The 72,089-nt window shown below is 39.5% G+C and overlaps 1 pseudogene; it reads left to right on the forward strand.

Moving 5' to 3' along the window:
- The first annotated feature begins 31,783 nt into the window (after window positions 1-31,783).
- LOC148016373 (eukaryotic translation initiation factor 3 subunit B-like) lies at window positions 31,784-51,457 on the forward strand (annotated as a pseudogene).
- The last annotated feature ends 20,632 nt before the right edge of the window (window positions 51,458-72,089 follow it).

Below are 72,089 nucleotides of genomic sequence, written 5' to 3' on the forward strand. Positions count from 1 at the left end.
TGATTATCCCCAATCATAGGCTCTCTAGCATCAATGATTTCCATATGTAGGTTACTCCAAGCCTTACTTTTGCCTCTATTTCTCGCCATCCCATTTGCATATAGTACTCTTTGTGTACCTAAGTAAAATAGGGGTGTACTACTTAAAAAGATAAGTAGTTTTGAAGAAAAAGAGGGAAGAAAGGACCAAAGCACTGTGCTCAAGTACCAATTGTAATGAACAAAACTAGAGAGAGAGAAGAGACATACCATATACAATCCCAAATATTACATCATATTGATCACAATCTATATATATATATATAGGTAAAAACTAGTCTAGATAGCATGAGCTATATATAGCTCCAAGAATGTTAAGATGTAGAGAGAGAAGATATGTAGAGACACTAGAGAGAGAGAGAAGAGACACACCATATATACTCCCAAAGACTATATTATATTGATCACAATCTACATATATATAGGTGAGACCTAGTCTAGATAGGGTGAGCTATATATAGCTCCAACACCATGTTGAGATGTAGAGAGATAAGATATGTAGAGATGCAAGAGGAAGAGAAGAGACAAGGTGTTGCAAAGATGTAGATGTTGTGAGTCCATGATCAATTCCAGAGAGAGTTGCTACTCCTCCCTCTTGTACTAGGGTTCTAGAGAGAGTGGCTTATATGGGTGTTATGGAGGCACCAATGCAATGTCTCCATCTTGCCAACTTGGTGAACACTTGTCACCTCCAAGTTTTATCATACCTGTATAGACATCTATTTCCATGACTCTAAATTTCACTCAACTATCCACAGGTGGCACCTCTATGGGTGTTACTCCAAGAGATACTACCCTGGACGTAGGTTGGCAAAATTTACAAGGATCTTCTAGTTATACCTAGGAGCATGGCCATCAACTTAGGTGGGAGAGGCTATACCTTAGATATATCCCAATAGAGTATAGATACCTTGTAGATGAGAGAACAGGTGTTGTGATCATGAATGATGAGGGGAGGAGGGTGATGCCTTGTAGAAGAGAGAACAGGTGTTGTGATCATGAATGATGAGGGGAGGAGGGTGATGTCTTGCATAAGAGAGTTCTGCTAACAAGTATTTAGATACAACATTTTGGACCATTGGAATAATATATTAGAGGGGAGAAAAGACTATGTCATGCTGTCTTTGCATGAGGAGTTTCCAATACCTAGGGCATTAGAGAGGTTTTTCACTCGGTGGAGGGATAGAGTGTATGCATACATACATGTCACATAGACAATTAGACACACACAAAGCTTGAGTGGTTAGATGCATGGATTGGTAGAGACTCAGGGAGGAGGCCACAAACTCTCTAGAATGATGTGATACTAGCGAGAGGTAGCGAGGGCATGATTGGAGGCATGGGTCATGCAGTATCATTTTGGGAGTGGCAATCATAGGACTTATTTGGAGGAGTTTTTTTTTTCTTCTTGATTTTTTAATTGGAATATTAGTTGTACTAATAATATTGTTTCTAACAATGCTATTTTGTTTTATTTGTAGCACTCTATCACAAACCTCGATCCCAGAGGTTTGGATAGTCGATATGTGGAGAGACACGATCTCACTACACTTTTATCAATAGATTGTATGCATACAGAAGACTAGTAAGTTAATCCTCTTTCTTATTTGTAATCATTAGTTTTTTTTTGGTACATTATGTATGGTGGACTAATATCTAGTTGTTTATTTTACAAAGTTTGTTTGATGCTCCTTTGTATTGGGACTTAGCTTTTAGATGGCAAGGAGTTGTAGCATGCGTTTGGATTCATGGAGGACATATCTTTTCTTTTTTGGTCCTGTGATCTATTCAGGTCTCCTCCATGTAGTAATCATTATATATATTTATTATTATTTCTATAAAATTGCACTTTGTGATATTTACAAATACATTTCCATATTTGTTTTGGACTCTTATCTCCATGGTTCCATATAGTTTTATGAGTTGTCATCACCAATCTCGTACTTATTTTCTCTAGCTACATACTGTCCTCATCTATGTTGGGAACATTGCTTTCATCATATGCTCTCACACTTCGAGGAGCTGAAGGTACAATATGCCACCATTGAGGTTTTCGGTGGTTTGGATAGAAAATACCTATTCAAAATCACATATACCATGTCATAATAAAAGTTTAAAAAACTTGAGTTCATATACTTGTTCACAATGAACTAGGCAACATAAACATGTCGCGCAAATCCGTCCATCTTTTCTTAGAATCTATTCTGAGAAATCTAGATAGACTTCGTGGGACAGTTGTCCCGGCTCCTTAAGTACCACTTTGAACCACTACACATTGAATAGGATCATGGAGAAGCTATGGTAATCCACCATGATAATACTTTGCAAGTTTCCAAAATACTCCATCTTTTTTATAACGGTGTTTGGATCCGTGGCTCGCCATTAGCTCTCTTACTCAAACTTTGCCATGATACCATAATCCATTATGGAGTGCATTTTGTCAATACGCTCCATGCAAAAAGGTCGTCTACGCAACCACATTGCAATGCATATTTTGTGCTATACATTGAAAGGTTTAATTAGTTGTCACATATAGAATCTAGATATGACATCTTATAAAACATGCGGTCATCTTTGGACTATATCCCCTCGAGAATTCCTACTCCTTAGTGGATACCTTCACCCCTTCGAAAGAGGCTACGATCAAAGCTCCATGCAACTATTGCAAAAATGCGACATCTCCTCCGTGTCCTTGGGATATCCAATTGGTTGATGGCGTGTACTATGTCGAAATTTGGATCATGCTTCTTCTTGATCTTTCCTGGCTTGCCTATACCTAGCCAGCCACATCTCCATTGATGCATTGCCCAACATAAAATAACGATTCACTTTCTCTTCCATTGTAGTATCCATCATTTTTTCTACTCCATTTCCAACCACCACATCTCCGGTCAGGATCGTGCTTCAGCGACGACCATAGCATACTATTGTCTAAATCCACTGTTACTAGCCATTGCGAAATATGCACTAATGCCTCAGACACCAACTAACCTTTAGCCATGCTACCTGATCTCATTGTCACACAAATATTTTTAGGGTTTTCATGAAGCACTCCAAGAAGAACATCCATCACATATGGACAGGTCCAACAATCTCCACTTCGTCTATAATATGCATAAGGAGGTGGGTTTCTATCGTGAGTATACTGGTGGGCAAGTACTTCTCAAAGAGACAGACCATCTCCACTGCTCCCTGCCTTGCGGATTCAATAGAGGATGTCTTGATCTCCTTCTATGAAATCCATTGCACCAAATTTGACAACCTGTAAATTGTCCCATGTATTTCTGGAGAAAGGCATCTTGTGATCACGATCGGTAGTACAAACTGCCACAAATAAAGTAGCATTAAGAACAATGAATACACTCCAAATAGCAAATTATGCAAGTCACATACAATCCATTCGTAGTACAAAATTGACATATCTTATGCCAATCACAGGATTTTAGCCCTGTTGTTGGTCATCTTTAGAAAACGCAGATCTAAGAGAACGCATCATACCCGTCTAGACTTGATAATTTACTCCACAATGTGCTCTTCTTTAGTGGACAAAACTCAAGGAATGGGAGGTAGTTGCAAGTGAACACCAATACTCGACTGTGGCCAAAGCACCCTCATCTTGCCTACCTCCTTCATTAAATCCATTTGTGCCCCTACAATGTCTCTCTTTCCTGCAAATGTGGTCCCATAGTAAGTTGCCCACATTCTTGAAAATATGCATTGGATCCAACAAGTGGATGATTTATAAGTGGATCCAATATGAAAACTCGTAGAAAACCAAGAATTGTCACATTCCGTTTGGATGTGACTCTATGTGGACCATTTTCAACTCGTACAAGCTTTGGGCATTCATTCATGTTGGAGGTCGTTCAAGAAAAACATCCCTCAATTCATGACCCTCCAACAAGAAAGCGGTGTGTCCTTGATATATCATCTTCTTTATGGTTTGCGGCCTTCCAGAGTCTAATTGCGGCCCACACAATGGACATGCATGATAACCTAAGATAACCAGACCTATCCCAACACCTCTATTTAGTGAACACAAACTTGAACGAGCTATGATAGATATGACCAATGAGAATGGAAGCCTATTTACCTAAGAACTTCCTAAATCGTGGAAAGTCATATATGATCCACATGAGAATGGCTTGTATATTGATGAACCGTCAATCATCGTGCTTGCTCATATATTTCACGATGACCCCCTCCTCCCATAAAATCTTAAGCTCATCAACTAATGGGCGTAGATAGACGTCCATATTCCTGACTTTGTAGCGGCTAAAAACGAGCAACCTAAGAATCAGGTGTCCTTTCTTCGTAGAAATCCATGGTGAGATGTTGTAGTTAACAAGGACTACAGGACAAACATTGCAAGATGTTGAGTAGAGACCGAATGGGTTCATGCCATCCATAGCAAGACCGAGTCAAAGATTCATTGGCTCTCACGCTAAGCCTGGAAATGTAGAGTCAATGTGGCTCCATGTGCGTGAATCCGCTCAAATTTGTTGGACTTCATCTGTGGATCTATTCTGCACATGCCACGTTGTCAAGCTCGCCATGCCTGACTTATAAAACATGTGAAGTATACGAGTGATAAGTGGAAAATATCTAAGAACTTTGTGAGGGATGGTTTGCCCTTGCGAGTCCTATCAATACTTGTGAGTACCACACTTTTTGGACATGTCGCCATAGTCTCATACTCTCCTTGAAAGAGCACACAATCATTGATACATGCATGGATGCCATTGTAGTCCATGCCAAGCTTTCGTAAAACATGTCGTGTATGATCACGAGACTCAGGCATGGTATTTTCAAGTGGTAATATGTGATACTTTAGCAACCTGAAAAGAGATCATAAAATACCTTGAAAAAATACAAATGTTTTTTATAATGGTGCCGAAAATAAATCAATGAAGCATACATAGAACGTACCTAAACAACTTCCTCACACTTGCATCGCTCCACCCGTATTTTGCTTGCACACTTAGAAGTGCAAGTAGCGTCTTCAAGCAAGATACTCGAAACCGATCATATAATGGTATAGATGCTTCTTCTCTAAGCGGATTAGAAGTTTCGGTATCCATGGTAATCAATGCATCGATCATTGCCTCCATCTTAGGCTCCAAGATTGTAGGAAAGTCTGAAAGGCTACATGTCTCCTATGGTATTGACGGTATAGGTTAGATAGTGCCTTCCAAGTGGTGGATTGGCTAAGGCACTCCATCCATGGCATGCCCACCAACTCTTCTAATTGGCCGTAATAGGTGCACTCCTCCTTGGGATGAGACATCATGTCGCTATATATAATTTTACAGTCACATCCAATGTTGTAGTATATGATATTCAATTAGTTTGCAAATATAATACATGATTGATACCCACTTTTCTTACCATTTGCTCAATTTATGAGATCGCTTGATCAATGATATCTGATTGAAACTCGTCGAAGCGTCATATGTGTTCTATAGACAAGTGACACTTTTATTTGATTGCCAACTTGCATTAAGATCAAGGACACGTGATACACTGATTAAGATACACCTCATGATCTTGAACATCACAACCTTCATGGTTTTGCATTTTGTCTATGTTACAAGAAACAATTTGTTTTTTTTCTCATTATATTTTTCTTTCTGAATTTATTTGAGAAGGGATTTCTTCTCTTGTAACTCAACAAAAGTAACGTCAATTGTCATCTCGGTCTTCTCCCCTTTTCTTTGATTCTCCCCCTTTGTTTGCACCTTTCTTTGCACTCTTTGTTTTATGTTCTCTCCCATTTCTCTTTCTTTCTCTCTCTCTCTTTCTTTGTTTCCCCTCTTTTTGTTTCTCTCCACCCCCGTATGTTTTCTCACTCATTCTCCTCTCTCCTCCCCCCTCTCTCTCTCTCTCTCTTTTTCCATTTCTTTGTTGTCTTTCAAGTTTATTCTCTCTCTCTCTCTCTCTCTCTTGTTCGCTCTTCCTTTTCCTTTCTTCTTCTCCCTCTCTCATTTCCTATCTTTCTTACTTTCTCTCTCTTTCTTTGTTGCCCCTCTCTTTGTTTCTATCCACCCCCTTACATTTTCTCAATCATTCTTCTCTCTCACTCTCTCTCCCCCTCTCTCTTTGTTTTTCTCTACCTCGTCTTCCGTGACTACGTTCTTAATAAGTGATTAGTTTAGGCAAGGAAGTGGTGGCTTCTAAGGAAGACATCTCTCGCTCTCCAAATTTGTCATATGTGTGATGTGTCGTATGCTAGGTGTTAAAAAGACAATTGCCTAATTTGTCATTGTTGGCTAGTAAGGATCATTTAGTGATGTGGTCTCCATTGCATGGTGTGTAAGCTTTCAATTTTTTTTGATGATAAGGTCCATTTTTGACAGTGTATTTTCTTTGTCTAAGCTATGATTGTAGGGGTTTCTAGAGTTAGTCAATATTTGGTCTATCTATTTCTCAAATTTCTTTATGTGTTTTGTGATTTCCTTTTTTGATTTATTTCTTTATGTATCTTGTGTTCCTTTGTTAGAAATTTGCAATTTTACTAATTTGCAAGTGTGTGTAGGTGCACCATGCACAAGTAGACTTTGGTTTTGTGATTCAATATAAATCCAAGTATCTACATGATGATGGTTCTCAAACTTTCAATTCAATTATGAGATATGCAAACAAGCATTTAATTACAATTGTTACAATACTACACAATGTGTGAACTCTCTTTTTTGATGATCCAACCACTTATGAGTGATTTTGTAGGCTAATTAAGGTGACATCCTAATCTTCTTAGTGTTGTCATCTCTTAGATGTAGTCACTTTTATTGACCTAGTTGCATAAGGTCCAAGGGCTTCACTATCACTATTAGTGCTACCTCCACTCAAGTTGTTCTCACCAAATGGTTCCATGTGAGCTTAAGAATAGTTTTGGATTGACTACTCAAGTTCACCTCTCGAGGTATGAAGTGAGCCTTTAGCACTTACTTTGGAAGTGAGAATATTAGAAGTGTTGGCATAATCTCTTTTGCCTCTATCTAGCACTCTGAAAACACTCCTAAAGGTGTTCAAACAAGTGAGTTGAGTTGAGCTTCCCATTAGTGAAGACTTGGTTACTCCTTCTCAAGTGTAATGGTCATTCTGACATGTCAAGGTGTAGAGAGTTTCTTTCACCAATCTTTTAACAATGAAATGTTCTCTTGCATGACTATGGTCTCTCTTTGTTTTTCTCTACCCACTCGTGTTTTCTCATTGATTCTCCTTTCTCCCTCCCTCCCTCCCTCCCTCTCTCTCTTGTTCTCTTTCTTTATTATGTTTCATGTTTATTCCCTTTCTCTCTCTCGTTCTTTCTTTCTTTTCCTTTCTTCTTCTCCCTCTCTCATTTCCTATCTTTCTCCCTCAATGCACCTCGTTCTCAACAAAAACAAACAAAAAAAAAGAAAAAAAACAAGAGAAAATCAAGAGGGAGAACTCACCACAAAGGCTCGAAGATGCATTCTTCATCTCCTCTTTGTGACAACTTCTCTTCGCCCTTTGTACACTTCCTCCTCTTCTTCGGGAATGGTGGCGTGGCGATGCGGTGGCGGTAGGGAGAAGCTCTCGTTCCTTCTCTTTCTCTCTTTCTCTCCCTTTCCCTCCCTCTTTTTCTCTCTCTTTCCCAAAATGCCATACTCTTATTTCGGTTGCATTTTTTGTCTAAGTACCATTGCTATTTGGGACGAAAATAGCGACACCGCTAATTTGCATCGGAACTCGGTGTTGCTATTCCCCCCTTCCCTTGTAGTGAAAGATGGATAAAGATAACGAGAGAAGGAGAGGAAAGGAATAGAGAGAAGTACAAAGATGGGGAAGAGAGAGAAACAATGAGAGAGAGGGGAGAGAGAAATAATGAGAGAGAGAATAAGAAGTGGCTCACTAGATACAAGTAGGCCAAAAGAGAGTAGGAGGGAGTGTGATCAAAATTTCCATGTAGTACATGTCATTGACCAGCTCAATATCCCGCAAGAATGGAGGAGATGCCGCGATTTATATCTATGCGATGGTTGCATGAAGCTTTGATTGCAACTTTGCATGAAGGGGTAGAGGTCTCTATCAAGGAGTGGAAATTCTCGAGGGGATAGAGTTTGAAGGTGACCACATACTTTCTTTGTTGTCATATCTAGATTTTATATGCAAAAACTAATCTAATTGTTGTGGTGTATAGTAGAAAATTTATAGCCCAACGTGGTTGCGTGGGTGGCATTTTCAAGTTGAGCACATCGAAAAAATGTAATCCACAATAGATTTTGGTGTCATAGCAAAGTTTGAGCAAGAGAGCCAATGTGGAACCACAAATACAAATATTGTAATAGATGAGATCAAGTATTTTAGCAACTTGCAAAGTGTTTTCCCAATGGATTACCATAGCTTCTCTATGATCATATTTGATAATAAAATGATTTAAAGTGGTATTGGAAGGAGCTGGGGCAAGCGTTTGAGGGGGCCCATCTAGAGATTTGGAGGTAGATTTTAAGAAAAGATGGACAGATTTGTGTGAGACATTTGTTTTGTTGGGTCACTGTGAACAAGGGCATGGCCCTTTTTATTAAATTTTCCTTGACATGAAACAATCATAAATGTTGATTTACTCTAATAAGTTATATTGAATAGGTAATCTTCCATTCAAATACTCGACAACCTTGATGGTGGTATAGTGTGCCATCAATAACTTAGAGTGCATGAGTGTATAATGAAAATAATGTCCCTAGCATGGATGATGAAAGTATGTAGGTAGAGGATTTTATGTTGTAGAGGGTGGAGGGTGAAGAGGGCTTGGACCATGCAAAGGAGATAGGCATGGGTAATGTCAACAAAGAGATAGGATGCCATGAATTTTTCCAAAATGAGGTGGACTCCTCTTTCTATAGTGTCCTATATATAGACCTTCTAATGTACACTGAGCTATGCCAAGAGCTTGACATGGATCCATATTGGGTCAAATTTGTGTCCACTTACTAAATTCATGGATAATTCACTTTTAAGGGTACTTTAGTATATGAATTTTAATTAGCATAATTTTTTGAAGAGTTGTGTTATTGTACCTTACCTAAATCCTTATATTGATTATGCTAACATCATTTTCTGTTTATGTAGATTACATTTGACAATACCCAGAGAGCAGGATGACCCATGAGGACCTACATGAGATTTTCAGAAGTATATCTTTGGATCAGATAGCCCCCTTTAGAGATATGGTGGACCAAGAGTTGTTGCAAACATATCAAGCCATTCTATGAGGTCTACTTTAGCACACTCCAATGATTTGATCTCCAATAGGCAGAGTTCATGCTATAGACTTGGCCGTGGATGAAGGGATTAATTTTGGGTGGTGTTGTAGAGAGATAGATACTCTGAGTCCATGGTTGGTTCCAGAGATTATTGGTACTCCTCGCTCTTGTATTGATTCCATAGAGGATGGATCAGGTGGGTGTTGCGTAGCACCAGTATAGTGTCTCTATCTCATTGATCTGGCGAACACTTATCACCTCCAAGATTTGTCACAGCTATGGAGACATCTACTCCTGTGACTCTAGGTTTCACTCATTGTCTACACAGGTGGCACCGTTATGGGTTCTACTCTGAGAGATACTATCCCTATAAGTACACCACATGTACAAGAATCTCCTAGTTATGCATAGGAGAGTGGTCGTAGGTGGGAGAGGGCCGCACCTTGGACATACCCCAGTAGGGTATGGATAACTCGTAGATGACAAAACAAGTGTTCTGATCATCAATGATAAGATGAGGGTGTTGTCTCACATGAGAGAGTTGTGCCAACAAATATTTAGGTATAACATTTTGGACCATTGAAAGAATATACTAGAGGGGAGTAAGGACTATGTAGTGCATCTTTGCATGAGGATTCTTCAATACCTACTGTAGTAGAGAGGTTTTCCATTGGGTGGATGATGGAGTCTTATGCATGCATACATGTCACATAGACAATCAAATGCGTGCAAGGTAATCAATAGTGGTGTCTCAAAGCCTGACCGGTTGAATATAGAGGATTGGTAGAGACTGAAGGAGAATGCCACAGACTCTCCAAGACGATAGCAGCAGTAGTGGGAGACAACGAGGGCATGATTGGAGACATGGGTCATGCATCATCTGGGGAGTAGTGGCGAGAGGACTTATTTGGAGGACTTTGTAATTTTTCTTTTGGTTCTTCTCGCTTTCTTATTTGGAGTATCACCTGTACAAAAAACGTTTTTTCTAATAATGCTATTACATTTTCTTTGTAGCACTCCATCACAAACTATGTTCCCATAGGTTTATAGGCTCAATATGTAGAGAGACACTACAACAAAAATGCTCCATAGACGTGCTTGTAGACGCAATATTTGAATTGTGAAAAAAAATGTCGGGCGGGTTTATTAATGCGTCTATTTTTGCATCTACAAAATCACATCTAAAAGCGTGCTTATGATCAGAGTTACACGCACATTTAGACGCGCATATAGACGCGCGTATTGACGCGCTACGTAAATATATAATTATATTTATAAAAAAGTGGACATATTCATATTGTGTGTCTATACATGCGTGTATCTACGCGTCTAAAACCGCGTTTACTCTGCAAGTTTTTGACGAGAATAGCACGCGCATTTATTCTGTAATTTAGACGCGCTGATAGATGTGCAAAACAGAGATATGAAAAAAAAACCAGAGAGCTCTGTTTTTTTCCCCCCATCAACATCAAATTGTATGCTTAGGGAAAACAGAGAAAGATTATTTCAAAGATTGGATACTGAAAATAAAACAATGTATGTAGCACATGAAATTTCATATATATAGATGAAACGTTTTTACATATGAGTTCTACTGCTTGTCACGTCATGATCGCAAGCACTAGCTGAAATTAATACATATCAAAAATGAAAATTACAAGCCAAGGGGAGGCATGCATGCATGGGGCTCCTCTATATCTCCTCAGAAGATGCATCATCATCGCTACCACCACCGTTGCCTGTGCCGCTGCCGTTGCCGCCACTGCTACTGCTAGTCCCCCCTTCGCTATCCTGAACTGCATCAGGGTTCACCTACACAAAGGATTAAGGTATATAAATACCATTACAAACAATAAATTAGAGTTATCTATACTTTTCATGTAAAAAATAAAGCATACCTCTTCTGGTGGTGGAATCCTCATGGCGCGATTATATTGCTCCTCCGTGATGAGTCCCTCCTCGTAGAAATGCTGCCAAGTGGACACCCGATTATGACCTCGATGGTAGCCTACCTCTCTAGGAGTAGGCATCCTACCAACGATATGATACTACAAAACAATTTGAACATACAACGTATTAAAACACACTACATAATGAAGTAAAACAAATTACAAAATTTAATTTAAAAAAAGAAATCAAATAATACTTACAAACTCAGCCTCCCATGACTCCCTGCCACCCGATCCATGATGCGACGATCCCCTGGTTGCCATCTGGATACGTCGCGCCTCTGCATGCTGGCGACTTGTCATTTTCTCCGCTGCTCTCTTCTTGGCCTCTTTCGACTCCTTGCGGTGGCAATTGGGTGGTTGGCCATATCCAAGGCGCCCCTGCTCTTGTCTCCGCAATGACTCCTTGGCGCGCATCATAAGGTGAGACCTCTTGTTATGAAGCATGTCTCTCACCTTTAACCGTCCCAAATCATCTGAGGATCGTGAATTCTCGAGATTAGGGTACCTTTTATGTACTATCCGTAGCACCTTTTGCCACAAACCATTTTTTTGGTGCTTGAAGGGAATCATGCAATCTTTGTATGTGGCATGCATGACACTCCTCAAGTAGGCTATCATTTCCCTCCCCTCAAAGTCATGCAAGATACCACCAACATCAGTGATAGAGTAGTACATTTGTGGAGGCTCACCTCTCTCATTTTCCGGTGAGGGTGATCGAGAGCCACCACCTAGGCAACCCCCACAAAGCCCTCGACCTCCTTGTCCTCCTGCACCACTCTCCCTCCTTCCTCGACATACACTACCCTCTACCTCACTTGATACATGTGCTTCTGCAGATGCACGTGCTTCGGCCGATCCATGTACCTCAGCTGATCCCTGTGTAGGCAAAGATGTGATAGGTGTCCCAGACATCACAATGAAAACCTCCTCTGCAGTGGGAGGGCGACCAAGAAAATTTGTCATCTCCTCCATGAATTGCTCCTTGTTGAATGGGGTGCTGGAGGATCCAGGATTCCATATCTACACAAGAAAAATCATATTACCCTTTGCAAATAAAACATATTACATGCAGCGTCTATACCTGCGTCTCTATGCGCATCTATACCTGCATCTCTGTGAGCGTCTGCCAGAGTGTCTCTGTGGGCGTATGTCAGTGCGTCTATTTCTGCATCTATAGCAGCGTCTACACTGTCATCTGGATGCGCTGAGACAGATGCACACAGTCGCACCATTTCTTCTCAAACTTGCTTAAAAAACAAAGCTTAAAAACCTCCATAGATGAGAAGATCCAGCATGTGAAGAGAGAGAAGAGAGAGACAAACAAACAGAGAAAGCAAATAAGATTGAGAGAGAGAAGAAGAACTCACCTTCTTTGCTTGTTCCAACGGGTGGCGGCTAGGTTGCAAGCTCCTTGTCCTCCTTCTCCCTTCCCTTGGTAAGTTGCTTGAATCTTGTTCTCTTCCTTACTGTTTGGCTCTTATTCTTTACTCTTTGGCTCTTCTTTCCTCCTGTCGTCTTTTTGCTCTTATTTCCTTGCCTCATTGTTTTCATGAAGAGATAGATAGACACGAGCAGTGATGTCGAGCTCGAACTGCAGAAAATGCGGAAAAAATGCAGGAAAGCACAAGTTTGAAAAGAAATCCACAACTTTTTTAAAATTTTTCTATACTTGTGTGGCGCGTCTGTCAGCGCATGTATATGCGCAGATAATTCCTGTTACACGCGCTTACAGACGCGCAGGAACAATTTAAGGAATCAATGCATGCATTTATGGAATCAATTGACCTATGTGGTGACATATATAACAAAGCTTGAGGATAAGAGATAACACATTGGCAAGTCAATTGGCACATATGTAGTGACTTACTAGACCATCCCACTTACAATTGCATGCAAGTATCAATAGGTGGATAAAGCACGAATGGTTTTTAGCTAGAGAGAGATAATGCAATGAAGGTGTACATGAAAGAGATAGAGAAAGGCATATTATCCATCAATCAATCAAAGATATGTACATGAAGTGACTTGATATAGTAATTAAAGTATTGTCATTTTTAGGATGCTCCATTGACTTCTACAAGTTCCTATAACCTTGAGGTAGAATATAGCCAACCACACTGTCCATGGAAGGAAAACTTGGCCTCATCAAATTAACCAAGTTAATTTACTTATACATTTCATAGATAAGAGATTTGTAGTTGGCTTGTTGGTATTAGTCACCAACAAGTGGACACGCTGGCTAAAGATGATGAAAAGAGGACATGTGCACATTGGTTACATGTGGTCCACCTTATCTAAAATTATATGTGAGCTATAAGTGCACCTTGACATGATTGGAATAGCTTGCATATGCACAAGCCAACTGATTTACATCAATCTACTCATGCTATGAATTGGCATGCATGGCTAGGTTAAGTGCACAACATTAAATGAGACATATGAGTGTATTGATCAGTTCTCTCTCTCTCTCTCTATATATATATATATATTGCAAATGCACAAGTCAACCTTTGATTTATATATATATCCAATCATCATGCCCTATCCAATCACATTTGTATAGGGCATGATTGGATGTATATAGGGCATGAAATAACATATATGTAATTAGCTTTGGAATGATTGGATATATATTTGTAATACTCAGAAAGAAGTAAAGTTGGTAATGTATATCATGTCCTATGCATGTATATGACCTATACATGTATATCATGTCGTATATACATGTATATCATGTCCTAGCGTATGATCCAGGTGTAATTATGTCGTATATACATCCAATCATGCCCTATTCAAAAAAATACTAGCTGTTAAGAGGTTTGGTCATATTTAGGGACTTTATGAGAAATGAAAAATATGTGTGTTTATTTTCGCATCTATAAGCGTGTTTATCAACGCGGATATATAGACATGTTTTTTATACTAGCGTGAATAGACGCGGTGATACAAGCGCAAATGCGCCCGCTTTTTCACGTGTACAGTGCACGTCTATGGGGCCTTTCTCTTGTAGTGAGACACAATCTCACTATAATTATTGATAGATTATTTGTGTGCGAAGCTCTAGTAAGTCATTCCTCTTTCTTGTTTGTAGTCATTATTTTTTTCGTGATCCATTATGTATGGTGGAATAATGTCTGGTTTTTTATTTTATAGAGTTTTTTTACTGCTTCTTTGAGTCGAGACAAGCTTTCAAATGGTGAGAAGTTGTATCATGCACTTAGATTTGTGGAGCACACATATTTTTAAAAAAATTCTTGTAATGCATGTAGGCCTCTTCCATGTAGCATTCCTTAGATATATTTATCATCCTTTATATAGAATCGCACTTTGCGACATTTACAGATAGATTTCCATGTTTATTTTAGACTCTCCTCTCCGTGGTTCCATATAATGTTATGAGTTGTTATCACTAGTCTTGTACTTACTTTATAAGTTATCACTCTTGAGATTTTAAGTATTTTTTGCACCTATCTTGATAATGATTGTATATTCAATATGTAATTGCTTTCGAGATATTATTCAACACATGGTGCTATAGGTAGAAAGGCAGGTTTGCTATCCTACCACCATTTCTTTTCTCTATACACTTTGCTATTTGTATCACTACTTTACTATAGGCGTTTGTATCCCAATTATGCATCACAATGCATCACTATAACGACATAGATGGCGATGCAAACAACGAAGCTACAAATAGCAAAAAATTTATGGAGACACCTATACCGATGCTTTTAGCGATGATGAGGAAATTTTTTTTATGAATATTTGTGTCACATTAAATGTCACCTATATCATGTAGTGCATGAAGATATACTAAAAAAATAATAGAAAAGAGAAAAACATAGAGAGAAATAGAGACAGGGTGTAACGTGTCCCCTAGTATCATCCAGGACACGTTTTAGCAGTCCATCGAAAAGGATGTCTAGAAAGCTCCACCCGGCACTCCCATGGAATGTTACGGGTCTTGCGATCTAGTTCTTCCCGCGTCTACCACGTAGCGGAAGTATCCTGGCCGTTCCCACTTAGGATCAACAGGAATTAGGGTTTTCCTAAAGGGGTCGTTAGCTAACAGCAATTAGCGTCAGACCCGAGCGAACTACTTTACGCAGAAACACCAGGTCCGAAGCGGATTCACGCTGCACTTGGTTCAAGGAGAATGGGAAAGGAAAGGGATGCAAAGCTCAACCTCTCTGCCATAAGGCATAGTCCCATTCCGTTCCCCTAAAACAACGTAAATTGGGTAAGACGTAACTCTAGGTCATCGTTCTCGTTATTCTTTTTGATAATGATGATCATTTTGCTGTTCTTCGAGATTTTTGAGAAAAGTTCCCGGCTAACCGGGACCACCCAACCGTAGGATGGACCCATGGTCCATCCTCCGCACTTTCCTCGATTTGTTTTAGTTATGTAATTATCTAACACATTAATTTGACATATAACAATCAGCTTCTTTAATTAACTTTGTTAACCACTGGTTCCTTCACGTAATCTTATCACGAGACATAGAAAAACAACATCAAGCAAGTTCTTTTAACATTTCATCATTTTATCTTTGAAATACAAGGAGTTCCTCCCGTAGGCTTTTCCATAATCTGCCCGAAGGCTAACCAGTAATCTCCATGGATCACTATTCCAAGCTTCCGCCCATCAACTAGTATGCGGGCCTCGAGATCCAATCCCGAGTCACGTTAGCCTCTTGTGCAGGACCCGAAAGGCAAGGGATTTACGGCCAGAGCCCCCCCTGGCACCCAAGTGTCCTCCTGCTCCAAGTAGAACTCAACGGAGAGACCTCTCGCGGCGGGTTCGGTCCACGTTCCCGGCGCGGTCAACAACCCCCTTGGTTAGGGTCAGACAGGCAGTCGGGGGTAACTCAAGCTGCCTCTCCCTTCAGGCCTTTAACCTGAAGTATAGGTACTTGTTTAATTTATAATTCATAATTCAAACAGAGCCCTACAATCTCTAGCAAGCACAAACATTTTCATTAATCCACCCAGTTGTATGGCAAACTGCTAAGGAAGTGTTCTTTCCTTTTTGAGTGTATCAGCACTCGTTCTCAAGATGTCTTGTAACTTCGCAAGATCCCTTATATTCGGGTGTAGGGTATACCCAACTTGGTTAACCCTAGGGTACCTTAGATATGCTAGTTTCTTTTTTACAACTTTCCTTATTTAGAAGGATATCAAAAAATTACGTCTTTTTGCAAGATAACTTGTGTAAGGATCTGCCGTCCTTGAAGAGGGTTTTTCCCTTTTCTCCTTAATCACAAAATGATTTTATACATGTTGCGCAAGTCTGGCGATGGAATAATTTGTTTAGATTCCTTAAGCTCATGTATGTCAGGCCTAGGGTTTCTTCATTTAAGAACCTTAGGGACAAACTCTAGTTTCTTATCTTTATGAATTTATTATCCCTACGGTAAGGAAAGTAGTCAAGTGTTTAGGGTATGAATGTTTCTATGTTTAGATTGGTTCGGTTATCTTTTGGAAGGTAATCCTACTCGTCTTGTCACGGTTTTACTATTCTTGTGACAATTAACCTTCCTAATCAATACAGTTTAATTTGGCATATAGCATAATGCCAAGATGATACAAAGACGACAATACTCCTTGGGACAAAAGGCCTAGCTGAGAATTTAGTGTATACACACTTTATTAGTTCCAAGTCCTCAAATAGTAGGGGAAAAGTGTTAATAGAGTGTCATCCAGTAATTTCCCATTACATTTTCTTTCCAAATGAGTTCGTATATCTAATTTTTATACTTGTTAATTCCTAACATTTAACTTCTGTTTTCTTTAAAGATGAACTCATGCCAAATAACAACAGTTGCCTTGCTAAAATATGCAACTAGCAAAGATAACTCCCTAGTAATTTGAGCATCGAAGAAACCTTCCATGAATTTAGCCATTTTACCATGATTCGTTGTGAAAGGAATAAGACTAATGGTGCAAGATATAATTTGAATATATTACTATAGTAAATGGTTAATCTTGCCTATAATTTTATAATGCTTGATGCAATTTGAAGAAAGCTAATTTGTATACATTGTTATTCATAAGCTAACTCCTTCGTTAAAAATAACTTGAACAAATATATATTTCCTTAACAATTTTTCTTTGTATGACTGACTTAAAACCGAATTAACATCAAGAAGAAAAACCTGGCTTTGAGGTGAGATATCCACATGGATACTGGGAGATGACCCTCCCGCAGCTACACCTTGGACTTTCTTCGGCGGCATCGTAGTTCGAACGTGAGATAGTCTTTTCCTTTTTCTTCTTGGAATTCCACCGTCTTCTCCTTCCTTTTCTTTTTCCTTTTTCCCACTCTTCCTCCCTCACTCCCTCTTTTCACTCCCTCTACTTCCCTCCCTATCTTTTATCTCATGGCTATATTCTTCCTTACGGGGTACATACGAGGCCGTGATGATGACTTGAATAGTTTAAAGAAAAATTCGGAGGGGAAAAGGGCAAGGGCTTGGGGGGGGATTTAAAACCCCGGGAGGGGGGGAGAACAAGGGGCTTAGGGGGGAATTTTAAAACCCCGGGAAGGGGGGTAATAAGGGCTTTGGAGGGATTAAAATCCGGAGGGAAAAACAAGGCTTGGGGGGGGATTTCTTAACTGTCTTTCCCTAACATCTAAGATCCTTTCTGGCCTTAGTTCAAGGACTCCTTGACTAGGCATTACAATTTGTTGGTCATTAAGTACATGATTAGGATTGGGTACATATTTTTTTAATAGGCTGATATGGAATACATTGTGAACCTTTAGGTTCTCAGGGAGTTGCAATCTATAAGCATTGGGTCCTAGGCATTTGAGGATTTTATACGGCCCACAATACCTTGGACTTAGCTTCTTGCATTCTTCTAGGGATAGAGAACTCTTTTTAGGGCGTACTCGAATGAAGACCATGTCTCCTTCTTTGAAGACTCTTTCTTGACGTTTCAAATCTGCATATGCCTTTTGTCTATCCTTGATCCAACAGTTGCTTGAGTTGTTCCTTCAACTTAAGAGCTTTCGGTATGGACATTCTATAAGGTCTCTTTGCAATTGGTGCAGCTCCAGGCACTAGCCTAATTTCATGATCAACTTCTCTTGGAGGCGGAAGTTCAATCAATTCCTCAGGAAATACGTCAGCATATTCCTTTAGCCAAGAAGGTCCTTCATGAGACTCTTGCTTTTGATCTAACTTGTTGAGTTTGATCAGGTAAACAGGTAATCCTTTTCTGACTCCTTTTATGATCCGTGATACTTTGGCTAATTGGATTCTTGGCACTCCTGCCTCACCTTGAGTTGTGACAAACTCCCTTTCAGAGTTTCGAAAGGAAACTTGACCCTTTCCACAGTGGATGTGGGCGTCATTAGGCCTAAGCCAATCCATCCTGAGTAAACACTCATGGATACCTAAATTCATGACTCTGAATTTGACTGACGTTTTCTTTCCTCCCAGAAAGAATTCTTCCTTAGCAGTTTGCTTGGTACAAGTTACCTCACGACTCTTTGCCAATTCCACAAGCAGGGTAGGTGCTTCTACTGTGGCTATTCCTAATCTTTTTGCACATGCTAGTGAGATAAAGGAATGTGTACTGCCACAATCAATCAAGGTTTTGAAACCTTTACCTTGATAATCCGACGGTGTTTGAATCACCGAGAACTGGCGATTCGGCCCTTTCTTGTGTAAAGCGGCATGGACTGTCGCTCTTTCGAATTCTGCTTCCATAGTCGGATCTTCCTCTTCTCCTTCTTCGCATCTTTGCCTATTGGCAATACAGGCAGTTCTTCCTCTTCCACGGGTGGCGGCTCCTTGACCGTGGCCTGCACCTTGGAAAGGTGTTTGACGATGTCCCCCACTGAGCTTGGGACATAGCCTTTTGAAGTGACCGAGTTCGTTGTAGTGGAAACATCGGAGGTTTCGGCCATTTTGAGTAGGAACAAAGTTGTTGACGTTATTTGTCCTTGCTTTCTTCCTTTGTCCCTGATTGTGACCTTGAACTCTCTTCACTTGAGGTCTAAATGCTCCTCTGTTCGGGTCACTATAGGACCAAGTTTTGTTACCCCTTGGTCTAGCTTGCACCTCCTGAATTATAGGCGCCGCTCGAATGAGTGCATCCTGAAGATTTGATGGACGCATAGATTCGAGACGGGTATTTACGGGTGGATTTAAGCCCGCATAAATTTTGGACACCTGCTGCGTCATGTCCATCTGTGGCGCATACTTTAAGAGTGAGACAAATTTAGAGTAGTATGCGTCAAGGGTGAGTCCTAGCTTTTTTAGCTCGTAGAACTCATTCATTTTCTGTGTACGATATGCAGGTGGCAAATATCTCCCCTGCACGGCTTTCTTTAAATTCTCCCAGGTAACGGACCCCTCTGAAGTCCCTTGATCCCTGCACCATTGTTTCCACCATAGTCTAGCTTCGCCGGTGAGTTTTAACTTGGCGAGCATGGCCTGATTGGTAGGTGCAGTACCAGCTGCTTCAAAGTAATCCTCCATAGATTCAATCCAAATTTCAGCATCAGACTGGACGAATCTGCCTCTCCCGTCAAACTCGGGTGGCTTTATCTGCTTGAGGAGGAACTTCTTCTCCTGGGTCACAGCAGTACTTGATGTAGGGGGCGAATTTGGAACCTGTACCTGGGGTTGTGCCTGTATAAAAGTTTCCTTAACGTTATTATATGATAATTGACGTTAGCTTATCTTTAGTTCAGCTATCTCGTAAATCATGAAGCTACTTAACTTTTTAACAACTCTGATGCACAGCCAGATATTGATAAAAGAAGTCCTTATTTATATTTACATGGGCGTAGCCTTATACAACGTCTCGTGTGATGATAATTCAATCATTACATTCAGTTTGGGGAGAACAACGTTGTATTGCATTTGTCTACAGGAACTGTGTAATAGTAGGGTTTTGGGTCATGGATCTTTAGGAATCGATAATTCATTGGAAGTTTGGGATACCCTTTTCGTTGGAATCCATACTTCTCATGGCAGCCCAACACTTTAATCATGTCGGCTGGGATTACACGGGTTACTTCCTCATATACATATGAGTTCATTTCAACCCTCCAACCTTGAATATGTAAAGTTGAATTTACGTGTTCAAGTCTTCCAACCACTTGATCCTCTTTAGGTTGGTCTGTAGATAAGCGAACCGGTGGGCAGCTATGTAGTAGATTCCTGAAGACCCCGTCCATCTTCGTTCTATGTATAAAGGTGATGGATTATAAATCTGCTCCAGGATGTTCATCATCCCAATTCTTTGTCTATAATGCGGAGAATGCATTGCAGTCATAAACATGACCCGGAACACCAAAAACTTGTTCCACGCTTCATAGTTCTGCAAGACAGCATTGAAGATGAGGAAATGTTTGGACATCAACAATTTCTTTACTTCATTTTATTGAGATCTCATAAAAACAATTCCGTTGTTGGTCGGCTATGATACCAACTATAAACATGTCCCCTAGTATCATCCAGGACACGTTTTAGCAGTCCATCGGAAAGGATGTCTAGAAAGCTCCACCCGGCACTCCCATGGAATGTTACGGGTCTTGCGATCTAGTTCTTCCCGTGTCTGCCACCTAGCGGAAGTATCCTGGCCGTTCCCACTTAGGATCAACAGGAATTAGGGTTTTCCTAAAGGGGTCGTTAGCTAACAGCAATTAGCGTCAGACCCGAGCGAACTACTTTACGCAGAAATGCCAGGTCCGAAGCGGATTCACGCTGCACTTGGTTCAAGGAGAATGGGAAAGGAAAGGGATGCAAAGCTCAACCTCTCTGCCATAAGGCATAGTCCCATTCCGTTCCCCTAAAACAACGTAAATCGGGTAAGACGTAACTCTAGGTCATCATTCTCGTTATTCTTTTTGATGATAATGATCATTCTGCTGTTCTTCGAGATTTTTGAGAAAAGTTCCCGGCTAACCGGGACCACCCAACCGTAGGACGGACCCATGGTCCATCCTCCGCACTTTCCTCGGTTTGTTTTAGTTATGTAATTATCTAACACATTAATTTGACAAATAACAATCAGCTTCTTTAATTAACTTTGTTAACCACTGGTTCCTTCACGTAATCTTATCACGAGACATAGAAAAACATCAAGCAAGTTCTTTTAGCATTTCATCATTTTATCTTTGAAATACAAGGAGTTCCTCCCGTAGGCTTTTCCATAATCTGCCCGAAGGCTAACCAGTAATCTCCAGGGATCACTATTCCAAGCTTCCACCCGTCAACTAGTATGCGGGCCTCGAGATCCAATCCGGAGTCACGTTAGCCTCTTGTGCAGGACCCGGAAGGCGAGGGATTTATGGCCAGATCCCCCTGGCACCCAAGCGTCCTCCTGCTCCAAGTAGAACTCAACGGAGAGACCTCTCGCGGCGGGTTCGGTCCACGTTCCCGGCGCGGTCAACAACCCCCTTGGTTAGGGTCAGGCAGGCAGTCGGGGGTAACTGAAGCTGCCTCTCTCTTCAGGCCTTTAACCTGAAGTATAAGTACTTGTTTAATTTGTAATTCATAATTCAAACAGAGCCCTACAATCTCTAGCAAGCACAAACATTTTCATTAATCCACCCAGTTGTATGGCAAACTACTAAGGAAGTGTTCTTTCCTTTTTGAGTGTATCAGCACTCGTTCTCAAGATGTCTTGTAACTTCGCAAGATCCCTTATATTCGGGTGTAGGGTATACCCAACTTGGTTAATCCTAGGGTACCTTCGGTATGCTAGTTTCTATTTTACAACTTTCCTTATTAGAAGGATATCAAAAAATTACATCTTTTTGCAAGATAACTTGCGTAAGGATCTGCCATCCTTGAAGAGGGTTTTTCCCTTTTCTCCTTAATCACAAAATGATTTTATACATGTTGCGCAAGTCTGGCGATGGAATAATCTGTTTAGATTCCTTAAGCTGACATATGTGAGGCCTAGGGTTTCTTCATTTAAGAACCTTAGGGACAAACCCTAGTTTCTTATCTTTATGAATTTATTATCCCTACGATAAGGAAAGTAGTCAAGTGTTTAGGGTATGAATGTTTCTATGTTTAGATTGGTTCGGTTATCTTTTGGAAGGCAATCCTACTCGTCTTGTCACGGTTTTACTATTCTTGTGACAATTAACCTTCCTAATCAATACAGTTTAATTTGGCATATAGCATAATGCCAAGATGCTACAAAGACGACAATACTCCTTGGGACAAAAGGCCTAGCTGAGAATTTAGTGTATACACACTTTATTAGTTCCAAGTCCTCAAATAGTAGGGGAAAAGTGTTAATAGAGTGTCATCCAGTAATTTCCCATTACATTTTCTTTCCAAATGAGTTCGTATATCTAATTTTTATACTTGTTAATTCCTAACATTTAACTTCCGTTTTCTTTAAAGATGAACTCATGCCAAATAACAACAGTTGCCTTGCTAAGATGTGCAACTAGCAAAGATAACTCCCTAGTAATTTGCGCATCGAAGAAACCTTCCATGAATTTAGCCATTTTACCATGATTCGTTGTGAAAGGAATAAGACTAATGGTGCAAGATATAATTTGAATATATTACTATAGTAAATGGTTAATCTTGCCTATAATTTTATAATGCTTGATGCAATTTGAAGAAAGCTAATTTGTATACATTGTTATTCATAAGCTAACTCCGTTAAAAATAACTTGAACGAATATATCTTTCCTTAACAATTTTTCTTTGTATGACTGACTTAAAATTGAATTAACATCAAGAAGAAAAACCTGGCTTTAAGGTGAGATATCCACATGGATATCGGGAGATGACCCTCGCACAGCTACACCTTGGACTTTCTTCGGCGGCATCGTAGTTCGAACGTGAGATAGCCTTTTCCTTTTTCTTCTTGGAATTCCACCGTCTTCTCCTTCCTTTTCTTTTTCCTTTTTCCCACTCTTCCTCCGTCACTCCCTCTTTTCACTCCCTCTACTTCCTTCCTATCTTTTATCTCACGGCTATATTCTTCCTTACGGGGTACATACGAGGCCGTGATGATGACTTGAATAGTTTAAAGAAAAATCCGGAGGGGAAAAGGGCAAGGGCTTAGGGGGGGGATTTAAAACCCTGGGAGGGGGGGAGAACAAGGGGCTTAGGGGGGAATTTTAGAACCCCGGGAGGGGGGGTAATAAGGGCTTTGGAGGGATTAAAATCCAGAGGGAAAAACAAGGCTTAGGGGGGGGGACTTTACCGGGAGGAGGGGAGGAAAACAAGGCCTTATGGGGGTTTAAAAACCGCGGGGGGGGGGGGGGGGGGGGGTAGTCTTAAGGCCACAGGAGGGTGCCTTTTATGGCTAAAAAGGACTTTGAATAGGCCCACATGAAGGGGGGCTTATCAAGGTCTTTGGAAGCTTCCCAAGAAGCTTCCAAGGCTTCTAGGGATTCTTCTAGAGCCACGTGGAGGGAGTGGCTCCCCTTGTGTAGCGTGCCGACGGCGAGGGCCCTTGGCGGCGTGCAATGGACGAAGATGGACTGACGCGATGCTTAGGACTCCTTCTTCAGCAGTGGCACAGGGCGGCGACCAGACTCCTCCACGACGGTCATATGTCTTCAGGCGGTGGCGCAGCTGCTTCACGGCAACACCAGCAACGGCGACTTGAGTCTCTCTCTTCCTCACGATGCCCACACAGAACCTCACTCTCGCCCTCTTATGATGGGCTCCCTTCCACGGCCCCCAGCCTCCCATCGTTGAAATAGTGGAGGGAGGGGGATCTTCACTCTTGCGTGTCGACATGCATGTCCCCCCCTCCCTCCAAGGCTCCACCAAGGAGCTTACTACCTCCTTCTATTCCCCTCCCCCTCCAGCTCGTCAGTCGACTGGAGGGATAAGGGGGGGAATAAAAAAATTTATATTAATCCGATTTATTTATTTATTTTCTACGCGGAATATTACACAGGGAGAGACTGATAAACACTTCTAAAAACTCACCCAAAATTATCTCTCCAATAAAACAACAAGAAGGATTGGAACCAACATTATATTATGTTGAAAAGATAGTAACAAAGAAAATCCATAGAGACAAAGAGAGAGATTAGTTCCTTCATCTCTTTCTCTAGATAAACTCTACAAGAAATCAAGAACCATTAGAAGCAATATCAAGGTATATTGAAAACACAATAGAAAATAGAAATAGCACATAGATGAGGGAGAGAAAGAGAGAGAGTATGTGTGTGTGAGTGAGAGAGATGAGATAAGTATATGTGTCTCCTATAAAACACGACCTCTACAATAAAAAAAACAACAATAGTAAATAACATCAAACCCTAGTAAAAATATAGCAAACAAGAAAAAATATAGAGAAAGATGGGCATCTCTATTTTACCCAAATTTTGGAGTTGTAAGGAGAACAAAGAGGAGAGATAAGAAGAACACTCAAAACCCCAATCACACTCATTAGATAGCTTCAATGAAGACAAAAATTTAATAGAATGAAGAAGAGAGGGAAAACAGTTTATTTCTAAACATTTAGGTCAAACTAATTGCGTGAGAGGAAGAAAAGAGCAAAATTACAAATTTGCCAAAAAGGGGGGGCACAGAATATGAGCTAAGAGAAACTCAAATTTTTTGTACTATTCATGTATGTTTTTTTAAATCCCCTACTATCCCTTTTTTACATAAAAAACCTAAGATTTGGAGAAAGAAGATTCATCCTCAATGGATGTCAATATCTACCCTTCCCACATATTAAACTATATTATTTTTAAGGACCAATTTCTTAGTCAAAAATTCTCCTAGTGTTTTCCTCAGATCAAATGGGAGCTCATTAATATGGATTTTATAGTATTTACCTTCAATTTAAGGAGCATACAACTCTACCATTGTAATTATGGGCATGCTAATCAAGGTTACATTCTCTTCATCAAGACAAAGTACAAGGTTTCAAATATATGCAAAGATCTTTGTAAATGAAATTTTAGATCCCATGGATTATGAAAAGAGGATTCTTAGTAATCAAGGTTCCCTTTTTACTACTTGATTTTGGAAGAGCTTATTTGAAGCCATTGGACCCAACTTTGCTTTAGTTCAAGTTACCATCCCCAAACTAATAGCTAGATGGGAGCTAGATAGAGTGGGCTGATCAAATAAATAAAGCTTCTTGAGCTTCATTTCTCTATTATGCAATATGGAAAGTAGTGAAGGACACTAATTTCTCTTTAAGAATAGCTCAATATTGAGGGCCTTTTCTTCTTTTGGATTAGGAATCTCATCTACAATAGGGTTAGTTAAATTTTTTACAAAGATTGATCACATTGGGGATCATTTGGTACAAAGAGCCTTGCACGAGCTTTGATTTGGGGATATAAGGTTTACATGTCAAAACATGGTGTTTTAGGCCTTTTCCAAGAGGGTTCTGAACTTTGAAGGTAATTTTTACGCCTACATAGGTTGGATAGAGGTCATATAGAAGTGCTCTCAATGTATACATGTGCTACATTGATTGTTTTAGGGTTTAGAAACTCTGCATAGTGTGGTTTTAAGTTTCATATAGAGTATTTACAACTTAATGTATTTTTGTGTAGAGCCACAATAATCTGTTCTTAGAATTGGTTATTCATTTTTTATCATTCATATGAGATGGGAGCTTATTGTACCTTAAATTATACTCTATGTTAGCATGAGATAAGTCATTCAACTGGGCATGCTGAATTGATGGATGTAATGAACTAAAAACCAATTAGGCACATTAAATTAATGAATGCCATGAATTAAGGGAAAAGCCACATGTGAATGTAAATAATGTGGTAGTGACATCAATCAATCTGAATTATTTGAGCATCCTAGAAAAGATGGGCATTCTAAATACTAGTTATGAGATGGGTAAGCCTTATCATAGGGATAGTGATTACTTTGGAAATGCAAGTAGAGGAGGTTTGTTTCCACCGTGGGTATCCATTTCAAGTATGAGCCTTAGTCCTCTTTTAGCTATAGGATTATTCCAATAATAGTGGTTTGGGTGATACTCTCACAATGATTAGCCACATGGTGGATAGCCAAATCATGGTGATAGGAAGTTGAGGGATGAGATAATACTCTCCAAGCATTATGGCTAGCCATCCTCTCCATCAAATCTTGAAGACTGTCTCTCCAAATTAGAGGATCACTTGATATCTTTCCACATGAGGTTGATGCCCAGAAGATCTACTATGCTACCAGTCATCTAAAGGGTTTCACCTAAACTTGGTGGCATTACACGAAGAAGGGAAATAATTAAGTGGACTTTAAGATAATCATGATTCGGGTCTTTGTTTACCTACTAGTAGAAAAATAAAGACTTACTCAACATTGGTATAACCTAGAGAAACATTGTCTTCCCATGAGGGAAGATACCAATCAAGTTTTAAGCCCTACCATGTATGTGGAGTCTATGAATGATGATTCCAAGCTTCAAAAATGTATGTATGGGTTAGAGCCTAGTCTTCTAGTTGATGTAATGGCACAATCGCCTGTGAGTTTGTTTAGAGCTAGTGAGGTAGCTAAAAGGTGCTCCAGGAAATGTAGGAGAGAATCCCCTTTATAGCCGTCATTTGGGTATCCAAGAAATGATATTTTGGAAAAATTTATGGTGGAAATAATGTGCTATATCAACCATTGCATCTTGAATACTATTAAGTCAAGAGGTGATTTTGAGACTATAAATGGTAATAAAATAGGGAACCAACATGCTAAATTCAAACCAACTTTTACTATTCTTCCAAATAATAAAAAATTGATCCCAATGAACCTCAATAAGGACTGAAAAGAAAAGGTTTTATGCTTCACATGTGGACAAAAGTATTCACCAAGCCATCCTTAAAGTTTATCTATGGCAATACCCAACTCAACAATGTGATTGTCCTTAAAGATTTGGAGTATGAGTCATAGCATGAAAATGATATTTTGGACCAATTTTATGGCCCACTCCATGCTTTGAATAATACCTACCCTTTTGATCCGGGTGAATAAAATATCATTGTTGGTTCACCTTTTGTTTGGGAAAATGCCTTTAGGGATTCTTCAAGGAACATTTGGCTGAAGACTAACTGAATTGGCTCTCTTATGTTGCAGACATCACCCAAACAACAATCTATTTTGAAAAAGATTTTATTTTTTCTTATTTTAGCAAAATACCACACATTTATGTTGAAAGTACTCTTCACGAGCTCTATTTTGATATGTGGCATGCCTAGTTTGGATGAGTTCTTGGAAAGTTATATCTGATCTTATCCAACAAGGCTTGTTTTGATAATAACTTGTCAATTGTTTGCAAATACTCTTTCATAGAGACTTGGTGATCAACGTTTTAAATTCAAGACTTCTAAATGCTATCCATATGCTTGGCTTCTTCATGAGCCTTCATTTCCATCCAATTCTTCTAGATTCTTTCTTATTTTTAAGGACAAAAACCGTTTTGGAGTGGGGATGGAATGTAATGAATGGGAAAGTTAAGAAATATTTGTTAGGAAAAAATAAAAAAATACCAACCACACTGGTTAGGTATAAAAGAGATGTAAGATACTTTTATTTTATCACTCATTAATACAAAATTATAATATTTTCATCTCACCTCCTTCTCCAAGCTTTCATGGCTTCTCTCAACTCTTTTTTGTATTTCTAGTCTTTCTCTCTCCTCTTTTCTCTCCCTTTTGTACTCTTCTCTCTCCTCCCTAGTCCTCTTCTTGACAAAGAGCTCAATGAGGTTAAGCTTCCACCCACTCTTAAGAAGGTTAATAGTCTAAAGAACCAACAAGGACTCAAAGACCCTAGTATATAACATCCAAAAAAATATATGTATACATGGCTTCCAATAAATGAAAGACAATCCCAATCTATATGTGTTTCATGCTAATGACCTATTCATTATTGTTGATATTTATTTTGGGTAATTTATCATGAATATATGTGTACATCACGTGGGTTCAAAGTAAGGTATTTTTTAAATACCATATCTATACATGTTTTACATATAGAAGGGTGTAATATAAAGGGGTTATTTACAAATTGAATAGTAAAGGGTTATGTTTTATTCAAGAAAAAATCACTGATAAAGATATTTATAAATAGACCTTGAACGCATGTGATATAGAGGATATACATATAGTAACTTTCCGAAGGTACTTTTATTGAATAAAATCCCCATTGTTGCATCCTCCTTGGAAGCTCTCCCCCAAGCAAAAGAGCTTGTCGATATTCACTTTTCCAATATCAATAATTACCCATTGTCCTACTTCCTTGGAATTCAAAAGGATTGTTAGTAGGATCTCTTTGTTCTCCATCAACAAAGGCATATTAATTCTATGTTCTCACAAAAATTTAAATTTGAGTTTTGTTTTTGCTTTTTCTCCTCTCCTTGCCACTCCCAAACAAGATAACTTGATTGCTTCACCCCTCACAATTGAGCATGATATGCCCAAGTCTTGGGACTAATTATCCACTACCTTGTCACTTATGCATGTTGTGGCCTTTGCTTTACAGGATATGGTCCTATCTAAATATATTAAGCATCCTACTGATGACTATTGGTGTAACGTGTCCACTGGAACCCTCTAGGACACGTCTTAGCAGTCCATCGGAAAGGTTGTCTAGAAAACTCCACCCGGCACTCCCATGGAATGTTGCGGGTTTTGTCATCTAGGACTTTCCGCGTGTGCCACGTAACGGAAGCGTCCTGGCCGTTTCCCACTTAGGATCGGCTGGAATTGTTGGTCATTTACTAACAGCGACTAGCGTCAGACCTGATCGAACTACTTTACGCAGAACACCCGGTCTGAAGCGGATTCATGCTGCACTTGGTTCAAGGAGAATGGGAAACGAGAGGGATGCAAGGCTCGACCTCTCTGCCAAAAGGCATAGTCCCATTCCGTTCCCCTAAAACAGCCTGAATCGGGTAATCGGTACTTCCAAGTCATTGTTCTCCTTGCTTGTTTCGATGATGACGATCGTTCTTCTGTTCGTCGAAGGTTTTGAGAAAAGTTCCCGGCTAACCGGGACCACCCATCCATAGGACGGACCCATGGTCCATCCTCCGCACTTTCCTCGGTTTGTTTTAGTTATGTAATTACCTACCACATTAGTTTGACATATACAAACAGCATCTTTGATTAACCCTGTTATGCACTGGTTCCTTCACGTAATCTTATCATAGGACATAAAGAAAACAATGCCAAACAACTTCTTTATTATCATTTTATCCTTTTATCTTTGAAATATAAGGAGTTTCCGCCTGTAGGCGTATTCATAATCCGCCCGAAGGCTATCCAGTAATCCTTCAGTGATTACTAATCCAAGTTTCCGCCCGTAGACTAGTATGCGGGCCTCGAGATCCAATCCCGAGTCACGTTAGTCTCTTGTGCAGGGCCCGGAAGGCGAGGGATTTATGGCCAGAGCCCCCTCTGGCACCCAAGCGTCCTCCTGCTCCAAGCAGAACTCAACGGAGAGACCTCTCGCGGCGGGTTCGGTCCACGTTCCCGGCGCGGTTCACAACCCCCTTGGTTAGGGTCAGGCAGGCAGTCGGGGGTAACTGAAGCTGCCTCTCAGGCACCAACCTGAAGCTTTAGATATATTTTCATCCTTTAGTTCATTGAGCAAACAATGCAAACAGTCCTTTCTAAACTGTTACAAGCACAATCAATTTCAGTGGTCTTTTAGCTGGCAAACTGTTAAGGAATGACTCCTTTCCTCCAAATGCAATCCGCATTCGTTCCGGAATCAATTGCAACTTGGCAAGATTCCTATCATTCTTGGGTTAGGGTCATACCCTACCCATACTTTAGTGTTTAGCTGTGGTAGGTTCCAGCGACCATGTCGCTTTGGTTTATAGTCTGGTCATTTGCTTCAAGGCAAATACTTAACTTTCCTTTTCCTTGGCAAATTATTCCAAAAGTGAGTAACAGGATGATTAGACATCCTCTTGTAAGTTAAATTCTTTCAATAACTTGCCAACCTCATTTTCGAGAGATGACAAAAACTCTCTTGTGGACAAATTCCAAGACTATACAATGTTGCGGCTTTGTGCACAATTATTGCATCTATTCCACGGAATCCTTCTATCCATTACTAAGCGTTTCCCGATCACGGAGTTTACCTCCATCGAGTAACAGGGTTTTATTGGGTATCCTTCAAATCATCCCTAATTATGTTGGTCCATGGTTCTAGAAATATGCAACTCCGTCGGAGTTTCGTCATGATCCTTAGGATAAAACCTTAGATCATTTCAAGCATGAACATCTAATTGTTTCGCCAATTTGTGAACGTGTGTAGGATCTTTAGATTCACGGTTTCCGTCTAAAGCTAGGTCGAATTATTATTGTACTAAACCCTAGTTAACACTTAGGATTCCTATTATATTGACTCAATCATGTCCCACGAATCCTTGTGGTTTAGATTATTTAGTCAATTCAATTATGCTTGTCTTGCGACAAGGATGATCTTTCTAAAGTAGTAAACTAAATCTAACGGAGAACAATAGATACAATTCCACCAATACGCATAAGCATGCGGTTTATTGTTTTCACGCAACACATGGTCCATGATAACTTTATCTTTCCTTGGTAAGGTAAAATGTTTGTTAAACTGTACGCTAACTTCCCTAGGATCTACTAGGTCTTACAAGCTATTTGCAAGTCCATACGTACACTTTAGTACTCTATTAATTCTTTCCGAATGATACCTTATGATGCTAACCTTTTTTCTATGAAATCATTACGAGAAGTATGTTACCTAATGTGCAGTATACGCTTATTTCTAGCATGTCTAGGACGAAGATAATGCACTCATAAATTCCATTTCTTTGCCTAGGTTTAGACTCATTGCCTTGAAACGGTACCAAAACTGCATGCATCTAACCTTCTAATCATTCAAATTCATGACAATTTCAATCTTACCTAATGTTCAAGAGATGTATTTCTTTCCAATTTCCGTATGCATATTAAGCGTAAAAATGCAATTACTTTTTATGGGCTAAGCGCGCCTAATCATTTCCTTATGCGGAATTAACTCGGAAGAACCTAGACTTGTGGAGTCGGGGAGATGTCCACTTGCACGTTCGGAGATGAGCCTCCCGCGGTCGCACCTTGTGATCGTTTTGGGGCCATCGTAGTCGTAAATTCGACTTCCAATTTGCCTTTGTGGTCCACGGAGTGACGGTTCTCGGAATACGGCCTTCCGACCTCTGCCTTTATCCTTGTATGCGGGAGAATTCCTCTTCGGGATGGTGCTTGCGACGGAAGCTTAGGAGTCTTCAAGAAAACTCGAATTGGCGCGGAATTTAACCTCGGACGGCTAGCGGCTTAAAATCTTCTTGCGGACCTTTTCGATGGGTCATGCGGGGTCTTTATGGCTTCACCGTCCCCTCTCCCAAAATCCCGGGAAGGGGTATTAATGGATCTTCGGGGAGATGTCGTGGGAAAGGGCCTATGGGAAGGCCCTTTGGGACAAGTGGTGGGAAGGGCCTTTAAGGAGGCCCCTCTTAGAAGCTTCCAAAGAAGCTTCTAAGAAGCTTCTTGCTTCACTGAACCACGTGGGGGGAAAGATCGTGAACAGCGTGGCGGCGGGTGGAAGCTGCCTGGCAGCTGTGGCAGACGGATGGCGGCAGCGACAGCGGCCTGGCGGCCAGGACGGACTGGGGCAGCAGCAACGGCTGGCGGCTGGACTGGCGGCGGTGCTGGCGGCGACCGGCACGGTGGCGGCCTTCCTTCCTTCACACGGCTTCTCCCTCTCCCTCACGTCCCAACGGCCTTCCTTCTTTCCTCCCTCCACAGTCTCCTCTCCTTAGCACACCCCCTTGATGGGGAGTGTTTTTATAGGCCTTGGGGGTGGGGAAGAGGGTCTCCACCCACGTGGAGAGCTTCCCCATGCAATCTTCACTTGGCCATCCCCCCCTCCACACTCCCTCTCCTCCAGCCATGCATCGGCTGGGGGAAGGGATAATAGTAAAAAAAATTTGCACTAATTCAATTAAAATTGTCCCTCCCAAGAGGGTGTTTTCGTGCGGCTTGCGGTTTTGATCTCCCGATCTTGATTTACCAAAGCGGAGGACCCTATTTCACGCGCGTGGGTCACATATTATACTGCCAATAAATTTCAATGCGAGAGATACCCTTGCACAGGGTTTGCACGGCGTGTGGGAAGTAATATTTACGGTACGGTACATGGAAATATTACATTCTCTCCCCCTTAGAAGAATCGAGATGTCCTCATCTTGAGATAAACTGGGGATATTGAAGATTGAGAGAGCTTTCATCCATCCAGGTAGCATCCTCTTCGGGATAATCTTTCCACTGGACGAGGCATTCTCTCAAGGTTCTAGATCTCAACTGTCTCTCCCTGACATCTAAAATCTTTTCCGGCCTTAGTTCAAGGATTCCTTGACTAGGCATTACGATTTGTTGGTCATCAAGTACATGATTTGGGTTGGGTACATACTTTTTCAAGAGGCTAATATGGAATACATTGTGAACTTTTAGGTTATCCGGAAGTTGCAATTTATAAGCATTGGGTCCTAGGCATTTGAGTATTTTATACGGACCACAATACCTTGGACTTAGCTTCTTGTATTTACCTAGAGATAAAGAACTCTTCTTGGGGCGTACACGAATGAAGACCATGTCTCCTTCTTCAAAGATCCTCTCTTGGCGCTTTAAATCTGCATATGCCTTTTGTCTGTCTTTGGCTGCTTGTATGTCTTGTCTTATTGACCTTATTTGGTCATCCATGTCCTCCAACATTTGTCTTGAAGCTTCCACTCTCAGGGTAGGATCAGAAAAATTTAGAGGACTTCGACAATCATGACCATACAATGCTTGAAAAGGAGTCATTTGAATGCTCTGCTGATAAGAAGCATTGTAAGCAAATTCTACTAACGGCAAATATTGAATCCATCTCTTTGGCTCTCGACAGCAGTAAGCCCTAAGAATATCTTCAATGATTTGATTTACTCGCTCTGTTTGTCCATCTGTTTGGGGATGGTAGGCAGTGCTAAATCAGAGCTGAGTCCCAATAGCTTCAAAGATAGCTCTCCAGAAGTGAGAAGTGAAAAGAGAATCTCGATCGCTAATGATCCTTCTAGGTAGCCCATGTAGCTTGAATATTTCTTTGATAAACACTCTTGCAATATCGGAGGCTTTATAGTTTGTCTTTACTGGAATCAGGTGTGCAACCTTAGTAAGCATGTCAACTACAACCATAATGGAGTTGTATCCTCCTTGGACTTGGGGTAAGCCTACCACAAAATCCATACTGATGAATTCCCATTTAATTTGGGGAATGTCAAGTGGTTGTAATTTTCCTGGCATCATGACATGTTCAGCCTTGATACGTTGACAAGACAAACATTCGGTGACATATTTGAGGACGTCACCTTTGAGCCTCTCCCAATAATAGCTCTTCCTGACTGCATTAAGAGTTTTTGCATAGCCAGGATGTCCTGCGAAAGGGGAGTCATGAGCTTCCCACAATATCTTCTGCTTAAGTGACTGGCTTGCTGGTATACATAGCCTTGTTCTATAGTAAATAAGTCCATTGTCAACAGAAAATTCATGATACTTTTCCTGCAACTTCGGATTCTGATCCTTGGTAGATATTTCTTTCATCATTGCTTGGTAAGCTAAGTCATGGCATGCTTCCTCTCTAGCTAAATCGAGTATAGGGTTGCTTGGCATAGATACTTTTGTAGCCAGAGATCTGGCTGTTGATGGATTCTGCAAGATTAGGGAGTTTAGGAATGCCTTGCGACTGAGTGCATCGGCAACCACATTCTCCTTTCCTGGCCGATACTTGATTTCAAAATCATATTCCTCCAATACTTCAATCCATCGACGTTGCCTCATGTTGAACTCGTTCTGGGTAAAAATCCATTTGAGACTCTTGTGATCGGTTACTAGAGTGAACTTGTTTCCCAACAAGTAGTGTCTCCAAAGCTTTAGAGCATGGATGACAACTAATAACTCCAGATCATGAGTGGCATAATTCTTTTCGTGACTCTTCAATTTCCTTGAAGAATATGCTACTGGATGACCTTCTTGCATAAGAACACACCCCAAGGCAAGAATGCTAGCATCAGTTACTACCTCAAACTCCTTACTGAGATCAGGAAGTCTCAAAATAGGTGCTGATACCAAACATTGCTTCAATTGGTCGAAGCTATTTTGCTCGGGAGTTGACCATGTAATAGAAGTCTGCTTCTTTAGTAAGTCGGTAAGAGGTGCTGCAATCAAAGCATAGTTTTTGATAAAGATCCTATACCATCCTGTCAAGCCAAGAAAACTACGTATCTCTTTGACAAATACTGGTATTGGCCATTCAAGTACATCTCTGACTTTGGCTGGATCTACTGATATTCCTTCTGATGATACGATGAATCCTAGATATTCAATCTGCGGTTTGAAGAATGCACATTTCTTCATTTTTGCATACAACTTATGAGACCTCATTGTCTCCAACACAATTCATAGTTGGGGTTCATGATCTTCTTCCCATTTAGAATAGACTAAAATGTCGTCGAAGAAGACAAGCACGAAATTATCAAGATATGGCCTAAAAATATCCTGCATTAACCTATTGAAAGTGGCAGGTGCATTTGTAAGGCCGAATGACATAACCAAGAATTCAAAGTGCCCATATCTCGTATTGAAGGCCGTTTTTGGAATATCCTCATCCTTGATCCTGATTTGATAGTAGCCTGACCTGAGATCAATTTTGGAGAAGATCTTTGCACCTTGAAGGCGATCAAGAAGCTCATCTATTCTAGGAATAGGGTACTTGTTCTTGACTGTTGATTGATTCAACCCACGGTAATCAATACATAGTCGAAGTGTCCCATCTTTCTTTTTCTGGAATAGGACTGGAGCTCCCCATGGTGAATTGCTAGGTCTGATGTAGCCTTGGTTTAACAGTTGCTTGAGTTGTTCCTTCAACTCAATAGCCTCTGGAATGGACATTCTATAAGGTCTCTTTGCAATTGGCGCAGCTCCAGGTATTAGCCTTATCTCATGATCAACTTCTCTTGGAGGTGGGAGTTCAGTTAATTCCTCAGGGAATACGTCAGCATATTCTTTTAGCCAAGAGGGTCCCTCATGAGCCTCTTGCTTTTGATCTAACTTGTTAAGTTTGATCAGGTAAACGGGTAATCCTTTCCTAACTCCTTTTATGATCCGCGATACCTTGGCTAATTGAATTTTCGGCACTCCTGCCTCACCTTGAGTCGTAACAAACTCTCTGTCAGAGTTTCGAAAGGAAACTTGACCCTTTCCACAGTGAATGTGGGCGTCATTAGGCTTAAGCCAATCCATCCCGAGTAGACACTCATGGATGCCTAAATTCATGACTCTGAATTTGACTGAGGTTTTCTTTCCTCCCAGATAGAACTCCTCCTTAGCAGTTTGCCTAGCACAAGTTACCTCACGACCGTTTGCCAATTCCACAAGTAGGGTAGGTGCTTCTACTGTGGCTATTCCTAATCTCCTAGCACACGCTGGTGAGATAAAGGAATGTGTGCTGCCACAATCAATCAAGGTTTTGAAACTTTTACCTTGATAGTCCGACGGCGTTTGAATTACCGAGAACTGGCGATTCGGGCCCTTCTTGTGTAGAGCGGCATGGACCGTCGCTCTTTCGAAATCCGCTTCCATAGTCGGATCTTCCTCTTCCTCTGCTTCACATCTTTGCCTATTGGTAATGCAGGCAGCTCTTCCCCTTCCATGGGCGGCGGCTCCCTGCCCGCGGCCAATACCTTGACGGTGTCCCTCGCTGAGCTTGGGGCATTGCTTTTTGAAGTGACCGAGTTCATTGCAGTGGAAACATCGGATGTTTCGGCCATTACCGTGAGTAGGAACAAAGTTGTTGACGTTATTTGTCCTTGCTTTCTTTCTTTGTCCCTGATTGTGGCCTTGAACTCTCTTAACCTGGGGTCTGAATGCTCCCCTGCTTGGGTTGCTATAAGTCCAACTCTTAATACTCCTTGGTTTAGCTTGCACTTCCTGAATTATGGGTGCTGCTCGAATGAGTGCATCCTGCAGATCTGATGGTCTCATAGATTCGAGACGAGTATTTACAGGTGGATTTAAGCCTGCGCAAAATTTGGACACCTGCTGTGTCGTATCCATTTGTGGCGAATACTTTAAGAGTGAGACAAACTTAGAGTAATATGCGTCAAGCGTGAGTCCTAACTGTTTTAGCTCATAGAACTCATTCATTTTCTGTGTACGATATGCGGGTGGCAAATATCTCCCTTGCACGGCTTGCTTTAACTTCTCCCAGGTAACGGACCCCTCTAAAATCCCTTGATCCCTGCACCATTGCTTCCACCATAGTCTGGCTTCACCGGTGAGTTTTAATTTGGCGAGCATGGCCTGATTGGTAGGTGCAGTGCCAGCGGCTTCGAAGTAGTTCTCCATAGATTCAATCCAAATCTCAGCGTCTGACTGGACGAATATGCCTCTCCCGTCAAACTCGGGTGGCTTAATCTGTTTGAGGAGGAACTTCTTCTCCTGGATCACAGTCGTACTTGCCGTAGGGGGTGAATTTGGAACTTGTACCTGGGGTTGCGCCTGAGTAAAGGTTTTCTTGACATTAGTTACCTTTAGTTCAACTATTTCGTAACTCATGAAGCAACTTAACTTTTTGCAACAACTTTGATGCACAATTCGGATAGTGACAAAAGAAGTCATTATTTATATTTATATGGCGTAGCCTCATACAACATCTCGAGTGATGCTAATCCAATCATTACATTTAGTTTGGGGAAAACAATATAGTATTGGATTTGTCTACAGGAACTGTGTAGTAGTAAGGTTTTGGGTCATGTATATTTAGGAATCGATAATTCATCGGAAGTTCGGGATATCCTTTCCGCTGGAAACCATACTTCCCATGGCGTCCCAATACCTTAACTCTATCGGCTGGAATTACACGGGTTACTTCCTCATAAACATATGAGTTTAATTCAACTCTACGACCTCGAATATGCAAAGTCGAATTCACGTGAGCTTCCACAAAAATGAACAGCTTCACGACTTTCAAATCTTCCAACCACTTGATCCTCTTCAAGTTGGTTTGTAGATAAGCAAACCGGTGGGCAGCTATGTAGTAGATTCCTGAAGACCCAGTCCATCTTCGCTCTATATATAGAGGTGATGGGTTATAAATCTGTTCCAAGATGTTCATCATTTCAATTCTCTGCCTATAATGCGGAGAATGCATCGCAGTCATGAACATGATCCGGAACACCAAAAACTTGTTCCACGCCTCGTAACTCTGCAAGACAGTATTGAAGATGAGAAAATGTTTGGACAGGAACAATTTCTTTACTCCACTTCTAATGAAATCTTATGAAAACAATTCCATTATAAGTCGGCTCTGATACCAACTGTAACGTGTCCACTGGAACCCTCTAGGACACGTCTTAGCAGTCCATCAGAAAGGTTGTCTAGAAAACTCCACCCGGCACTCCCATGGAATGTTGCGGGTTTTGTCATCTAGGACTTTCCGCGTCTGCCACGTAACGGAAGCGTCCTGGCCATTTCCCACTTAGGATCGGCTGGAATTGTTGGTCATTTACTAACAGCGACTAGCGTCAGACCTGATCGAACTACTTTACGCAGAACGCCCGGTCTGAAGCGGATTCAGGCTGTTTTAGGGGAACGGAATGGGACTATGCCTTTTGGCAGAGAGGTCGAGCCTTGCATCCCTCTCGTTTCCCATTCTCCTTGAACCAAGTGCAGCATGAATCCGCTTCAGACCGGGCGTTCTGCGTAAAGTAGTTCGATCAGGTCTGACGCTAGTCGCTGTTAGTAAATGACCAACAATTCCAGCCGATCCTAAGTGGGAAACGGCCAGGACGCTTTCGTTACGTGGCAGACGCGGAAAGTCCTAGATGACAAAACCCGCAACATTCCATGGGAGTGCCGGGTGGAGTTTTCTAGACAACCTTTCCGATGGACTGCTAAGACGTGTCCTAGAGGGTTCCAGTGGACACGTTACAATTGGAAGGGCGTGTATAACTCTCATGCTCTTTTACTTTCTCTCCTCTACCACTTCCAAACTAGATAGCCCCATTGCTTCACCTCTCATGATTGAGACATATGCCCAACTCTTGGGACTAATTATCCATAGCATTATCACTTATGCACATGGTATCTTTGCTATACCAAGCATTTTCCTATCTAAATATCTTGAGCATTCTATGTAAAGAACTTAAAAATCCTACCCAAGATCATTGGAAGCCCTCAAGCACCTTCTCTACTACATTAAAGACTCTCTAATTGTAAGTTCGTAGTTCATTCTAGATGTGGCCATAAATCTCACATGGCCTAATGTGATGTTGAATGGAGTAGAGATATTTTAACTTGGTTGTCTTCATGTGGCCACCTTCTCCTATTGGGAGGTGCAACCATATATTAGAGCACCAAGGAACACAATTCAATGGATCTTTCATAACAAAAGCCAAGTGCATTGTTGCCTCCCTTGTAGAAAATACTATTTAGATCATGAAAATGCTTTGAGAACTTGATTTCTATCAACCTCAATATTATTCATTTTCTATTTACTATGATAATCACTCTTTTGTTACCACAACCTTATCAATCCAGATTCCACCTCCCTTCTTTATGCACCCACCTTTTCCTCAATTATTAGATTGACCTCCTTATGATGCTCTTGTCTACGTAAACTATGCTAGATGTCTAGCTTATGAAGCATTGTGGTTAATCATCATGACAAGTCTAGTATCTTTTCTCACTTTTATTATGAATGGAATTGTGATATTCTAGACAACATATTAGCCACCGTTGGTGTGGCGGTGGCCATAGCCACTTGAGTTTTGCGAGATGTGGTACACAGGGCATATTGCAAGATTAGGATATAATTAAAATCAAGCAGGCCCGTAGCAAGAGAGGCTAATGTTGCAGCTAACATTGCACCTACATGTGAACTGCTGTTGGTTAGCGACGTAGCATGCGTAGGTGGCACCATTGTAGGCGATGATGCGGGACTTGACCTGGTCGACCCTAGCGTTGGCGTTGAGAGGAGCACGTAGTTGAAGGTCTTGTCGTGAGGGGTGTTGATTTCTATGTTGATTTCTATGTTGGTTTCTATGTTGGGTCTGAGGGCGTTGTAGCATTGGTCGACAGATGGTGCCTCACTATCGGCGAAGCTGCCCAAGTTGCTATCCCCCTAGTGAATCCTGAACTTCTTGTCGCAGGTTATCGATACGCCAGCAGACGCGCACTCCATCCAGCGCGAGACCGTCAGGTTGATGTGCACCACCCTCACGGACATATAATCAGAGCTGAGCTACAGTGTCATTATAAGCGCCAGTAGCAGTAGCGAAATTCACATATTGTTCTTCATCGCTTTGCGGAGACATACTCGACGCAGCACCACTCCTCGAGCTCCATCACAAGGAACTTTAGACACTAAACTAGATGGTAACTAGGCTTATATCTAGTAAATGTAGAAACTTTTCTAGTTAGTGACTAGGAAATTTTTAATTCGAATTAGATTTTTAATTTTTTTAGATAAATGTGAAGCTATAATTAATAAAATAAGTGCCTATATGGTAAAGCAAGGAGAATTTCTATATATCACCTAATATAGCTGTGTTTATTAGATAAAATTATGAAGCTATGGATCATAGGATAATGTGCATGCACAACAAATCAAAACAAATTTGTAATATAACATCTAACATAGTCATGTTAAGTAATATACATCACAATTGATAGGCCTCATCATCAGCCATGTAGTCAATCTCAAATAAGACAATGTTGATACACACTTGTAATGGATATATTTGTATGCATCCAAAATGTACATGTGTTGTAAGATACATTTGTGCATTTTGATAACTTTAAATTCTTACTCACATAGCTCAAATAGTTTATAGATCCACAAATACAATACAAGGGAATGGGGCAATCGCGACGGCCATTTGTGATGCAAAAAAGCGGTGTCGCTAAAAGTGTCCCTATTAGCGTCGCTATTTACGTCACTATTAGAGTCGCTAATTTTATTAGTGATGCAAATAGCGACGCCGGTCTGAGGAAAAAGTTTTGAAAACCCGAGCATAACATTTGCCAAGAAAACATTTGTGAGAAAGAATGAAAGAGAGAGCGAGAGAGCTTAAAGCTTTGAGAGAGAGAGAGGGGGGGGGAGCTCATCACCATTGTCACCGCCGTTGATGCTATACACGAAGAAGAAAAAGAAGTGTGCAAGGGAGAAGGGAGGGAAGGTGTAAAGAGAAGGTACAAAGGGTTTCATCTTCAGGATTTTGAGGTAGGTACATTGCCTCTTCTTGCTTTATTTTTGTGTTCTCTTGTTTTCTTTTTTTGTTTTTCTTTGCAAAGAGACACATGGAAAAAAAGGGAGGGAGAAGAATGAAGGGAGAGGAAGAGAGAAAGAGGGAGAGAAAGGAAACAAAGAGAAAGAGGAAGAGAGAAATGAGAGATGAAGGGAGGAAGAGAGGAGGATGAGTGAGAGAAACAACGAGAGAGAGAAGGGGCAGAAACAAAGAGAGAGGAAACAAAGAAAGGGAAATAGAGAGAGAAAGAGAGGGGGAGAGAAATAGAGAGAGGGAGAGGGAAGGAAGAGAGGAGGAGGTAGAAAAGAAGGGTGAGGTAAAGAGAGGAAGGAGAGTGAAAAGAAGAGAGAGAGAGGGAGAAAGAGAGATAGAGAGAAAAAATAGAGAGCAAGAGAGAGGGAGAGAGAAATAGGAAAACAATGAGAGAATGAGAGAGATGAAGAAAGAAAGTAAAGAAAAGAGAGAATGAGAGGATTCTTCTTCAAGCTTTGAGGTAAGTGCATTATCTCTTCTCTGTTTGTTTTTCTCTTTTCTTTACTTCTCTCTTTCTTTTTATTATTGAAGAGTGTATAGAGAGAAGAAGTGAGAGAGGTCAATGTGCGCAAGGAAGATTGAGAGAGGTCACTGCCACCGCCAATCCAACACAAAAAGAGAGGGGACAACTGCAAAGAAGAAGGAGAGAAGCGCGAAAGGATTCTTCTTCAAGCTTTGAGGTAAGTGTATTATCTCTTCTCTCTTTGTTTTTCTCTTTTCTTTACTTCTCTCTTTCTTTTTGTTGATGAAGAGTGTATAGAGAGAAGAAGTGAGAGAGATCAACGTGCGCAAGGGAGATTGAGAGAGAGAGAGAGAGAGAGAGAGGTCGCTGCCACTGCCAATCCACCACAAAAAGAGAGGGGACAACTGCAAAGAAGAAGGAGGGAACCCATGAAGGAGAAAAAGAAGAAGTAAGAAGTGCAAAAAGATTCTTCTTCAAGCTTTGAGGTAAATGCATTCTCTTCTCTCTTTGTTTTTCTCTTTTCTTTACTTCTCTCTTTCTTTTTGTTGATGAAGAGATGTATAGAGAGAAGAAGGGAGACAGATTAACACAAGGGAGATTGAGAGAGAGAGAGAGAGAGAGAGAGAGGGGCTACCACTGCCGCTACCATTGCCACCGTATCCACTAAAAGAGAGGGGACAACTACAAAGGAGAAGGAGGGAACCCCAACCTATGTCTCTTTTCCATCTTGCCCTCCTCGAGCTTGCATGGCAGGCTCCAAGCAAGCATGTCTCCATTTCTCAGCCATGGGAAGGCCTCATGGCAAAGCCCGCCACCTAGAGCAGAAGGTGGAGCCTCCTCTAGTGTAGCAACAGGTGCTCTCCATTGAGCACAATGACCACCAGAGAAGAAGAGGAGATGGAAACCAAGCACTATTGCCCTTTGGAAGATAAGGAGAATGTAGTGCGGATATGAGCTTCTCATCCCGAAAATATATTTTCATAAGGACGTTGTTCGGGAAGTCATGCAAGACTTGGAGCTGAAAGGGATGGAAAGATTTTGGGCACGAGTGCGAAACGACCTACCAATAGGAAGGTAGACTGCTGTAGCTATGACAACAGAAAGAAGAGTCTACATGATGTATTGTATGTACCTTCTATTACCAAAAATCTATTGTCGATTGGACAGATGGCAAAACAAAATTCGCAAGAATCTACTGTCGGTTGGATAAATGATTTCAACTGATACACATGGCTATACATTCGAAAGTACAAGTCAGTTTTTTTAAAAAAATCAGATACACAATTTTTAGACATTAGGTGTAGGTGACATTGGCAAATGAATTATGCAAGAATATTTAGTGCATATAGCTAGAAGGGTGGCAAGGCTGCATGGCCTGCCACCCAAAATTTTTCCTCTTTGTAACCATCGCTATTTGCCTTGGAAATTTACTCTGCAACCATCGCTATGAGCATCGCTATTAGCATCGCTATCAGCGTCGCTAACCAAATTAGCGATGACGGGGGTAATTTTTTCCATGAATAATTCCATCGCTTTAAACGTCGCTATTGAGCCTATATGTTGTAGCGATAAAATATCATTTTTAGCAATATAGATATTTCCTTGTCACATTAAAAAAAAGAAGAATCTCATTCAATTCAAATCAATGCCATGGCTCCAAATCTTGAAATTCCCCTCAAATTCCCCTAAAGTGTGGGATATACCTAGCATCCATACAAGCACAAATAGTCATCCAAAGTTATTTGAGTCGCTTACAAACTAGAAGCATTAGTAAAATAGAAACAATTCAAATTTTAATAGCATTTTCCTTAAATGAAAGACATAGAACCTCTTGAATATGTGGAAACTTGAAGAGAGGATCTGTCAATAGGAAGTCATGGCACATGGTCTACTAACCAGGGTAGCTATATAAAGTTCATTAAAAAGGAAATATTTTCTACCAACATGTGGCATATGCTCCCCCTTTCATGCATGTAGCATATTTAGGGGGCTGAACAAGGAGTAAGAGATGATGGAACACATAGCACAAACATAAATCAATACAAACAAGGCAATGGGATGGAGATGGATTATGCTAACATTGTCATTGCTAGCATGAACATGGAAGAGCTAGAGAAGAAGATGTGGGGTAACCAAAAATATTTCAATGAGAACTAAAAGAGAGTCACAATAGAATTGTAGCATGCCAACCTATTGACTGTCCAATCACATTCTTAGCGGTCCATCAAGAGATGAGTCTAAGCGATGCCGGCTCGAACTCCCATGGAATGTGATAGGGTTTGTCGCCTAGGGTTTCTTGAGTCCGCCTGGCAATGGAATGTTCACGACTGAACCAATAGGATCAACTTGAAACTTGAGTCCCTAATGGTCAAGGTCTCCTGACAGTATTCTAGTGTCGGACATCCTACTTTATGCAGAGATACCCAAGCCGAAGCAGACCCATGTCGCACTTGGTACAAAGAGAATGGAAAATGAGAGGGATGCGGCGCTCCACTCTTTGCCCATAGGGCATAGTCCCATTCCGGTCCCCTAAAATGGCATGAATTCGGGTTCTAACCTAACAATTTCTAAGCTTCGATTATCAGTAAAACCTTGTGAGAAGCCTCTCGGTTCTCTGGGACCACCATGCCATAGGACAAACCCGTCAGGGGTTCTGTCCTCCCGCTTCCCTCACTTGGAGTACTTTAGTTGTCTAATTAGCCCTATCACTTTTAGAACAGCGTTCGTTCATGTAATCTTATGGCATTGACATGAAAAAAATTTCAAATAAGTTCCCTAGAAGTACTTACTATTGGCAATTTATCAGAGATACAAATCTTGTTCAAAAGGGACAATATCCTCAATCCGTAAGGATGCACTTAATTTCCACCAAGTTTTTGCCTTGCACTAGTAACAAGGGCCCCTCGATAATCTATCCTGAGTCACGCTGATCATTTGAGTAGGATCTGGGGCAGGGAATTTACAACCAGAGCCCCCCTGGCATCCAAGTGTCCTCCTACGTTCAAACCAATATGCGGAGAGACCTTTCATGGTGAGTTCGGTCCACATTCCCATCATGACTATTTAGAACCCCCTAGCTAGGATTGAGGGTCAAATGGGGGTGGTTTGGCGCACCCTCTAAGCATTCAACTTGATTCACTATGCTCATTTATGAGTTTGAGGTTACACAATCTCTCTTTAAAAAAAATTAATAATAATAAGTTGAAGCACTATTCCTAAATCTACAAGCACAAACAAAGGTGCAGATGACTACTTGAGACATCTACTAAGGTGGGGTCCCTCTCTTGACCCTAGCATTTGTCCTTTTTGCCTTGGCGATAATTTCCAATATCCTCTGAAGGATAGGGAATACCTTCATTTCGTCCCCCCCATTGTGTGAAGGGAACGAGCAATTATGCAATTGGATCTATATCTGATAGTTCGCAGATGGTAGCTTTCTTAGCTTGCTAGCCGTTAAATCTAGGTTCTTATCTTAGAAGACACTTGAACTCTCTTGTATTAACATCAGATTGTGTCATGGTTAAAGGTGAAATACCATGTTGGAAAATATGGGAATTTTCCATAAGTTTGGGACATGTGGTCAAATCTTTGAATTTGTCATAACTTGAACTCTATAACTCCAAATCGAGCACTCTATAGCTCAATAGATTCCATTTTTCAAGCGCTTTCCAATGATAGGTCATATAATATGGTTTTGAGACACTTATGGGCATATTATCTAGGTGCCACCTTTTTAGTATTCAAAAAATAGGAATTGGGAGATTCCCAAACTCACTAATATTGTGTTGTGATATTTTCAAGGTCTTTTTAGCTTTATCAAGGCTAGATTTAGAATAGATACCAATGAGTGTTTTATTTGTCTCATGGCCCCCCTATGAAGTAACAATAGATTGGCTTCATTTCTTTAAAACCCTAAATAAGTTGAGTTGAGCCCTATCCTTGCGTATATAGGGTTCATTTTTATTGAATGGCTCTTGAGCAATTATTAGTATTTCGTATGTGTGATTTATAGTTATCTTCAAGATGAATCCCTAGCAGCACAACTGAAACTGATCATGATGCCACGTAATCTAGAGGCGTCTCTTCCCTAGGACAATGCTGCAATGTAGGTCTTTGCTTTTGGGAATTCATTTCGATGAACTTATGAAAAATACAAATAGAAACTTGTATTTTTCTTTTGGGTGGAGGACATGAAGTTATCAGGCCTAATGCAAAAGTGAACCACTTCCCTCTGAAGGTTTATAGGGGTGTAATACATACTTTAGTATTGCCATGGCCTAGATATACTTAACCGTTATCGTAGCAATTCATAAACTTCATGTACTTGATTCAAGCCGTTACTTCTACCTTTCCTATTTCACAAACTTCGTAATGCAAAGAAAAAAGTATAATTTCAGCTTAATGAAAAATATGCATAAGTGTTCTAATAACCCATTTGTCAGTACCTTCAAGCATGCTAATGTTAGTGCATAATCTAAAGCATTACGAGCACAACCAATAATGTCCTTCATGTTTTTTGCTTGCATGAATGCAAAACTTTTCGTGCAATTTACTCGTTCAAAACATGCCAAAGTGCAAGTAAACACAATTTCCAATATGATAAAATGATGTAAACTAAATTGTGGTTAGTTATCATAGACTTTCGTCGAATACCTTTCCCGTCCCAATGAAGTCAGCCTACGTCCTTAAGGCCTCCCATCAGGGCAGGATTTATCGGACGCACCTAATTATCAAGTGACGCAGTTCCTTGACCAACAGCTCCATCGGTTGAAGCAGTATTCATGTTCGATTGGACCTTATTTTGCTTGGGAGGCATCGCATGATTTGGCTTTTGCTTCATGGCTACGCACCCAAGTTACAAGAGAGACGACTCCTTGTGGAAGGGACTCGTGCATGAGGACCTTCTCCAAGAGGGCCGGGGGGGAAAGAAAGACGGCAAGCTTAGAGTTCTTCAAAGAGGGAAAAAAATTTCATTCTCTCTCTCTTTTCTCTTAGCCTCCCTCTTTTCTCTTAGAGACAGACAAGATCATAACTCTACGTCCAAGGCAAAAAGGTGGAATTCGCAATGGCCCCTAAGAAGGCACAAAAGGCGCAACCGCAGGAGGATTGTCTCCTAACATCCACGTGGACATCTCACCACAAGTCTGGATTTTTCTTCCTAATTTTTATTTTATATTTTTATAATTCAATCGTGCGTGGATGATTTTTGGAGATAGGATGCATTTTTTGTCTTAAATACTTTGGTTAATTTAAAAGAACTAGCTCACGACATAAGAGTTCGGCCATTAGTATTTTCAATAAAACGAATAAAATAAAGTGAGCAGAAGATTGATATGCATTTCTAGCAAGTAGTTTTTGTGCCTTGCAATGAATTGAAATTAGATTAATGTCCATATTTACAAAACAGAATTATGAAAGTACACTCCGATTAAGCATGGAAGGAATAAATCACATATTGCATTATTGAATTTTTTTTTGAAATGATTCTTAAAGAAAGTTATTAGCAATCGTAGGAAATTGCTAGGATTACATGAAGAAAATTTAACTAGGCAAGTGGTCTAAAAACTTAATTTAACAGAAGGGTGTGTAAGTTCTGCATACGACAAATTCATTCGAAAATGAAAGTAGTAAAAGGCTGCATGTTTTAGCATGAATCTTGTTCGCATGTTATAGAATGATTAATTGGAATTATCCTATAGCCTATAGCCTAACCTATGCTTGATCTTAAACCGAAAAGTTAGGGTTTGAAATTCAACTTACGTGTAGACAATGACTCATGTGGATATGGAAATGATAGAGTAATTATCTTCAAGAATAGACAGGTTAAATTGGTATAAACCTAAACACCTAAAACCGTGCAGTACTCATTTAGAAAAGGGTCAATTCAATGCAACATATCCCAAGGAACTGACTAGGGTTAGCATAGTGAAGACATTTATCTAGTCGCACGTATTGCCAAAAACTGAAACTCCTATACCCTAAATACTTGCCCACATTCACTGAATGTAGGGACAGTAGGACATACTTGCGAGAAGTGATCTAGGGTTTTCCTAAGAATCTCTCACTAAGAAAATGAAGCTTGAAACCCTAGGACTGACAATGTCATCCTAATGCAATTAGGAACAGATTGTTTCGTGACTCCATTCGATGGGTAAATAGTCCCATAATTGATGCAACACTTGTGCAACAAGTTGTAGAGTTGCATGATCTTGTGATTTGATCACAAGGGAATGGCCAATTCCTCGAAATGAGAATTGGTAGATTCTTACGTAAGTTTTTCTTGCAAGAGGATGAAAAATTGTCCTGATATAGTACCTTTCTTGGGTAAAGTGACCAAGACACGGGGATTAGATATTTGCTTGGAAGCAAAGGACCCATCTATAAATTGGAATAATATATGAACTTAAGGTATTGACTAAGTCAGGTTAATAGGGTAGGGCCCTAACCCTAGATATAGGGTTGACAAACAAACCCTTGGAGATCTTGCCAAGTCGCAATTGATCCTGGATCGAGTGCTGGATGCATTTGAAAAGAAGGATTCACTCCTTAGCAGTTGGCCAAAAATAACGACCAATGAAATTGTCTGTGCTTGTAACAGTTTTAAGAGCACTGTTTTGCTTTGTTTGCTCAAAGAATTAAAGGATAAATAGATATCTAATGCTTCAGGTTGAAGGCCTGAAGGGAGAGGCAGCTTCAGTTACCCCTGACTGCCTGCCTGACCCTAACCAAGAAGGTTGTTAAGTGTGCCGGGAAGGTGGACCGAACCCGCCACGAGAGGTCTCTCCGTTGAGCGCTACTTGGAGCAAGAGGACGCTTGGGTGCTAGGGGGGGCTCTGGCCATAAATCCCTCCATTTTCAGGCCTTGCACAAGAGGCTAACATGACTTGGGATTGGATCTCGAGGCCCGCATACTAGTCTACGGGCAAAATCTTGGATTAGTGATCCCTGTCGATTGTTGGATAGCCTTTGGGCGGATTATGGGTAAGCCTACGGGCTGGACTTTATGTATTTTGAAATATAAATATGATAAGCTATTGAAAAATGAACTTGTTTGACATTGTTTTTCTATATCAAGTGCTATGATTACGTGAAGGAACCAGTGCCTAACGGGTTAATTAAGGAGGCTAATTGACACATGTCCAACTAAATGTGTTAGGTAATTAAATAACTAAAACAACCTGAGGAAAGTACAGAGGATGTGGCCATAGGTCTGTCCTACGAATGGGTGGTCCCGGTTGGCCAAGAACTTTTCTCAATCACGATGGACAACAGGAAGATCATTCAAAGAACATGAACAGCAAGAGCGTTGACCTAGAGTCTAAGTTATAGATGATCCCGATTTATATTGTTTTAGGGGAACGGAATGGGACTATGCCTTATGGCAGAGAGGTTGAGCTTCACATGCCTCTTGTTTCCCATTCTCCTTGAACCAAGTGCAGCGTGAATCCACTTCGGACCTGGTGTTTCTACGTAAAGTAGTTCACTCGAGTTCAACGCTAGTTGCCGTTAGGAAATGACCAATAGGGAAATCCCTAATTCAGGTCGGTCCTAAGTGGGAATAGCCGAAATACTTCCGCTACGTGGTAGATGCGGAAAGCCCTAGATCGCAAACCCCGTAACATTCCATGGGAGTGCCGGGCGGAGATTTCTAGACATCCTTTCCGATGGACTGCTAAGATGTGTCCTGAAGATAACAGGTGGACACATTACAGAATGCCAACTTGTGAATCATTGTTTGATTTCTGTTTGTGCGGTATACATAGAAGTCCAGGTTTGGATCATGCATTTGGTCTTTGAACTTATACTTTATATAATTTTCATGCATTCAAGAGTCTCAAATAGCTAGAGAACAAACTAATGGCTACAATTTGGATAAGTCCCATGTTTTTGCAATCAACATGTTTGATGAATTTGACAAGTATATGAAAGTGTCAAACAAATGGGCACCACCAAAAGTCACACCTTATAGTCTTGGGGTATGCATGTAGCTACTCTTGCAGGTGCATCTATACCATTCTAGACTACTTAGGTATGATCTCATCATGATTTACGTGTATTCAGGAAAATCTTTTAACTTGGGTGACAGATAAACAAGGCCGAGACCAATTTTTTGTTTGCTTTGGATTAGAGATTAAAGTTTATTGGAATGATGCTAGATCAGGGAAACTTGACCTTGTTTATCACTGTTCTGTAAGTTGAATTTTCTGTAGTTTAGATAGTTGTAGCTCCCCTTGGGTCTTACCTTTCCACAATTCATAAACAACGTGTAGCTATATGGGGTGGTGCGCCAAATAATGTGATACATTCATCCTTAGGTATGGCTCAACTTCTCTCGTTTATGGTTTGTAAGTTGGGAATGTTGCTAAATATGAATGATGGCTCTTGTATCAATTCTATGATCTACTCTTTTAGGTTAGATTGATTAACTTCTCTCTAAGAGACAAATAGATTGTGACCTATAGTAGTCATGAACCAAGCAACCCTAGAGATACATAGGTTATTGATGAATTTTATTTATTCCTTGGAAAACTACCTGCACAAGTATCTATTGATGTCTAGATATGTTTATCTAGAGGATGATACTTAATTTATTATGATGTGAGGGCTAGGAAAGTGCTTATAGAATTTAAGGAAAGTGTAGATGATTTTGCAACTTGTGGATTAGGGGGTGTGGTAGGTGTCTCTTAGCTAGTGTTCAAGTATAATAATTCTCTATTTATTCTTTGTTTCTCTCTTATAAGTTTAAGTTAATTGAGATTAATGGTTGCTTTCATGCTGGTGCATATAGAGATGACAAGTATTTTGCTCTAATAGGCAAGAATGCAATCAACGTGTATGAGACTGAGACCATGAATCTTCTTGATAAGAAATCCTTGGTAGTAGAAAATGTCATGGTCTTTAGTTGGTCCCCCATAGACTCTATCATGGCTTTATTTGTTCTTGAAGGAAATGGAGGAAATAAACCTATTAGAGTGAGTGCATTTGGCCTTATGCTAAACTTTCATAAGATGCATTGTTTCTAGAAGTCGTAATTGTTGTTGTGTCTTCCTATTATGAATGGTATTTTTTTGTGTTGTGCATCATTTTTTTCTTCTAGCTCATTGTTTCTACTGTGTTGAGCAAGGTCACCCCCTTTATCTCTATCATTCACAATAGTGTATTTTTGGAGTGTCTCGACTGGACTTGCTGCTTTAATTGGTTCTTGCATAGTTTGATAAGTAAGTCTAGTGTAGATCCCCAATAGGGAGGAGCTCATACAAAAGGACTTATTCAGTGGTAGTGATTGTAAAATGTACTAGCAAAGCATTGGGATTATTTGGTCATGAAAGTAGATAGGTACACAAAAAAAGAGTACATACACTGGATTTGAATTGCTCTGAATCTAGGAGAGAGACATTCCAATTCCATGGTTTTGGAACTAGAAAGAAAAAATGAAAAAATTATTGCATTTGCAGGGGAGCCTAAAGGTCACAGATTTGCCATCATTCGTGGAGATGGACCTAGACAAGATGTTACACTCTACTCTATGAAAAGTCCAAACAATGTGGGGCGAGTAACAAAGTCAAAAATTTGAAGGGTAAGCAAGTAAATTTCCTTTATTGGTCTCCAATTGGGCAATTTATTGTTTTGGGTTGACTAAAGGCATACAATGGGCAGTTAGATTTCTACAATGCTGATGAATTGGAAACAATCGTCATAGCTCACCACTTCATGGCCATAGATGTAGATTGGGATCCAATAGGAAGGTAATGATTTTTAGAACTCTCATGGTTTTGGTTCAAAGGATATAGGAAAATATAGTACACTATAGAATAGTTACCATTTTCTTCTAAGTAGTGTGATCTATAATCATTTGCTTTTACTTGTAATCAAGTTTGTGTCAAGGTCAATCACATATGTACATCAAATTGAGAATGGTTTTAATATCTGGTCTTTCAGTGGCAAATTGCTTAATTGACTTCGTAGTAGGCTTTTCTAGGTAAGGAGAATGGGTTGAATTTATCCAGCTAGCTTATGCCTTGGAGTAGTACATTATGTGTTTCCATTTAGTGGAAGCTGGTGTTTGGATTTAACATATATGTGCAGTGAAAATTGGAGTTGACTTGAATTGCTATGAAGTTTTAAGTGTTGCCAGAGTAGTATGGGTTGAATTCATACCCACACTGACTTATGCCTGGAGTAGTGGATTGCATGTTTTCATCTAATAGAAGCTCCTGTTTAGAATTAAAATATATATGTAGTGCAAATAGGAGTTGAGAGGAATTGTTATGGAGTTTTAAGTATTTGGAAGTAATAGTTATATGCAGTGAAAATTGGAGCTAACATGAATTATTGCTATTGAGTTTTAAGTGTGGCGCGTTTTTGCATGTAGTTCTTATGGTGTCCTTGCTCTCCATCACCAATTAGTGATAAGAAAGAGGAAGAGATAGCTAAAAATCTGAAAAAGTCATCCTCCATCACTACTTAGTGCTGAGTTCATTGAGATTTTGAAGTCATTACATCGACATTACATGACTTCAGAGACCAAATCATTGCTTGTGTAAGATGCAAGTACGATGACACATGGTTACATTTGTGCCCTTCAAGGTTCGATTTATATACTATTTTGACTTAAACATGGTACATTCAAAGGAACATCAATGATATAGTACAAATACAAAATCTTTGTTTGAGGTTGCAAAGATGTGGGGTGGACCAAAGTTGCATGAGTTCCTGACTGCTAACCTAAATGGCCCTTCACTCTCAACGACAACAAGAGGCCATAGACAAGCCACCCACTTTATCCATGGGATACATGGATATATATTTGATGCTATTGCTAAAATATATCGAAAGGCAAAAGAAAAACATGGTATTATAGGAAACATTCCCTTTATCTTGGTGGAAGATGAGGCCGCTATAAAGAAGCGGATAAGGTAAACATACTAAAATATTTGTTCTTTTGACTTGCAAAAAATATTATCAATAAAATTTTAAGATTTTATAACCTTTACTACTTTCATCATAGGTGGAATCCTAAAGATGATACTCTCGTTGGATTTAACACAAGATTAATGAGTTTGGGAATCTCCCAATTCCCATTTTTTGAATACTAAAAATGTGGCACCCGGATAACATGCCCGTAAGTTTATCAAAATGATATGATCTGACCTATCATCGGAAAGCGCTTGGAAAATGGAATCTATTGAGCTATAAAGTGCTCGATTTGGAGTTATAGTGTTCAAGTTATGACAAATCCAAAGATTTGACTATGTGTCCCAAACTTATGGAAAATTCCCATATTCCCCAATATGGTGTTAACGATGCATACAAGCCTTCAAACCATGAATGCGGGACATCACACATGATTAAAGTTGGAGAAGGAAAAGTAGGTTATGATATCATTGTTGATGCATTTGAGACTCGTATTATTGGTAGTTATGCAAGAGTATTTGTAGCAAATCCACATCATGAAGCACTTTCACACTTGTTTGTTGCTGCTCATTGTACGTGTAATTGATTTTACAGAAGTTTTATTCATAGACAGTGGATTGAAATTTTGACATTACGGGATGAGAAGCTCAAATCAAAAGTAGGCCCTATTATTGGACATGCATTAGATGGAGATAGTTGACGAAGAAAAGCAATATTAGATAATTATTTAAATAAGCATGGTGCTCGATATGAGATTGGATGGGATGGATGGCCTCTTTCAAGCAAATTATTAAATGAAGAGTTTTCAAGCATGCATGATTAGTATTTTATACACAATGTGAAAAAGCTAGTCAATATTCTCAACAAGCCCAAGAGTCAATTGGCTCTTGGGGATGTATGGGTTTCTTTGAGTCATGTTACCATTGTTTATGATTCTTTTTCTGTTGATGAACATATCATTAAGGAAATAGATATCAGACAAGATGATTGTCAAAATTGGGCTACAACACAAAGAATATGTAGCAAGCAAGTCCAATGGTGTTTGGGAGAGCTAGCAAATAATAGAAAGTATAGAAAGGAGTGGAGCATGGTTGCAACACAAGTCTATCTTGAAGTTGCTAGAGACTACATTGATATTTTCTTGTCTCCATACTTGAGCTTCGTTAGAGAGAGTCCATTTAGTAACAAAAGTGGCATTCTTCTTCCAACTCTGGAGATCTTAGACCTAAAACATGCCATGTATGCATTATCAAAGAAGTTTATTAGTAAGGAGGCATTCTTAGATGTACAACTCTCATGTCACATCGTTGTACTACTCATAAAATATTTTAGAGACTTCCATCCAAATAAGATGCTTCCAATACATTTGATTGGATCCAATGTAGTTGAAATCTTTTCCAGCAAAGTTGGCAGCATGGTTGGGCAAGATCGCACTTATGACTTGATGGACATATTGCATAGTATAGGAATATTGAATAGGCTTTCACATTTTTAACTCTATAGTACTCGCGTATAGGCTCCTCTACGTGATCTACTAGTGAGGGTGATCGCTTGCCACCTCCTAAGCAACCCCCACACAAGCCTCGTCCTCCCCCTCGACTCTCCCTCCTCCCTCTCTGTCGACTACCCTCTGCTTCGCTGGATGCACATGCTTCTGCAGATGCACGTGTGTCGGCTGACGCTTGTGCTTCAGCCGATGCATGTACAGGTACTGCATGTGGAGTACCTGCAATTGGAGTTTGGAAAGTAGTGCCAGGCAAAGACGTCAGAGGCGTTCCAGACATGACGTTGAACACCTTGTCTTGCTGTGGGAGAGCGGCCTCTCCCATGAAGTCTTCCCTACTAGGAAAACCTCTAAAAAATGCATTGACCCCCCTGTCGAACGAGGCCAATGTACCATTCATGCGATCCAAATCCGGGTCATTGCTAGATGAACTAGGATACGACATCTGCAAAAAAAACACAGGAAAAAGATAAATTTGTTTGCATATAAAAAATCATATATTATCTTCATCCATACCTAAATATTTTTAAAGAGCTTTCTTTAGACATTGAGCATAAAACTTAAGTGCTAATGCTTCTCATAAACAAGAAAACTGATAAACACAAACATCGGATTGGTCACATTCATCATTGCAAAAATATATTATTTTTTATCAGAGCTGGGAGAGCTGGCGCGTGTATGACCGTGTCTAAATTGCACGTTAGATGCGCTCTCAGGCGCGTTCCTAAAGTCAACCCTCTGTCCAGCGCGTCTATATCTGCATCTGAGATGCAGTATAAAAACACTGTCAAACGCATATTCCAAGTCAATGCTCTGGCGCGCGTGTGTATCATCGCATGTAGATTGTAGAGCACACGCGACAGTACGCATGCTCTGAGACGCGTCCTCACATGCAATGAGAGAAAACATTTCTTTGCGTCTATACATGCGTCTACACTTAAATGTAGACGCGTTGGTAGATGCGCTCAGTCGGCTGATTTTAGTCCGACGACCGCCATTGATGATTTACAAAATGCAATACATAATGGAATCAGAAATCCTAATACACAGACAGAGTAGAGAGATAAAGAGAGAGAGAGAGAGAGAGAGAGAGAGAGAGAGAGAGAGTCACCTTGGGTGTTTGGTGTGGTGGGTGGTGGCATTTCTTCATTCTCCTTCTTCCTCTCCTTGGTAAGTTACCCTCCCTTGATGCTTGCTTTCTTGCTTGTTGCTTCTTCTTCCTCTTATTCTCCTCTCTCTTGTTCTCTCTTTCTTCCTCTCCTTGGCTTTCCTTTTTCCCTTCTTGTGTGTTTGAAATGAAAGAAGAGTATAGACGCATACGTAAACATGGATATAGATGCGCATTTAGGCTTTATCATAATTTTTGGTTTTTAAGATAAGTTTTGATAGTGAATTCTTATCATAAGTTCTAATGTATTTATGATGAATTTTGCATATTTAAAATTGAGATCTTAGAATAATTAATATTCTAGCTTGAAGTTTGTATGTAAACATATGAATGACAAATATTTTGATGTTGTCATGAATTAGGTTTAATCATGTCGTTGTCATCACCTAGTGCGGTGCATGCTGATGAGTCAACGAGCACATCCTCAAGTGAGGATGAAACATTACGTCTTCATAATCGAGATGCATGGCTACAACGAAAAATTAAATGCATGTGCGATCATTGTCGAGGGTGTATTTTTCGAGCACGTCAAATTGCAATGTCACACCTCAGCTTGTATGGAGAATGGGACCGAGAAAAATCACCGGTATTCATTGTTTTTTTTTACCACTAAGATTGCTAGTCTATGTTACTCAATATATATCAATGTACATGAAACTCCCTTTTGTGGTTGAGCAAGATGCGGTGCCACATCCTCAGATGCTCCCTCTCGAGCGTCGAGATGCTGCAAAACGTCGACGCGAGGAGGCAGAGTCTTCAAGAAGAGTAGAGACTCACGACCATGATAGTAGCCCTCATGAAATGTCCCATCAAGTCGTAGAGGATGAGATTTTGGACAACATGGTACACCATCTATTTTCGTAACCGGTTCAGGGAGAAGGTCACTCTACGATGCCAGATGATCCACTATACGTAGCATCATCTACCATGTTGTATGAAGGTTGTATGCACTCCGTTCTTCATGCGTCCCTCGAGATACTTAACTTGCAAACAATTTATGGATGGAGTAATGTCAGTTTGGATGCGTTATTGAAGTAGGTATCAATTCAGTTTGGCTTATGAATCATAAAATTAATTGTTCTATTTTGAAATCAGACAGAAATATATGTTGGTGGTTTTTTAACTCACTTTTAAAAATATATGTAGGTTATTATCACAAATGCTTCCAAAAGGAAAAAAATTGCCAACTAAGAGAGAGCAAGCAAGACATTACTTGACATCTCTGGGAGGCCTCGATTATGTCAAGATCCATGCATGTGTCAATGATTGTGTCTTATTTTGTGGGATTCACGAGTTCGCACGCGAGTGTCCTGTTTGTGGCGAATGAAGATACGAAGTGGAGATGAAGTCAATGGATATGCCTTGTAAGGTTTTGTGAAATTTTTTGATTGTTCCATGTATAAAACTTATGTTCAAGTGCAAGTCTATTGGAAAGCTCATGTCATGGCATGCTAGTCATCATTCAAGTGATGGAAAATGGAGGATCCGTGCAGATACACCGACATGGCAACATATAGATAATTTGTGGCCCGTTTTCAAAGAAGAGCCAAGAAATTTGAGATTTGGTTTAGGTATGGATGGAATCAATCCATTTAGCATCAAAGGCACATCATACAGTGTATGGCCAGTGGTATTGGTGAACTATAATATTCCTCCATCCATGGCAATTAAAAAGGGACATGTAATGTTGTCCCTTCTGATTCCTGGAAAGCACAAGGTAAAAAACATGGACATTTACTTAGAGCCTTTGATTGAAGAGTTAGAAATGTTATGGGAAGGTATTGAGGTGCAAGATACAAGCGCATCTGCATCCTCTAGAGATTTCACATTGAAGGCCATGTTGTTGTGGACCATGCATGACTTTCCAGGATACGGAGAGTGTTCAGGTACATGTATATAACTCTATATTTCAAATTCAAGACTTAAATCAATTGCATTTTATTAATTCACTTGTTTGTTCAGGTTTAACCACATCAAGATATCACGCATGTCCTATTTGTGGTCCCTCTCTAGTTTCCTCTAGGCCGGCACGTTTAAAGAAGGTTATCTACGACAATCATCATCGATTTCTTCCTATTGACCATCCCAAATATGTTCTCCCTACTAATGGAATGACTCCACAATCTCTAACCATTCGAGATTATAAGGAGAGATGGATTAATGCCGACAGCCACCCTCCACTCGACATGAGTCGGTAAGAAGTGCATTTCTCTCCATTGACTTTAAAGTATTTAGCATGATGAATTGTTTACATAATATATTGTTTGTTTTTTAGGTTCTCTATATTTTTTTGTCTTCCGTACTCGACTGAACTCAAGATCAAGCACCTGTTGGACCCCATGCACATATTAAAAAATGTTGTATCTACATTATGGGATCACTTGATAAGGGCTCGTGATTCAGTCAATGTAAGGGAGGATTTACGTAACATTGGTCGCATGAGATGAGCATGGTCATGCATTGGACCCAGAGGAAAGATTGAGCTATCCCATGCACCTTGGATGTTGTCAAAGAACGAGGAAAAAATAGTGAAGGAACAAATATGTAGCTTTCGAACACCCATAGGATGTATGAGATGTCTCAAGGGAGCCTTCATAAAGAAAAAGAAAAGAGGTGTGGAGAAACTATCTGGTTTGAAGTCCCACGATTGGCACAAAATGATTCAAGTAAGGGTATCTCTAACCATGAATATAGTAATTAGTGGAGTAACTATGTGTAAACTTTGGGGTATGATGTCTTTTTCCTCAGCTAATCATTTGATCTATGAACATTGTTTATATTCAATTTGTACTTCCTACTAGCATATCCCATTGTGTATCCAAAGATGTACATGATATCATTTACAAGATGCGAGAGCTTGTGAGGTGTGTATACATTGTATTTTTTCATTATATATCTTTCAATTTCTACACAAAAATAAATAATTCTCAAATACATCCTGACAGATATGTGAGCTTGAAGAAAATTGATCCAAACACATTGCAAGATGCTCGAGTATTATCTCTTGAGGTGGTTTGTTTGGTGGAGGAAATTTTTCCTCGATCAATTTTGACTACTCAATTACATTTACTCATACATTTGATTGATGAGATCGCACTTTGTGGGGCAGTTCATGCAAGGTGGACGTTTTTTCTTGAGCGCTTCATGAAAACCTTGAAAGATTTTGTGAGGTAAAAAGCACGGCCTGAGGGAAGCATGGCTGAGGGTTGGTTAGTGCAATCATCCCTTGTTTATATCTCTGAATATCTTGCTGAAGTGGATCCCTCTCAACCACGACTATGGAAAGATGATGAAGACTTGAGGATGACCTCTATAATACCTCAAGGAAAAGGAATGAGTAAAGTGCTAACAAAAGAAGAACTTTGTAAGTTAAATAGTTTTTATGTACTCAATAGTGATGTAATGAGCAAATGGGTAACACTATATAATGAAGCAAGTGCAAGAAGAAAAATTGAAAGACAAGAATTTTGCACCAGATATGGACGTAATGTCTCATTTTCAGATCATCTAAATGCGCTCCCACGTCATATTGATATAGATTGGTTACATGAGGAAATGGAGAGAATGGAAAAAGAGAAGGAAATTAATATATCTCAAGAAGAGTGGGAATATGCACGAGGTTGCTTATCAAAGGTGAGACATACTATCAATTATTTGTTTCTATAAGCTAGATTTTATATAAATAATTGACATGTTTGATCTTTTATCTTTTACTACTAGTGCACATTATTCAATGCTATTGGGTGTGAGGGTAAACATCTTCGAACTCAATATATACTTGAAAAGAGAAATACCCAAGATTGTGGTGTCCTTGCTCACTTCCAAGGATGCCAATGGTACCATGGAAGGTTATTGTGGCTTGATCCAAGATATTCTGAAGCTTGACTTTAGACGATTCTTTATATATGTACTAGATGTGAAGTGGTTTAAAGAAGTGGTAACAAATGGTCAGCATTGCACAATCAAACATCCTCCAAGTGGTTTTGTAATCATTGACTCTATAAAATTTCACCAAAACAAAAATGACACATTAGTACTACCTCAACAATGCGAGCAGGTACATATGCAAAAGCTAATTTTTTAATATGTATACATGTGATATATATATACAATATAATAAGTATTTAAGTTTCTTGCTTTTGTTTTTCAAATACAGATTGTGTATCATCCAATGGTAAACAATAACCGATGGTGGTATGTCATCCCTATATCTAATTGCTCAAAACCAATATATGGTAATATTACGGACATGGAGATAGCAGATGACAATCCAACAATTTATGATGATGTGCATGATGACACCATAATGGATGATATGCGTGATATAGTACAAGATAAACCTCGTGAGGATATTCAAGGAAACGCAGAAGAAGACAATAATGTGATTGTCAATGATATTAATGAAGTTATTGAGCAATATAGTGTTACAACCATTTGATCACTGGGACAATGCTCCACCATAATGAAACCTTTTTTTTTGGGAGCATGTCTTATGTATCTCTCTCATACTCTCTCTCATACTCTCTCTCTCTCTCAACACTTGTTACAACTATATATATCATCTCTCACTTGACTTGGGTCTCACCTATATATACTAACTCTACATCAATATGAATTATTCTTTGGGAGCATGTCTTGTGTATCTCTCTCATACTCTCTCTCTCTCTCAACATATAGCAACACATCTGATAGTGGGATAGACTTATTTGTTTTGTTACCTCTTGGTAACATAGACCTAGAAGTAGATAGTTTAGCAAGGGCTAATCTCATTGAAGATGATATGGATCATTCATTGTAACATACTTAATTTGCTTAATGATTCAATGTGTATTCTCAATTCTATGGTTTTTATCATGCACACACATGCATACTCAAGAATCAATAATCAAGTTTAAAGCTAAATTGAATTTTCCATAATAAAAAGGAAGTATTTTTTATCATCTTCAAGTAGAGAAATTACGATATACATATTGCAATGCAGCTTGCTAGTAATTGTATAATAAGGTTTCTGTTGCTTGCCGCTAATTACTTATATCTGGCTTGTCAACTAGAGGAACTGCCATTCATTAGAGAGTAATGCAAAAATAATTATTAACTCTGGTTTTTTAATTCAATGATTCAATGTGTATTCTTAATTCTATGGTTTTTATCATACGCACACGTGCATACTCAAGAATCAATTTCAGGTGGTTAAATAATTATTAACTTTGGTTTTTTCATTATATTAAGTCCAATTTTAGGTGGTTAAATAATTGCGCATCTGGTGGCGCGTCTATATTGGCGTCTATTTATGCGGATATATAGACGCAAAATTTGTGTCTATTTACACACTCTTTTACACGCACATATAGACGCACCCGACTTTACGCGTCTAACAGGCCCGTCTATGCCTCGTTTCTATTGTAGTGGTTGAAAGAACCGGGAAAAGATTATTTGTATAATAATTGTATGCAAAACATGTAACAAAACACAAGACTAGGCAGTTTAAGGAGAAATATGCACTTTTTGAATTTTTGGTACATTTACCGTTTCCATGGAACGAAACATACTTTTAAAAATTTCTATAAGGGTAATTAGTCTATACAGGAAAATAAGTAATTATCTATAATTTTCTATCAATAAATAGAAAGAAAAATGAAAAAATAGGTTTTTCGCATCATAAAAATAAGAAAAAGTAAGATTAATGTGTGTGGATCTATAATAGAGCAGAAGCATGAGTTTTAGCCTTAGTTTAGCCCTATCTCTTTATTAGAGTGAGTTTTTATGGCTCTCAATAAAGAAAAATGTATAAAGAACTATGCCTTATACCTATCAATGCATAAAAAAATTTAAATGGTAGGGAGTAGGGGGGTTGTTGAGTGGTTGAAGTACATTAAATGATGATGATTCATGCTACATATCATATAGATTATGTGGATATTTAAAAAATTAAAAGAGACTAGTAACATAAGGAAGCTCAGCGCTAGTCGTAAGCAACAAAGCACTATCGTAGAAAAGGAAAGTCGTAAAAAGAATTATCTTTGCACTTTCATGTTGCTGACTTTCAATGAGCATTTATTTTAGCACGATAGTCATATTCACACTTGCATTGATACGCCACATGGTAACGTATCCTAGATGCATAGCACCGGTTTGTATGAGTGATGACACGATGTTGAGAGTGTGAGGTATCCCAAATCATAGGGATAGATATTCCATTCCTTGGAAGTTATTTGGTGAGGTTTGTATATAATCTCTTGGATCATTTAATTAAAAGAGTGGAATTTTTTTTGAATATGTTCTATGTTCACAGTGCATCTTGGAGCCAAATCCTCGAGGTGTAGGAGAGTCATAGTGGAGCCACGGTGGTCAACCAAGGGGTGCTCCGTGTGTGTGCGCTACATGGTGTATAATACCAATATGTTTAGGGACTCCTTTTTAGGAGTGGAAAAATAATTACTCGTTGGAGTACAAAATCAAACAAACAAAAAGTTCATAGATGCTCTTGGCTGCAAGGCCGTGTGTGGGTGGTTTTAGGTGAGTTCTTGAGGCCGCAGCTCGTGTCGTGCCCATTTTAGGTCCCAACACAAGAAATGGGTAAGAAGGTATCCCATTCTTCCACTTTTTCTCTTGGTTAGAGTTTTTGGAAACTTTGAAGGTAGGGAAAATAAAAATCTCAAATTATTGCAAGATTATGGATAGCAGTTTTAGATTATATAGCAATTTTGGCTATGTCGATCAAAAGTGATTGAAAAGGTTACAGATTTTGAATCAGTAAGTTGCGAGACGTTTGATAGGAATAAAGTAAAAGTTTTATCTACAAACAAGTTACAGATTACATGTATTATTGAGAAGATAGTGCAAGAGTCTATTTGGTATGTTACTATGAACTTGTTATAAAAGATTGCAGAAGACTTGCTTGCTATTTTTTATCAATTTTGTGAAAATGGCAGACAACATTAGAAACCCTATCATTGAGAAGTTGAACAAAAACAAATTTTTATCATGGAAGTTTTGTATAACGAATCTTCTTATTAGGAAAGGCCTTTAGGAGTTTGTTTTAGGTGAAGAAAAGAGGACAGAGCTAAGTAATTTTGTGATTGTAGAATAATTAAAGGCGTAGAAAGAATGGAATAAAAAAGACAAAAAGATGATGTATTGACTATCTATAGTCATTCACAACACCATGTTGGGGCATATTAAAAATTTAGAAACTTTTAAAAAAAGAAAGATGTCTATAAATGAGCATGTTTTAAAAGTGAGAAGCATTGTAGATGCCTTGCAGCTATTGATGCAATGCTTGATGATGGTAATTTGGTTTCATCTTTTTTTTGTGGCCTTAGTAATGAGAAGGCTTGGAAATCATTTGTCGATCCTATATATGTACGAAAGCCATTTCTAGTTTCTTGATGAGTTGGTTTCTCTCATGATCACAAAAAAAGTCAACATGCAGTGTGAATCATTTGAGAAAAGTAGTGAGCAGATCCGAACATTTTACTGAAGTTTAGGTCCAAGGGAATGTGGTAGATCCTCTTCAAGAGGTTGTGGTATGGGATGTGTTGATAATAACCAACAAACCAGGTTGAGCCAATACTTAAAGAAAATGTAAGTTTCAAGAGGCCGTGGAAACATCAAAGGCAAGGGGGAGCTCTAGAGAAAGAGGTGGATGGCAGAATAGAAGTTTTAGAAATTGTGGTATTTTTTATCATTATTGTGTCAAAACATGTCATATTATAGTTTATTGTTATGCTAAGAAGGATGATATCTATAATGATAAAATTGTAGTAAGAAAACTATGCATAATCTTTAGATATAATAAAGATAAAAATGAGCATCTATTTGTTATATAATATATGGTAAATGTTGTTATATGAAAGGGAATACATGATGATGTATGGTATGTGGATTTAGGTATACATAATATATATAATTGTATGACTAGCCATGTTAAATGGTTTAGAGAGATGCAAGATTTACAAAATTCAAGTTATGTGCAAAGAGGTGATGACTCGTTGCACCCAATTTTATATATTAAAAATTTTCCCTTATCCTTTCTTGATAGTTAGATAAATAATTTCTCATATATTACAGATACTATCAATTCTAAAGATTTTAGTGTATGTCAAATGATAGAGCAAGGGTTGCAATTTTTATTTAATGTAAAAGACTACTTTGTGAAAGATTTTAATGAGAAGTATAGATTGGTCACAAAAGAAAGTATAGTTGGCTGCATGTTTACTTTAGATACTAGAATTCCTTCTATGAATTTTACTATGTATGCTAAAGACAAAGGAGTACTTGTAAACATTGAAATATGGCACAAACATATTAGATATATAAATGTTCAAAGGCTAAAATTAATAAAATCCAAAGGGTTTCTTATAGGGTTTCCTTCTTTTAGAGTTGCAAAATTTCATAAAGTGTATGAAGCATATCAATTTGATAAGCAAGAAAGATAACCTTTTTCACATAATAGATGACCCCAAAAGAATGCTTTATAGGCAATAAGCTCAATGTGTCAACTTGAAAGTGTTTGGTTATATTGTATATGTTCATGTGTGAGATGAGCTACAAAAGAAGCTCGATGCGTTAACTTGAAAGTGTTTAGCTATATTGTATATATTCATATTCAATTGGGGATCATTTGGTAAAAAGAGCCTTGCATGAGCTTCGATTTGGGGATATAAGGCTTACATGTCAAAACATGGTATTTTAGGCTTTTCCAAGAGGTTTATAAACTTTGAAGGTCATTTTTACGCCTACATAGGTTGGCTAGAGGTCATATAGAAGTGCTCTCAATGTATACATGCGCTACGTTGATTATTTTAGGGTTTAGAGACCGTGCATAGTGTGGTTTTAAGTCTCATATAGAGTATTTACAACTTGTTTTATTGTTGTGTATAGCCACAACAATCTGTTCCTAGAATTGGTTATTCATTTTTTATCATTCATATGGGATAGGAGCTTATTGTACCTTAAATAATACTCTATGTTAGCATGAGATAAGGCATCCAACTGGGCCTGAATTGATGGATGCAATGAACTAAAACTCAGTTAGGGAACATTGAATTAATGGATGCCATGAATCAAACCCAACTCTCTGTCAATAAGGTTATTTCTCATTTTGAAATATGGATGGAATTCAAATTGTAAGAGAAGGAGAAGTAACATGGGGAAAAGCCACATGCCAATGTAAATAATGTGGTAGTGACATCAACCAATGTGAATTCTTCGAGCATCCTAGAAAAGATGGGCATTCTAAATACTAGTTATGAGATGGGTGAGCCTTATCATAGGGATAGTGATAACTTTGGCAATGCAAGAATATGGGGTTTGTTTCCACCGTAGGTACCCATTTCAAGTATGAGAGCTTGGTCCTCTTTTGGCTATAGGATTATTCCAATAATAGTGGTTAGGGTGGTACTCTCACAATGATTAGCCACATAGTGTTAACCAAATCATGGTGATAGGAAGTTCAGGGATGAGATAATACTCTCCAAGCATAATGGCTAGCCATCCTCTCCATCAAATCTTGAAGACTGTCTCTCCAAATTAGAGGATTACTTGATATCTTTCCACATGAGGTTGATGACCAGAAGATCTACTATGCTACCATTCATCTAAAGGGTTTCGCCTAAACTTGGTGGCATTACAAGAAGAAAGGAAATCATTAAGTGGATACTCGGGAGGAATTAAAGATAATCAAGGTTCATGTATTTGTTTACCTAGTAGAAAAATAAAGACTTACTCAACACTGGTATAACCTAGAGCAACATTCTCTTACCATGAGGGAAGATACCAATCAAGTTTTGAACCTTACCATGTATGTGGAGTCTATGAATGATGATTCCAATCTTGAAAAATGTATGTATGGATTAGAGCCTAGTCTTTTAGTTCATGTAATGGTACAATCGCCTATGAGTTTGTTTAGAGCTAGTGAGGTAGCTAAAAGGTGCTCCAGGAAATGTAGGAGAGAATACCCTTTATAGCCATCATTTGGGTATCCAAGAAATGATCTGAGAAAAGGATAGTTTGGAAAATTTTATGGTGGAAATAATGTGCCCAATATCAACCATTGCATCTTTAATACTATTAAGTCAAGAGGTGATTTTAAGACTGTAAATGGTAATAAAATAGGGAACCAACATGCTAAATTCAAACAAACTTTTACTATTCTTCCAAAGAATGACAAAGTGATCCCAATGAACCTCTATAAGGATTGACAGGAAAAAGGTTTATGCTTCACGTACTATGGACAAAAGTATTCACCAAGTCATCCTTAAAGTTTATCTTTGGAAATACCAAACTCAATAGTGTGATTGTTCTTAAAGATTTGGAGTATGAGTCATAGCATGAAGATAATATTTTGGACCAATTTTTTGGCCCACTCCATGCTTTGAATAATACCTAACCTTTTTGATCCGGGTGGATAAAATATCATTATTGGTTTACCTTCTGTTTGGACAAATGCCTTTAGGGATTCTTCAAGGAACATTTGGATGAAGACTAACTGAATTGGCTCTCTTATGTTGCAGACATCACCCGAACAACAATATTCTATTTTAGAAAAGATTTTGTTTTTTCTTATTTTAGCAAAATACCATAAATGTAAGTTGAAAGTACTCTTCACGAGCTCTATTTTGATATGTCGCATGCCTAGTTTGAATGAGTTCTTGGAAAGTTATCTCGGATCTTATCCAAGAAGGCTTGTTTGGATAATAACTTGTCTATTATTTGCAAGTACTCTTTCATAGAGACTTGGTGATCAAGGTTTTAAATTGAAAACTTCTAAATGTTGTCCATATGCTTGGCTTCTTCATGAGCCTTCGTTTCCATTCAATTCTTCTAGATTCTTTCTTATTTGAAAGGGCAAAAAGCATTTTGGAGTGGGGATGGAATGTAAAGAATGGAAAAGTCAAGAAATATTTGTTAGGAAAAATAAAAAATAACCAACCACACTGGTTAGGTATAAAAGAGATGTAAGATACTTTTATTTTAGCATTCATTAATACAAAATTATGGTCTCTTCATCTCACCTCCTTCTCCAAGCTTTCATGGCTTCTCTCAACTGTTTTTTATCTTTGTAATCTTTCTCTCTCCTCTTTCCTCTCCCTTTTTTTACTCTTCTCTCTCCTCCCTAGTCCTCTTCTTGACAAAGAGCTCAATGAGGTTAAGCTTCCACCCATTCTTAAGGAGGTTAATAGTGTAAGGGTCCAACAAGGACTCAAAGACCTTAGTATATAACATCCAAAAATATATATGTATACATGGCTTCCAATAAATGAAAGCGAATCCCAATCTATATGTGTTTCATGCTAATGAACTATTCATTATTCTTGATATTTATTTCAAGTAAGTTATCATGAATATATATGCACATCAAGTGGATTCAAAGTAAGGTATTTTTTAAATACCATTTTTATACATGTTTTGCATACAAAAGAGTGTAATATAAAGGGGTTATTTACATATTGAATTGAAAAGGGTTATGTTTTATTCAAGAAAATTTCACTAATAAGGATATTTATAAATGAACGCGCGTGATATAGAGGATATACATATTGTAACTTCCCCAATGTAATTTTATTGATAAAACCCCCATTTTTGCCTCCTCCTTGGAAGCTCTCCCCCAAGCAAAAGAGCTCGTTGATATTCACTTTCCCAATATCAATAATGACCCATTGTCCTACTTCCTTGGAATTCAAAAGGATTGTTAGTAGGATCTGTTTGTTCTCCATCGACAAAGGTATATTAATTCTATGTTCTTACAAAAACTTAAATTTGAGTATTTTGTTGCTTTTTCTCCTCTCCTTGCGATTCCCAAACAAGATAACTGAATTGCTTCACCCCTCACAATTGAGCATGATATGTCGAAGTCTTGGGACTAATTATCCACTACCTTGTCACTTATGCATGTTGTGGCCTTTGCTTTACAGGATATGGTCCTATCTAAATATCTTAAGCATCCTATTGATGACTATTGGAAGGGCATTTATAACTCTGATGCTCTTTTACTTTCTCTCCTCTCCTTGCCACTTCCAAACTAATAGCCCCATTGCTTCACGTCTCAAGAATGAGACATATGCCCAACTCTTGGGATTAATTATCCACATCATTATCACTTATGCACGTTGTACATTTGCAATACCAAGCATTTTCCTATCTAAATATCTTGAGCATTCTATGTAGATAACTTGAATATCCTACCCAAGATCATTGGAAGCCCTCAAGCGCGTTCTCTCCTACATTAAAGACTCTCTAATTGTATGTTCATAGTTCATTCTAGATGTGGCCATAAATCTCACATGGCGTAATGTGATGTTGAATGGAGTGGAGATATTTTAACTTGGTTGCCTTCATCTGGCCACCTTCTCCTATTGGGAGGTGCAACCATATATTAGATCACCAAGGAACACAATTTAATGGATCTTTCATAACAAAAGCAAAGTACATTGTTGCCTCCCTTATAGAAAATAGTCTCTAGATCATGCAAATGCTTTAAGAACTTGATTTCTATCAGTCTTAATATTCCTTATTTACTACTTACTATGATAATCACTCTTTTGTTACCATTATCACATCAAAAGGTCAATTGCCATGAAAAAGTAAAACGCATTGATCTTTGATACCATTTTGTCAACAAAGAACTCGAGAAAGACTACCTTCAATCAAGACATGTGTAGAGTTCATAGAGCTAGATTAACATTCTTAGAATAGTTATATCACATGAAAATTTTCACTTCACTAGTAGTGGCCTAAATCTATCCGTCTTTGTAGATGCACCTCATCTCATTTGTTAAAGGAGGGATGAGCAAGTAGCAAGTTCGTTTGGCTACCTATTAGAAAATCTATGTATCTCATTGTATAATTGATTGATTCTCTTCATCCTAAGAGGGGATATTGGAGGATATTTAATATCTTACATGTGTAAGAAGCTTAGAAAGTCAACACTACATCCCAACAACCTTATCGATCCCACCTCCCTTCTTTATGCACCCAACTTTTCCTCAATTATTAGGTTGACCTCCTTATGACTCTCTTGTCTACGTAAAGCATGCTAGACGTCTAACTTATGAAGCATTGTAGTTAATCATCATAACAAGTCTTGCGTCTTATCTCACTTTTATTATGAATGGAATTGTGATAATCTGGACAGCATATTAGCCACCGCTGGTAGCGGCGGCCGCGGCCAGTTAAGTTTTGTGAGATGTGGTACACGCGGCATATTGCAATATTGGGGTATAATTAAATCAAGCAGGCCCGTAGCAGGAGAGGCCAACGGTGCAGCTGACGGCGCACCTACGGGTGAACTGCTGTTGGTTAGCGACGTAGCATGTGTAGGTGGCGCCGTCGCGGGCGATGATGCGGGACTTGACCTGGTCGACCCCGGCGTTGGCGTTGACGAGCACGTAGTTGGAGGTCTTGCCGTGAGGGGTGTTGATTTCTGTGTTGGGTCTAAGGGCGTTGTAGCGTTGGTCAACAAACGGCGCCTCGCTGTCGGCGCAGCTGCCCAGGTTGTTATCCCCCCAGTGAATCCTGAACACGTTGTCGCAGGTTATCGATACGCCGGCCGACGCGCACTCCATGCAGCGCGACACCGTCAGCTTGATGTCCGCCGCCCTCACGGACGTATAATCAGAGCTGAGCTGCATTCTCATTATAAGCGCCAGCAGCAGCAGCGAAATTCGCATACTGCTCTTCATCGCTGACCGAGACCTACTCGACGTAGCGCCACTCCTCGAGCTCCATGAGAGACCAATTAACGTTGCCATTTTAATACTAGGCACTACTAGCTACTGTTTTGATCCAGAGATTGCCTTGCATGCGCTTAGACTACCGCTGTTCGTAAGAAGAAAGCAGCTCTGATGCGGGATCATTAATCCCATCCGCACTGATTATATATTAGTACTCCAGGTGACTTGAAGCCACAATATCATAAAGCTCCGGTCCCGGTTTTCTATGCGTGTGGCATTAGATGATGTATTATAGCGCACGAGGTCACAGCGGATAAGCAGAGGATTTAAACTCCGCCCTTCAGGGCGCTGTACAGCATATTGGCCATGCAAGATACACTTGTGCACTCCCACGTAGGGAGGTGCAGGCCAAAAGAAAAGGCGGGGCAGCATCATGATGCTATTGGCCTTTCCGGCTACGGTATTCAACCTCGCTACGGGTTTTTCCTCTCATCCTAAGGCAAACAATAGTGCTTTTCCACGTCCTTAACTCAATCCCACGACTTCACTCGCTAGAACGGGTTTTTCCTCTCACCATAACGCATTCGGTGGTAGAGTATTCTTTCACCTCCTTAACTCAATCCCACGACTTCACTGAAGGGCGCCACGGGGTCTGCATTTCTAGCTGCCATAAGAAACAAAGTTGGGAAACACGCCTTACTTTCTATGCCAAGGGGGGGGCCTACCCAAAAGAGATCAATATCTAGTGCTAGTAGTCCTTTTGGAAAACAAATATACATATACAATTACATGCATATCCATTTATATTTATACATATTGTTCTTCTTTTCTAGCATGTCTAGTGTATTTTCTAAAGGATGTTTTCCCACATAGTCAATAAGACAATATGGATAGTTTGTTGAATAGTTGTTGCATGCTCTTGATGATTTGCAGTACAAAGTACCTACACTTTGATAATAACCTAGACGTATTCACATTGAACGTTGTCGTGACGCAGCACGTCCAACCACCACTTCAAATCTGAGGGCGGAATTATTAGTCAACGTCATTAGGGATTTATTTTCCATTGTGTGTGTCTCTTTGTTTGCAATTGCATGATGCACGAGCACATGTAGTTAGGCTAGGCACAATTTCTTCGATGCATTCATTATTTTTTGTGTGAACATCGCTCGATTGCTTGCATAGCATGGATTCTAATTTGCAAACTGCATGAGTGATTAGGCACGAAGTTCTTTTCCAAAGCATGTTCTTGATAGGGCACAATGCATGGGAAATAGGTTGATATGAAGGTTTTTGACTCAAGAACTTGAGGAAAAGATTGTGATGTTGATCCTTCACTTTGGTCTTTCCCCATGTGACTTGTAATTCGGATGTTGTCAACATAGTTAAAGGAGGAGACTTTGTGTGCTACTCTATTGTGGGTCATGTTCAAGTTTACAAAGGCTCAAGATGGATATTCAAACTCGAGAGCTATTGAAAATGCACGCAAGCTGGAGTTACTATTTCAATGGCAAAGCATACTTTTTGGATGATGCATCTTCCCTTGAGACTCAACTGGTATATGGCGATGTTGATTATGGACAAATTGCAATCCCCAACTATGAAACTAGGGAATCAACTACAATAAGAATAGAATCCTTTAAGACCATATCTAACATAAATGAAGCTGAGATGTTCAGTTGTCGTTTGTTCCCTAAGATGTGGGAGCACAGAATACTATTGGTTGGGACATGCCCTTTTGAAACATCGATTGAAGTGACCAAGGAAAATCTCTTTTATCCTAAAAAGCACCATGCCATGTATAACTTGATGGTTGTCAGTCAGAGATTCCATTATTTGGCAGTCGTTAAGGGATGTATATTGAGGGTATTGTTATTCCTCTACTCGCAGCTATTAATATAACCATTTTTGCAAAGCAAATAGTTTTGATGGAACTATGAAATGCGGAGAAGCGGGTTCTTATTAAGCCTTCCTCGAAAGTCAACATAAGGTTTCTGACAGTCAAGCAGAAGTTTGTTTACATTGGGGAGTTCAAGTTTGGAAGATGGAACAAATGTGGGGTTATCAGCCCTCGCTACGATATTGGAGTCTATGAGTTAGAAGCTTGGACATCACGACAATTTGATCACATTGTCTTAACTACATCTGGTGAAGAACTCTATGGACGGGGGTCGGCATTCTGATGGTAACAATGTAGGGGAAGAAGGAGTACAGAGTGCTGTCATTGATGATGCAACATGGCAGAATAATCCAGATGGTAGTTAGGGTGACAGTTGAACGTGCTATGGATGGGGAAAACATTGACATCAGTTTGGTCTGTGTGGTTGACGAAACTACACACCAGCCCAGAGGTTGCACTCTGCATCATCTTACAGCTGCTAGTGAATCTAGATTGATATTGAATAAAAGTGCAACATTGCATTATTTTGCATAGTGGTATGAGATTCATGTGTCAGCAACAAAGCTATTGATAGTTTGACGAGATCACTTGCCCTTGTAGCTCAATGGCTGTTGCAACTGTCTGTAGGGTGGCCATTAGCGTTCGAGATAGTAAAAGAGGTGAAAAGAGGTTTATGCGTGCTGATCCTATATATTTTCTATGGTCCTTTTACTACTCCCAGGTCAAGGAAGTTGCTGATTAGAGATCTTTTCATCTCACACAACCGATCTTTTCATCATTGCTTCCTCATCGAATACATTTCCAATTGAACCTATATTAATAACATCTAGCCATCTGTAGTTGTGGCAACTTTTCTCCTATTGATTGACATCAAACTTGATGTTTCTCAAGGTTTTTTGTTATTGTTTCCTATTGGTTTTATAAGTCCCCTCTAAGACCTGAACTATTGTGTTTTCACCTTGGTAATTCTACTGCCATCTTCGGTGGTCTTCCTTAGTTTGCCATGCTAACAACCAGCCATCATAGTTCTTTTTTTTCCTAAATAGCCACACAATTGGGTGGCATCATTTTCAAATCATAGATGGACAACTACTCCGTTTAGGATCCATATTAGGTACAACACATTCTCAAACCTGCTTCAAAAGTCATCAACTCCACCATCAACTCAATTTCCCCAATCCTTAAGATGTGGAGGTCAAGGGCTCATATTATTCTTATTTTTTTATACACACTTATCTCATTGAGTATTTATTATAGATTGTTATTGTCTAGGAAAACATATTTCTACATGAGTAGATTTGAATAGATACATGTGAGAGTGTATATAGACTTGTGGGGCCTACATTTCTTCAGAGTTGATGGTTACAATTAGATATTTTTGATGATGTCATGGAGAAGATGTATCATGCATATTAGAAGGACTAAAACTCTAAATTGGTCCTAGCTTTTAATGATTACAAATTAGAATTGGAGATTACATATTTATTATGATTAGGATGCTCCATATTCATCTCAAGGTATTAGCATCTTAATCTATAATTATAAGGATAAATACAATAGTTGGAAGTTTGTCTAATAGGCATCATTAATCTCAAATTCTCTCAATTAGAGCTATGTATATCATGTGCTTCAGATGGTGATATTGGACCTCTCGGTCAGTATACTAATAGTCAAATTCTTATACTCTTTATCTGATCTCACTAAAACAAATACATCATTTAGTACTTGCTTTGTTGGTCTAGAATTTTAATAGTCTTTGGCTACATGTAGGTGTCTCATGTTGCTAGAGATGAATCTTCTTATGCATGTTATATCATTCTTTAAATGGTGATATTAGTCTTGCTTTTTAGTACTAATAGTCAAAAACTTATACTCTTTCTTTGAGCTCACTAGAATCAGTACATCGTTGAATAATTAATTGCAGGTCTACAATTTTAAAAG

Source organism: Lygodium microphyllum, chromosome 23 (assembly GCF_053477565.2).
Source record: "Lygodium microphyllum isolate KBCC chromosome 23, Lygodium_microphyllum_v1.1.10, whole genome shotgun sequence".
In the NCBI taxonomy this organism is placed as follows: Eukaryota; Viridiplantae; Streptophyta; class Polypodiopsida; order Schizaeales; family Lygodiaceae; genus Lygodium; species Lygodium microphyllum.